We start from the raw sequence: 62,580 nt of genomic DNA, 5'->3' as shown, positions 1-62,580 counted from the left end.
TCTGTACTCACAGGTTTACTGCAGTGCTATTCAAATAGTCAAGAAATTTAAGGAATCTAAGTGTCCATCCTTGATGAAAGAATACAGTAAAAGTGATATATGTATAATGGAATATTATTAAGCCTTAAAGAAGAAGGAAATCTTGCCATTTTCATCAACACAGATGATGTGAATATCATGCTAAGTAAAATAAGCCAAACACAGAAAGGTAAATATTACATGTCCTCACTTATATGCGAGGTCTAAAAAACTTAAAGTCACTAAAATGGAGTAGAATGGTGTTACCAGGAATCAAGGTTGAGGAAAACAGGGAGTTTTTTGGTCAAAGGGTACAAACTTTCAGTTATAAGATGAATTAATTCTGGAAGGTTAATGTACAATATGGTGGATGTTTTTAATAATAATATAGTATATATTTGAAATTTGTTGAGAGAGGAAGGAAAATTGCAGGATAGAACTTATTGTGAGAGTGAAATCAGACTAACAGAACTCCACAGACTATAGATCTTAGTATTATTACCATACCACACACACACACAACAGGAACTATGTAAAGTCATGGATATGTTCATTGCCTTGTGATAATCACTTCAAATTTTATACATATAACAAATCATCAGATTGTACATCTTGAATATATAAACTTTTGTGTATTACACTTCAATAAGATGGGGGGAAATAAATTATAGTAGACAATACAAGAGGAGAAAAATAAATAGACTTTCATCTGGAAGAATCAAAATGCTTTGTATGTTAAAAGAGCCTCAGGAGGAACTGACCACTATTTCACACAACTTTTGTTAGAGCTAATTAAACTTTTCTTGTCAAATGATTTATTTCTATTCATTGTTTTCGTTATCACATTTTGAGGTAATTTAGTGGGAACATAAAATTGTTCAGTGATCAAAAACTGATGAACATTTTGAGGTAATTTAGTGGGAACATAAAATTGTACAGTGATCCAAAAATGACGAACAAGTTGGAATAAAACAAACCAAATATTGGCTTTATGAATCCATTAAGTTTCAAGTCTTCAACTCTGTGAATATTGCAATGACACTGACACAAGTATGTTAAAATAGGCTGAAAATAATCTAGAGCTTCATATATAATTTATTATCAACATGTAATTTGTAATATTAATGAATATTATCAGAAATCATTCATCTATTACTTTTCTCAGAAGTACAGAACTCCAAAAACCTAACTATTTTAAAGTTACCCTAAATGGTATATTTGTTGTTCAATTTAAGTTTTATAGGTGTTCCATAAATGTGATGACAGGACATAATGGGTTAAGAGAGGAAGGGAAATTGCAGGATATATCTTTTTTATTTTTATTGTTTGTATTCTTTTTTTTTATTGTTGGTCGTTCAAAACATTACATAGTTCTTAATACATCATATTTCACAATTTGATTCAAGTGGGTTATGAACTCCCAATTATACCCCATATTGATTGACAAATTGCCTTTCTAGTGTCTGATGTATTCTGCTGTCTGTCCTATTCTCTACTATCCCCCCTCCCCTCCCCTCCCCTCCCCTCCCCTTTTCTCTCTCTACCCCTTCTACTGTAAATCATTTCTTCGATTTGTATTATCTTATTGTGGGAGTGAAATGAGAGTAACAGAACTCCACATTTAAGCAAAATAATTCATTAATGAAGAAACCTCTCTCTAGTATAGTAGCCGAGAATCTTAAAGTTGCACAAGAATAAGGAAGAAAGTTAGGAATTGTCTGCTTGAGTCACTGCAGACTTTCTTTCCTTTCTTCCCAGACTTTTTGCCACTTTCTTCCCTATTTTGTGAATTTCTTTCTTATTGAAATGAAGCAACTAGCTCAGTGATATTTTTACTGTATCCAATCATTTGCATTGAAAAAGAGTTCCATATTTATTGATTTCTTACTTTGGCTTATTATGGTCTTACAGATACATATAATGTTTTTAGGATTCAGTATAATCAGCCTTTGAAGGTTTTTCTTTAGAAATGACCAAGGGAATTGTTTTTTTAAAAAAAAAACTTCAACAAAAAAGAAAGATATACTGTGTCCCAGGCTCAAATTAAAAAGTGTAAAGAATCTATTGTACCTAAAATAAGTATTAATTCACTAAAATCCCAAGATCCTTAGCATCCTTTGGTGGGTAGTTTAACCAATAGATCTCACATTTACCAAAAATAAAGGGCGAAAGGGTCACAAAAAACGTTAGGAATATTTTTATGGCTTCTGTAAAATATAAGTAAGAGACATGCAATCTCTCCCCCTCCCCCAAGGAAATCACTCGCTCTAGGGGGTCTGAATTGATATTGAACAGACATATCTGTGATTGCACTTTAAAGTTCGTTTTAAACAACATTTCTTTCTTTTAGCTGTGTTTTGATTTGACTTAATGACTCCTCGCTCTGAATGAAGGAACGACCTCCCGCTTTTCCCATCACAGGGAGGGGGCGGAGCCTCTTCTAGAGGCTTGGAAGCAAGCGGAGCCTGGCCAGTCATGGGGGAGGAGCCGAGTTACATACAGGCTTCGCAGGCTTCCGTTGAAGAGAAGGAGCTTGGAGGTAACGGCTGTCGTAAAAGCTGGTTATTTTCAGAGACTTCTAGAAGATTTGGTGTAAAGGTGAAAAGAGAAGAGAGTGTTGATGTGGCGTAATGGGAAAGGAGAGTCGGTTTTTGTGTGAGTCGTTGATTCTGTAAGGGAATCACTACCTCGTGTGAGTCGTTATTTCTGTGAGGGAATTAATATCTGGATTTTGTATTCCTTAAAATATTTTAGAAGTCCACAGTGGGGGAGGTAGTGATCAGATTACACCTGCGGGGGGGGGGGGGAATTTTTTTCATGCGGTTGCCAAACCGAACTTTTGAAGAAGGCATTTTGTTTCAATTAAAAACCGGTACTGGCTAGAATAAACGATGAAACAAAACTTGGGAAATCAATTTTCCTTATTTTGAAAAAAACAGTTATGATAATCCTAAATGAAAATGAAGTTGTTTGTTAGGGATGTTTTGTTTTTTATATGTCTTTGATCGTGTTGATTGTGTTTCAAGCAAATCATTGTTTTGTCGGAGTTTGTATAGTGACCTGAAGTAACATATAATTGCGCAGTTTCAAGTACCTAAGAGAATTGGGAGTTCGGTTATTTGTTCAGTGGATACACAGTATTTTAAGAGTTGTTTTGTTTAATAATGTGCAAAAGGTGATCTTTGTCTACATCTCTACCTATGGAGAGAATGGTATGTTCCTATTTGTATGATAATATAAAACATACCTGAGAGACCATAAGTAATTCATATATCTGAATACAATAAAGCAAATTATATCTAGTAATAAAGGATGTCTAGTAATAAAGGCTATCAAGGGGGGAAACAATAAATTTTCTCCTTCACTATTTCACTAAATGTGTAGTATCTGTATCAGCATAAAAAAAAACTGCAGTGAGGATTTAAAGTCTTGGGGGGGCTACCTTCTCCAAAATGGTATAAATTTATTTAAAAAATGAAAAGATGTTAAAATATGTAATTGAATAAAGAACTTTGAATATTTGTATATGTGTGTGATGAAGGAAAAAAAATCAAAGGGATTAAGTTAAAATATAAGTAGTGTATAATGCAGGGACTGGAGTTCTGATGAAGTGTATTTTCTTATTTAAATTTTATGAACTTCCAGACTCTCTGTGTATATCAATGGAGCTGAAAGGGAAATAATAAATTATGTTAAAATACCTGAAGAAATACCCACACACATTCCACTGTGTTTAACTGAAGTTTGGTTTTTCTGTGGATCTGAGAAGGCTAGTTACCTGGTTGTTGTTCTGTTGTTACAATGTAAATGTTAGACTATTCATTCAAGCAGAAGCTATTCATCTATATATTACTGAGAATTAAGAACAATTTTAAAGTGTTCTGTGGAATAGTGATGTAGGATAGTAAACCCTTAATGTTGAATACTACTTACCCATAAAAAGAAAGAACTATATCTAAATTCAATGAAGAAAAGGTATCCAGTGTATATTTTTTGAAAGCAAATTGGAGAATGGCCTGCATCATACAATCCCACCTTTTTCAAAAAAGAATACATACAGTGTATGCAAGCAAAATCTGGAAATATAATGCTATTTTTTAAATTGTAAATAAAAGTGGAGTTGGAGACACAGAACACTTTAGGCTTATTTCTTCATTTTTAAAAAACAAGCTTGAGGAGTTGCAGCTGTGGCTCAGAGGTAGTGTACTTGCCTGTCAGGTGTGAGGCACTGGGTTCGATTCTCAGCACCACATATAAATAAAGGACTATCAAAAACTAAAAAATAAAACTAATTTTTTAAAAAAAAATCTGGAATTATTTGCATTATGAGAAAATGAGATAATATTTTAGAAATATAGAAAATTATTGTAAAGTAATTCATAAAAAGATAATAAAATAGCTATTTTTTGAGAGAGAGAGAGAGAGAGAGAGAATTTTTTAATATTTATTTTTTAGTTTTCGGCAGACACAACATCTTTGTTTGTATGTGGTGCTGAAGATCGAACCCGGACCGCATGCATGCCAGGCGAGTGCGCTACCGCTTGAGCCACATCCCCAGCCCCTAAAATAGCTATTGATATTGAAGATGACCAGATATATTATTGAAGGAATACAAGTTCTGGTTTCAAAAACCATACACATTTATAAGTATTTGTAGGAAAAATATAGAAATTATATATAGAGTTTCCATACATATTTTAACCATTGTTATAGGAATTTGCTTTTGTCTTTGGAAATTCAAAAGATGGAAGATATGCAATGTACACAAGAGATATCACAATGATAGATACTAAAATTATGACGTTATGATCCTATTTTTGTATAACACATGCACACAACTTCTTAAGCTGAATGAAAAATTCCAGAAGCCAGAGAAGGCTACTGTCTAGATGACTATAGTTCCCTAAGGACCTAAGAGTCTGCAGTTCTTGTTCTGGCCACAAGATGGCGCTTGCCTGGTTTCCTAAACTTTCTCCAGACAACCATTTTTATGGAATGGATAAACAAAGCTGTGAAGCATATTTTGTTTTAGCCTACTTTGAGACAGTATGTAGAGTGTGATTGAAAATCTGTTGAAAGTTATATGTGTATACTAGAAAAACCTCCACACAAGGACTGATGTGAGGAATCACACATAATGTATTAAAAGTAGCTACACAGCATTTTGCTCATAGTAGACACAAAGAAGTTTTTACTTCCCTTCTGTCATGTATCCACCTCCTAATTTTCCTGAGGGAGATGACTTTAGCATGAATTTAATAATAAATGTGTAACAGAAAGAATTTCACACACTCGAACAGCACAAAGGAAAATAAACATGACATCTACATCAGAGATTCTGTGTTTCATAATGACTACCTGTTAGAGTTTTGGTAAGCAAATTTTCTTATGCTTTTCCCTTCTTATGCTTTTCCCATTTTATTGTTTACTGTCTTTCTTTTGGACAGTCTAGGTTAATACCAGAGGTGTACACAACTTGAACAATCTGCCTGTGAATCCAGTTAAGCCCCAGAAAAGCAGCAGGGCAACCAAAGTGCCCAGCAGGGTAAAAGCTCTGCTGTGTAAGCAGTTAGAGTGAAAATTAGGCAGCTGGATCACAGGACCAAACCAACTACGATCCAGGTGACAGAGGGTAAGTCTCTTCCCATTTCATAAAATAGTGCAATGAAAAAATTTTGAGATCATGAAGGATAATTTATTTTGCTTCCTGCTTTGCAGTTGTAGCATCTTTTTTGTGTATGTGTGGAGCTGGAAATCCAACACTGGGCCTTGCACATATTAGCAAGTGCTCTACCACTGAGCTATACTCCCACCCACAGTCATAGCATCTTAAATTTGAAATATCATTTTATATTTAACTTATGCTTGATTGAGAATTTGAGGTATAATTCATTTGGCTCCCCATTCTGCATCCACAGTTTTTTTTTTAATTAAAAGTTATAACTTCTCATTTTGAGAATGTATTAAACCACTATGAAGAAATCATGCAAGAGGCTTTTGAGGTGTCTACCTGAGGTTCCAGCCCATGGCTTACTCTCAGAACCTTAACAACTATACTAGATTGTCATCACCAAGTACTAGATAATGTAGTTAGAGATTTCCTAAGACTTCTTAAAGTCTTATGACCTTCCCTAGATATCTGTGTACTCTCTAGAATAACATTTGCAATGGTTTAACACATTTAATTATTTCCCAGCAACCATCATAAAACTCTGACTCTTAAGGTCAGGTCGTGCTTTTATTGAAGTTGTTGGTATTGAATACCACTATCTGGTTGCCTTGGAAAAACAGGAAGCAGTAGCAGCTTGCAAAACATTAAAATCCAGCATTACTTATGATAACTCAGAGAGATCCAAAAGGATCTGATATCCCAGGCACACAAATAACATTCCTAATTTCCAAAAAAACTCTCCTATACACATTCTCTTCTTCTTATACAAGAGAAAAAATAAACATAGGGTATGGGTTTGTGTTGTGTAGTGCTTAACTGTTTTTGTTTCTGGCCCCCAAAGTATGTCTCAAAACTCTTTTGTCAATTCAATTTATTGTTCTGACTTGTATCTTATCTCTATTCCCCATTGTTGGTCAGCCTTCTTTATGCATAGCCAAGTAAACATTTTATCTCATCTTTTTCCCCCCTGCCATGTTTTAATCTAATCCAGTTATCATTCACTGAAAACACCTCATTCAAGCTATTGTGAAGTTTCAGGGGAATAATAAAAAGGCTACAGCAAGTAAGAACCATTTACTTACTCTAAAGGCTCTTAAGTAAGATGTCTTCAAAAAACACTGCTTTCTAGAAAACCAGGTATCTACAGTTTTTTATTACTATATCATAAATGTAGTTTAATATTTGATGTTTCCATAACCTAGGTTAATATCAGAGATGCACATTACCTATGAATCTTTGTGTCCATGCATCTTTGTAATAGAATATAAATATGACCACCTAAATAGTTGTCAGGGATTTAGAAGTTTTCTTTCTACAGCGCTAATAAAGTCTTCAAACCCACAACTGTCTGACTTCTTGCCTGACTGTTTAAAGAACCCTTGATGTCCCTTTTAGAGTGGTTATAGAATAATGTTGTTCCAGCCTGACCCTTCTGTTATAGAACTCTGGAAAAATGATGGCTTCTTCTTTCTTTAGAGTCCCCAGTGCAAATAGGTTTTTTTTTTTCCCTCTGTTCATTACAGGAAAAGTTGAATTGGTAGAATGTGGCAGGAGATACATTTATCACAGATACACTGTGATCATGGATGGGATTGTTTGAAAATTTTAGAATTTATGTTTTGAAATTTAGCAAGCATTTTCTTAAGAGACCTAAACCTCAGAATCATCAGTGTGTAAGTTTTAGCATTTCCTAGGAAATAACCTTAAAGTTAAAGGAATAAAAATCTTAATTTTTGTCTTAATCTTAAGGATTTTGTGGAAAAGCTCAGCAAAAGATGATAGAAACACAGTTTCCCATATTGAATTGGTAATTATAAACAACAAAGCACAGGAACAAAGAATTGCCAATTGTTAATAAGGGTGAAATGAAATGGGCACTTTATTGCATGAAAAATGATTTTCATTGCTTGTCCAGGAATAGGCATATCTAAAAAGGAAGTTATTGCCAAGACCAAGCAACAGAAAAAAAGACATGTCATAACTGTTCTAAGGCCAAGTGAGTGCTGTCATGTAGATACACTCACTGCAGAAGCATAGTCCACCAAAATATTTTTAAGTTTGTGTGACAATGTAAGAGATGGAAAGAGTTCATGAATGAGTATGGTAAGTTACTGAAGATGGTCATAGTTCACCATGTGTTACCCAGCAGGAACATGAAATTAAGCCGCACTCACTCTGGGGTTATATGCACCATTTTCCTCACAATTTCAAAGTAAATAACATAATCTTTGATTTTGCTGAAGAGACAGAATTCCAGGCCCAGGAGATGGTGACTACTGGTGAAGAAAGTGAACATCCTCATGTTTGGGGGTCAGACTCTGGCTCTGATTTTATCTTGCCTTCTTCCCAGATTTGTTATCTTGGGCATGAGTGTGAAAGCATCCATTTTCTTGCTGACTGTTCACTGTGTCATTTCTTTGCTTCTTTTCAGTCAAACTAGGCAGAAAAATGACATCTCAGGTCTATTTAAGGTCTATTTACATTTACATCTCTTTATTAGGGAAAGTTTTAATTGGTCAGTTTTAATTTTTATTTTGAATTTTGAGAAGCCATAATAAACAGCATCTCCTTTTCTCTACTGAACAAATTGATATAAAGTAAATGGAATTGTAAATGGAAGACAAATGCCAGTTTTAGTACAAGGGAAAAGTTGCAGGGCATTGACTATTATAAAAATCAATTGGGCTTTATAAACCTGTAATTTAAGCACATCTAATCAAACAGCTTGCAGACTTGTAAGTACGCAAGAAGGACAGAGATACCTGTGGTTGCATTGGATTATCTTGCTCACAAAAAAGTAAACAGAATTATTCCCTCAAAATATTGTTCTTTGCCCATTTTACTTTGCTATTTATTTCTTAGTAATATGTAAAAACTGCTTTAGGATAATGATATTTTTTGCATTGAAAACAGTCTTAGAAAGCTATTCTGTTTTCAGCATTGTTTTATTGTGTTTTACCCTAGCATTTTTTAAAAAATTTCAGTTATGTTCAGATATATACCTCATTAAGGACTTCTGGTTGATTATTTATATCTAGAATTCATTATAGTTGTAAAATCTATGAAACTTTCTGAAAGATAAATAGGAAGACCTGAATAAAAAAGAGAAGTAGCATAGCCCAGTACAAAAAGAATTTGTAGAGAATTAATTCTCCACAAAATAATGTGTTAATTTACTGCAATCAGAAATAAGGACCTAGTGGGTCTTATAAATGGAGCTTGACCAACTGGGTCTTAAAATCATTTGTAGAAATTAGGTGCCAAACTAATCAGATAATACACAAATCATATTCTTTGCTAGGTCTTTATTATATGCTAAAGACATTTCTACTTTTTTTAAAGGAAATCACCCACCCTTGTGGTTTGAATGTAAATTACAGAGACATGTGTTGCCATTCCGCTTTCAAGTGCTTTAAAAATGAACATTTTTCCCTTTAAGTGAATTTCAGTTTAACTTGGCAATTCTCTTCCCTCTAATTGAGGGAAAGGCCCCTTGCTTTCCCCCATCACAGGAGGGGGTGGAGCCTTCTCCAAGCAGCTGGGAAGTGAGCTGTGCCTGGCCAGTCTTGGGGGAGGGGCTGCATTTCAGGAGGCTGCAGCTGACAAGAAGCTTCAAGGTAATGGCTGTCTTTAAGCTAGTTATTTTCTGGGAATTTCTTGGGCCTTGGTGTTAAGGTGAAAAAAAAATAGAGATTGTTGCCTGGGAGAGGTGGGAATGAAACATGGTTTTGGTCGAATTGCTGTTACTGGCACAGAATTAATCCTCTGGAATTTTTGTTTCTCCCGATATTTTTAAAGTCCACAGTGTGGGAATAGGTGATCAGATTACAGCTTCTAAAATTAAGACTTCAGTGAGGCATACTGTACATGTTAATTTTTTACATGGAATTTCATGTTTCTGTCTTTGTTATACATTTTATTACATTTTTAAACATTAATATTCTACCCAAAAATAACTGATAGAAAAATGTAAACATTGAAAATGAATGACATATACAAACACAAAGATAAATGTACATATACATGGAAAGGGATTCAGATGTGCTTTTGAGTGATAACACTTGTAAAAATCTGCATTTTTATTGGGGGAACTAGGCTCTGGTGTTAACAGCATCTCTCAATGTTCAGATTGCTAAGTTTTTAAAAAATGTATTTTAATTTGTTTCAGCATTTTTTAGAATTGCTTTTATTCTATAATCATTTTTATAATTAGAAGAACAAAATTTTGCTGAAACAACATACACATTATGTGTCAGACACATAAATATTCACAGGTACCCAGATATGTTCTCCTTTCTGACTCCCCCCCCTTTTTTTTGCCATTAGTGGAATTTTTCCTGGACCTGGTCAAATAGGTATCCTGGTTGCTGTTTCAAGTCCTGCCTGTGTCCTCACTGCAAATCATCCTTTCAGGCCACAGGTATAGCTGTGGTCAGCAAGAATCATTTTTCTTATATCATCTAAATTTAAAAGTGAGATTGAAAGAGGATTTGGTTTATTTCTATTAGCAGTTTTAAAAGTTACTACGTGGCATGATACTTCCATTGAATGGAACATTATATAGACAAAAAATAAACAATAAACGTATGAACTCAGTGATTCCAGAAGATGTCTGTGGCCAGGCATGGTATGGCACTCCTATAATCCCAGCAGCTCCAGAGGCTGAGGCAGGAGGAGCACAAGTTCAACGCCAGCATCAAAAAAAGCGAGGCACTACGCAACTCAGTGAAACCCTGTCTCTAAATGCCTCTAAATAAAGTACAGAATAGGGCTGGGGATGTGTCTCAGTGGTCAGGTGCCCCTGAGTTCAACCCCCCCCCCCAAAAAAAAAGGAAGAAGAAAAGGTGTCTGTGAAGTAGTATTAGGTGAAACAAATTAAACTTCAGAAATGGAAAGCAGCATTGAATGTTGTTTAAGGAGAAAAAACTAAGTCAATAAAGTATGCATAAGCAAATCAGAAAATATATATATATAAGGCATAGCTCCGAGGGTGAGGCAGAAAGATGGCAAGTTCTAAAGCCAGCTTCAGCAACTTAACAAGACCCTGTTTCAAATTTTTAAAAAGAGCTGGGGATGTGGGTCAGTGGTTAAATGTCCCTGGGTTAAATTCCTGATACTATACACACACACACACACACACACACACACACAAATGAAAAGTGCAGTGTTTATGTGAGTGTGCATAGACAAGCAACTAACTTATGGAGTTATTTGTGTAGTTGAGGAGATATAACAAGCTTTACTATCTCTGTTTTTAAATGATTTTTAATTATATTTAGACATTTTCCAACAATAACCATAAAAAAACGATTGAGATAAAATGCTTCAAAGTTGGGAGGGGAGAATTGCATTTGAACTGATTCACTGAAGAATCATGTTGAGAATACTTACTAATATGGAAAAATGTTCAAACTGTAAGCTTAAGCAGGGTAAAAAAAACTGGCTTGAAATGATATGCATTAATGTACATATGTAATGAAAACTCTGGAAAGATATACAAGAAATAATAGTGTTCTTTCTCAAAGTATAATTTTTATATTTTTCTCATTTTCAGTAAGCATTCAGTGTTTCTTTTTTTTTTTTTAAAAAATAAGACCATTGCAGGTGAAGATATTTGGATTCTGTTTTTGTGTAGTGAATAACAAAGCTCTAAATTTGAACATAGTATATTCTAGAAGCCTGAGAAATCTGCTGGCTAGCAGGATATAATTCCCACCCCTCTCCCACAAGTATGTGTTAGTGATAGTTCTGGTTTTGGTCACAAGATGGCGCTTATCAGATAGCCTAAATTTTCTCCAGACAACTGTTTTTATGAAAGTGAGCCAACAGAGTAATGAAACATATTTTGTATTAGTGGACTATAAGCATATAGAGTGTGATTGAAATTACATTGAAAAATGTGTGTGTGTGTCTAAGAGATAAAGCCCCAACCCAAGGATTCAAACAGAAAACAATAACCAAAAAATGCTGCTTCATAAAGTCTGGCCAAAATAGATATAAGGCAGATGTTATTTTCCTTCTCTTCTGTCTTCACCTCATTATTTTCCAAAGGGAGATGATTTCAGCATAACATAACTGTGTCACTGAGAGCATTTCATATTATAAGAACATGAGAGAAAAATAGATATAACATCTACATCAGGGATAGGATTTCACTTCATCCCTGTGTTTCAGAATAATATACCTGCTAGTGTTTTTGTTAGGGAAATTTCCTTATACTTTCTCCATTTTATTGCCTTAATTCACTCTCCTTCTGTTGTACAGCTGAGGTTAATATCAGGGTTGCATAGGACCTGAGAATCTGCATGTGATACCAGTTGAGCCCCATAAAGGCAGTACAATCAAAGAAATACCCAGCAGGGTGAAGACTGTGCTGGACAAGCAGTTGGAGTGAGAATCAAGACAGCTGGATCACAGTGCCAGACCCACCACAACCCTTGTGACAGAGAGTAAGACTATTCCCCATTTTATAAAAGTTTTTATATTAAAAATATATTGAGAATATGGAATAAAATGTACTTTGTTTCTGGTTTAGTGCCATAACATTCTAAGTTAAAACTACACATTCTAATGCTGGTCCTCAGCTTGCAATGCTTCAACTTATAATTTTTCACCTTTATAAGGAATAAGGATAGAAAACTAACTTTATCGGATAGTAGGACCTATGGTGAAGCTGTAACAATGAAAGAGTGTGGTATTGGTACAGTGCCCAGATTGGAAGAGAAAGAAGTAAATTATCTCTATTCACACATAACATCATCTTGTATACAGAAAATCTTATGGAACACACACACACACAAACACATACAAACCACCCCACCCCCTATTAGAACAGTGCAAAATCCATTGATATTCAGTAGAATCCATACTTTGAATTTTGAATTTGGGTATTTTCCAGGCTTGAATGTGAAGTACAACATACTTTCTTTCTTTTTAATTATTATTTTCCTTTTTAAATTAATTTTAAAATTTATTTTAATTATACATGAGAGTCGAATGCATTTATGTACTTTTATATATCATACATAGATGGGATCTAATTTCTTATTTTTCTGAGTATACATATTACAGAATCATATTGATCATGTAGTCACATATATACATAAATAATGTCCTATCCCCATATCCCCTACCTTCCCCTCCCATCACTTCCCTCTACCTAATCTAAGGTAAGGCTATTCTTTAGTGCCCCCCTCCGTCTATTGTGAATTAGCATCTGCATATTAGAGGAAATATTCAGCCTTTGGTTTTGTGAGATTTGCTTATTTCACTTAGCATGATATTCTCCAACTCCATCCATTTACTGGCGAATGTCATAATTTCATTCTTCTTTAAAGCTGAGTAATATTCCATTGAGTATACATACCACATTTTCTTTATCCATTCATCTATTGAGGGACACCTAGGATGGTTCCATAGTTGAGCTATTGTGAATTGAGCTACTATAAACATTGACACGGTTGCATTATTGCAGTATGCTGATTTTAAGTTCTTTGAGTATAAACTGAGGAGTGGGATAGCTGGGTCAAATGGTGGTTCCATTCCCAGTTTTCTGAGGAATCTCCATACTACTTTCCATAGTGGTTGCACCAATTTGCAGTCCCACCAGCACTGTATGAGTGTACCTTTTTCACCACATCCTCACCAACATCTATTGTTTTCTGTATTCTTGATGATTGCCATTTTGACAGGAGTGAGATGAAATTTTAGTATAGTTTTGATTTGCATTTCTCTAATTGCTAGAGATATTGAATACTTTTTCATATATTTGTTGACTGATTGTATTTCTTCTTCTGTGAAGTGTCTATTCAGTTCATTAGCCCATTTATTGATTGGGTTATTTGTTTTGTTGGTGTTAAGTGTTTTGAGTTCTTTATATATCATAGAGATTAATGCTTTATTGGAGGTGCTTTTGGTAAGGATTTTCTCCCAATCTGTAGGCTGTCTACTCAACATTGTTGATTATTTTCTTTGCTGAGAAAAGCTTTTTAATTTGAATCCATTCCATTTATTGAATCTTGATTTTACTTCTTGTGCTTTCGGAGTCTTGTTAAGGAAGTCAGATCCTAGGCTGACATGGTGAAGATTTGGGCCTATTTTTTTTCTCTCTTAGGTTCAGGATCTCTATTCTAGTGTCTAAGTCTTTGATCCACTTTGAGTTGATTTTTGTGCAGGGTGAGTGACACAGGTTTAATTTTATTTTGCTGCATACGGATTTCCAGTTTTGGCAGCACCATTTGTTGAATAGGCTATCTTTTCTCTAGTGAATGTTTTTGGCACCTTTGTCTAGTATGACATAACTGTATTTATGTGGGTTTGTCTCTGTGTCCTCTAATTGGTACCATTGGTCTACAAGTCTATTTTGGTACCAATACCATGCCATTTTTGTTACTATTGCTCTGTAGTATATGGTTTTTGTCTGGTATTGTGATGCTTCCTGCTTCACTTTTCTTGCTAAGGATTTCTTTGGCATTTCTGGGTCTATTATTTTTTCCACATAAATTTCATGATTGCTTTTTATATTTCTATGAATATGTAATTGGGATTTTAATAGGAATTGCATTAAATCTGTATAATGCTTTTGGTAATATGGCCATTTTGACAATATTAATTCTGCCTATCCAGGAGCACGGGAGATCTTTCTTCTGAGGTTTCTTTCAATTTCTTTAGTGTTCTGTAGTTTTCATTGTAGAAGTCTTTCACTTTTTTTGTTAGATTGATTCCCAGGTATTTTATTTTTATTTTCTTTGAGGCTATTGTGAATGGGATAGTTTTCCTCATTTCTTTTTCAGAGGATTAATTGCTGATGTATAAGAATGCATTTGATTTATGGGTGTTGATTTTATATCCTGCTACTTTGCTAAATTCATTTACTAGTTCTAGGAGTTGTCTGGTGGAATTTTTTGGAACTTCTAGATATAGAATCATGTCATCAGCAAATAGTGATAGTTTGAGTTCTTCTTTACCTATTTGTATCCCTTTCATTCCTTTCTTTTGTCTAATTGCTCTGGCTAGAGTTTCAAGGATGATGTTGAATAGAAGTGGTGAAAAAGGAATCCTTGTCTTGTTCCAGTTTTTAGAGGGAATGTTTTCAGTTTTTCTCCATTAAGAATGATGCTGGCCTTGGGCTTAGCATATATAGCTTTTAAAATATTGAGGTATGTTCCTACTATCCCTATTTTTTGTAGTTTATTTGAACATGAAGGTGTGCTGCATTTTGTCAAATGCTTTTACTGCATCTACTGAGATGATCATATGATTCTTGTTTTTAAATATGTTAATATGATGAATAATGATTATTGATTTCCACATGTTGAACCAACCCTGTATCCCTGGGATGAACCCCACTTGACTGTGGTGCACTATCTTTTTAATATGTTTTTGTATGCGATTTGCCAGAATATTATTGAAAATTTTGCATCTATGTTCATCAGTGATATTGGTCTGAAGTTTTCTTTCCTTGATGTGTCTTTGGTTTTGGTTTCAGGGTGATATTAGTCTCATAGAATGAGTTTGGAAGGAATCCCTCCTTTTCTATTTCATGGAATACTTTGAGGAGTATTAGCATTATTTCTTCTTTGAAAGTCTTGTAGAACTAGGATGCAATCAATCTGGTCCTAGGCTTTTCTTGCTTGGTAGTCATTGATGGCATTTTCTATTTCTTTACTTGAAATTTATCTGTTTAAATCATGTATAACCTCCTCATTCAGTTTGGGAAGGTCATGTCTCTAGAAATTGGTCTATGTCTTCGATATTGTCTATTTTATTGGAATATAAATTTTCAAAATAGTTTCCATTATCTTCTGTATTTCAGACGTGTCTGTTGTGATATTTCCTTATTCATCTTGTAGTAATTTGAGTTTTCTCTCTTTTTCTCCTCATTAGCATGGTCAGGGGTTTATCTATTTTATTTATTTTTCAAAGAACCAACTTTTTGTTTTATCAATTTTTTTCAATTGTTTCTTTTATTTCAATGTCATTGATTGCAGCTCTGATTTAAATTATTTCCTGTCTTCTACTGCTTTTGGTATTGATTTGTTCTCCTTTTTCTAGGGCTTTTAGATGTAGTGTTAGGTCATTAATTTGTTGACTTTTTATTCTTTTAATGAATGCACTTAATACAATAAACTTTCCTCTTAGTACTGTTTTCATAGTGTCCCAGAGATTTTGATATGTTATATCAGTGTTCTCATTTACCTCTAAAGATTTTTTATTTCATCCTTGATTTCTTCTACTATACACTCAATAGTGTATTATTTAGTCTCCATTTGTTACAGTAGCTTGTATTTTTTTATTTTGTAATTGATTTCTAATTTCATTCCATTTTGGTTTGATAGAATGAAGGGTATTATCTCTGTTTTTTGTACTTATTGAGAGTTGCTTTGTGGCATAGATATGGTTTATTTTATAGAAGGAGCCATGTGCTGCTGAGAAGAAAGTATATTTGCTTGTGGATGGATGAAATATTCTATATATGTCTATTAAGTCTAAATTATTGATTGTATTATTTAGTTCTATAGTTTCCTTATTTAGCTCTGGTTTGGAAGATCTGTCCAGTAGTGAGAGATGTGTGATAAAGTCACCCAGTATTATTGTATTATGGTCTATTTGATTCTTGAAATTAAGAAAGTTTTTTTTATGTACATAGATGCTTCTTTATTTGGGGCATAAATATTTATAATTGTTGTGTCCTCCTTATATATACTTCCCTTAAGAAGTATGAAATGTCCTTCTTTGTCTCTTCTGATTAACTTTGGTTTGAAGTCTACTTTATCTGAGACGAGAATGGGAACCCCTGCTTGTTTACACAATCCATATGAGTGATAAGTTTTTTCCCATCCTTTTACCTTCAGCCTGTAGATGTTTTTGCCCATGAGATAAGTCTTTTGAAGATAGCCTAATGTTAGGTCTTGCTTTTTAATCCAGTCTGCCAATCTAGGTCTTTTGATTGATGAGTTTAGGCTGTTAACATTCAATGTTATTATTGAGATATGATTTGTATTCCCTGTCATTTTTATTTATTTCTGGTTTTTTATTTTTCTTAATTTATCATTTGGTTGAATGTCCCTTTAGTGTAGATCCTCCCTTTGCTGGTTTCCACTTCATCCTCATGGAATATTTTGTTGACAATGTTCTGTAGTATAGGCTTTCTAGTTGTGAATTCTTTTAATTTTTGTTTGTCATGGGAGGTTTTAATTTCATCTTCAAATCTTAAAACTCAATTTTGCTGGATATAAAATTCTTGATTGTCATCCATTTTCTTTCAGAGCTTGAAATATATTATTCCTGGACCTCCTAGCTTTGAGGGTCCGGGTTGAGAAATCAGTTGAGATCCAAATTGGTTTCCCCCTATATGTAATTTTTTTTTTCTCTCACAGCCTTTAAGATTTTATCTTTATCCTGTGTTAGTCATTCTCATTATAATGTGTCTTTGTGTGGGTCTGCTGTAATTTTGTACTTTTGGGGTCTTGAAAGGCTCTTGTATTTGATTTTCCATTCCATTCTTCAGGTTTGGGAAATTTTTTGCTATTATATCATTGAAAAGATTGTGCATTCCTTATTTTGTATCTCTGCTCCTTCATCTATTCCAATAACTCTTAAATTTGGTCTTTTCATATTATCCCATAATTTGTGGATGTTCTGATCATGGTTTCTTACCACCTTCTTTGCATAGTCAACTCTACTTTCAAGATTATATATTTTGTCTTCATTGTCTGAGGTTCTGTCTTCCAAGTGATCTGATCTGTTGGTGATGCTTTCTATTTAATTTATAATTTGGTTTACTGAATCTTTCATTTCAAGGATTTCTGCTTGTTTTTTTAATGATCTCTATTGAAGTGGTCCTTCACTTCCTGTATTTTTTCTTTGATTTCTTGCCTTATATTATCCTTTACTTCACATATCAATTTAACTATGTACAATGTGAACTCATTCTTGGGCATTTCTTCTACTGTTATCAGTGGTTTCTCTTGTTAAAGCATCTGATTGGTTTGTTTGGGGCACTTTATTCCCTTGTTTTTTCATGTTGTTAGTGTGTTTTCCCATCTAGAAGTATGAATCTAAGGCAGCATAAATCCTACCCTATAGAACTATAGTGTCCCTGAAGGTTTCCAGTGCTTTGCCTTTAATGTTGAAACCAATATCAACAGCACCCAGTATATACAATATATAACCTTGATCCTAATAGCTCCCACTAAGGTGTCTACTGCTTTCTCATATTAAACCAAAATAATGAGTTCAATAACTACCTATAGTACAAACAGAAAATTTGTTTAAATGTTTTATAATTTCAAATGGTGGATGACAGAACAGAGGTAGTATAGTATGTGATATTCATATTTACCAAAATAATGAGTTTAATAACTATCTATAGTACAAACAGAAAATTTGTTTAAATGTTTTATAATTTCAAATGGTGACAGAACAGAGGTAGTGTAGTATGTGATATTCACAAGGGAGGAAGAGAGAAGCTAGAAGTAAAAATTCATAGGAAGAGTAAGGAGCCGACAGAGATTGGCTGTTGGTTGGAGAAACGTTGCAAAGAAAATCCAAGAAAATAGATGAGAGAGGAAGAATACGAACAAAGAGAAAAAATTAAAGACATAAGAATACAACAAAAATGCAAAAACCATTCATAGATTATTGTCCTCCACATACTGATGCATAAAAAACATCCTGTTCCAAATATGTTAGAAAGATTAGCAAATCAAAATAAAATAAAATAAAATAAAATAAATCTTGCTGGAAAGTCGAACTGTCTCTGAAAGTGTTCAACAGTTTCTCATCCCTGTCTCTAACATCTCTCGGGATCACTGAACCCAGATCAGCCCTCACAGACCCAGTCTCTATCCCACCAATCTAGGTTTCAGATACCTCAGGCTCAGCCACACTGCAGTCCCAAGATTTCAGTGTTGTTCCTACTTGCAGAGAGACCACCAGGGATACACTCATGCAAAGTAGCAACCCCAAGATGCAGCAGCAAGACAAGGGCCACCAGAACTCCCAGCAGGAAGACCCCATGCTCCTCCAAACCAACAGTCCCCCCACCCCCGCCACTGGACTTGCAGGCCCCGGCTGGAGTCCCCAGACAGAGGCTTTTGTGGTGGTAAACCTGCTGGCACCTGGACCCCAAGCTCTGGCTGATGTCCCAAAATGGGTGCATCCATGTGCAACCAAACCTGGGGTCTCCCCCAAAGCAGTCTTCTAGGATATCAGCAGTAGTGGGGGTGGTTGTTGTCAGCAGGCAGAGTGGCAGCGTCACCAGGCAATCTTCAGGTGTCAGCAGCAGTGTCGGCTTCAGTTGCATCCAGGGGAGTAGTGGCTTCTGTGGCAGCAGCACCCAGAAAGAAGACCCCCAGGCGACCTCAGGCTGGTAGCAGCGGAATCAGGGAGCAGCAATGGCGGTAGCAGTGTAGGCAGCAGTTGATTGACAGGATATTTCCAGTTCAGCGGCAGAGACCATGGAGGTAGCCTTGGAAGTAGCATCTGAGGTAACCAAGGCAACTGGGTGTCCAGAGAAGAGACCTCCGGGCACTGCAGCGGTGTCTGTGGCTTGCATCTGCGACATTTTCTTGATGCTAGGCAGCAGTAGTGATTCACAGCTCCCAGTCGGCCATGGAGTCTTGAGGGGAAACAATCAGTGCTCTATAGGAGATTTTGTTGGCAGTGTTTTCTGTATATTGTTTTGTGTTTTCATACCACATAATGTCTATAGAACACATTAAATATATTTTCCACTATAATATTTTCAACATGATGAGTTAACTGGGATGTAGCCCCATCATAAGTTGAGAAACATGGGTATGCTAAACCCCTATACAGAAATTAAACAAGTAGTTGTAATGGTGGCCACTTACTTCAGACTTGCATGTCCCAGCCAACTAACTGACTCTCCATAAGTCCTTGACAACAATCCTGACAATACACAACAATGACAGCCATCCAAAATTTCTCATTTCTTAATGAAGTTATTGTGTTGTTACCTGGGCTAGTCTAGGAGACACAGATCCAAGTATCTATGTTTGGCTGTCTTGAGTAGGTAGAGCAGCACTGGCAGCTTAGACAAGTTAAAATAGGATTCCTATAGAATAAACTTTGAGACAACTCACAGTACCAAAATACTCAGTATCAGAAATGGTGTCCCTGATGTATTTTCCAATTCTCCTTGACAACTTCCCATCAAACCACAACATACACATTTATTCCCTTTTGGTAATAATTATACTCAGGGCTAAATACTAGGACATAATACAACTGCTTCTCTTATTTTGAATTTTTAAATATTTTCTAAAACCACAATATGTTTTTTGGTCTGATGCATTTTGCCTTCTCCATTTTCCATTTTCCTTCTCCTCTGACAGAAGATATTCCTTTGGGTATTCTTTTTTATTTGTTTTTCTTTTTTTAATGAGCATCTTTCAGTGTCAGCTATCCAAAATTATTTATTCAAGCTTATTTGTGAATTTGCAGAAGCATATGAATAAGCCACAGAAGGAAGAAACTATTAAGTAGCCCTATGGCAATAGAGGTCTCTAAAAGCAACACTTTTCTGGTTAAACAAGGCAGTCAAACACAGTGACATAAAGACTTTTCTAGATGACTTAAGAGCTCATCCATTCATTTTTGTTCTATATCCAGATGTGCCGATGAATTATACCCATATCCAGTTATTCTGTGTTCATTTTGAACTTTTTTTTCTTTTCCCCTTCCTTTCTACATCCATATCTACCTCTTGCTACACACTTAGATTGTCACTAAGCTTTTAAAAATTATTTTAACTTTACAATATATTTTGATATCTGGTAGCACCAATTATCCTTTTAGTCCACAAATAAAATTAAACCTGGATCTCAAACCCATGTCTTTGTATCTGTTTTAGAACTTGAAACATACAGCAATCTTGCCATAATGACTGCCTGACAAACTGACGTTTAGACTAAAATTTGATATGTAATAGTATCTCTTATCTCGTCCTGAAAGATACTGATGAATTCCATTTATCAGAGTGGTGATGAGAATGATTTTGATCTTGCTTGGATGTTTTCCTGCAGGTATCTCAGAGGTTGGCAAGATTTGATGATAGTACTCATTTTTTTTTCTTTAAATTTCTCAAGGCAGATCTAAGAAAGGTCTTTCTCATTGCTTGTTAGTGCCAGGAAGAACACTGTATTTGGATACCCAGAGTATAATAGAGCTTTTTACATGCTCTGTCATGATGGTGTTTTAAGGCCCTCATAAACCTTTCTTTAATTTTATCCCTTTAAAAAATTTTCCCATTCCATCATCTTGAGTATTAACTCCTAATAGTTTTATCCATTGGCACTCTAATTTTTACCTTGCCTACAGAATACAAAGTTCCAAACATGAGAACTTTTTCCCCTTGAAATCTCTAAGTCACTGGTTGCTTTTCTTTTTCTTTTATACTTTCTCTGTCATACATTTGGTCAGAGATTATGGAATCCTTTTGACACTAGTAATGTTTCATTCTCTGGTTTGCCTTTTTCTGCACTTGGAATATTCATCCTTTGTAAGTTTTTATTCTCCCTTATATTTTTCCTCTTCAGGTAGCTTGTTATTCTGTCAGTGGGTATTAATAAGATTGAACTGTGTTTACAGCCAATTTCCTTTGTTATTTGTGTATGCCTCTGCCTTAAGTGTTATTGAATATTTTGCATATTTGTTAAATGTCTAAGATTTCTTGCTGTGGCCCCTGCATGATGTTTGTGATGTTGTAACTACACTTAATGCACTAAATATTGACTTTTATTCTATAACCAGTTTCTCTCTTGTGTTTCATTCAGCTTCTGTTTTTTCACTGGGGACTTATTTTAGCCTAATTTTGGTCACCAGATTGTAGAATTTAGCATCTATTCTCTGTTTCCTTCATATGTTCCTCCTTCCTTTGCTTCCATCCAAGTAGTTAAATGGCATACGATAATTTCAGTATAGTTAAAAGCTCTGTCACTGTGGATAAATTTCATAAGCTAGAGGATTTTTATATCATCAGATTTCCTGAAAAGTGTCATGTGCTAGCCAACCTTTCATGAAAAAATATAGTGACAATATGAACTTACAGGAGGAGTTATATAACCATGTCAAAAATCAGGTGTCTTAGATGCCTCCTCTTTACTTTAGAGCAAATTCAAAAGTAGAAGTTAATAAAAAAAATTGAAGAGATTGAAGTAATTTGAATTTGTAATATATTCTTTCTGTATTCCAGGGAATATTTTACACATAACTTGTGGTTACCCACAGCCTTCTTTGGCAGTCATTGATCCAAAGTACAAATCAAACTATCTGTATGTATCCCCATTATGCTCAGAATAAAATACAAGTCTTTTTTATAGGTCCTGTTCTAATTAGATGCCTTTTTAAGACTCGGGTTTATTGAGGTATGATTTAGATACAGTTAAATTCACTAGCTTATTCAGTGCATAGTTTGTTGAGCTTTGACAGTCATGTAACTACTAATGCAATTGAGAAAATATTTCCTTAACTCAAAAATGTTATTTCCTGCCCCACTGTAGTCAGCACCCTCTCTCCACCCCAATTCCTTGACAACTGCTGATGTGATTTTTGTCCCTGTGTTTTTTCATTTTCCAGGATATCATATATATGGGATAATAAATTATTTAGGCTTTTGCATCTGGATTTATGTGTGTGTGTGTGTTGGGGGGTTACTCTTCACCCACACTATTGCATGTAGCTGATTCCGTAGTGTAGCTGAGAAGTATGGATGTTCTAGAATTTGTGTATCTACTTATCAGTAGCTTTATCATTTTTGGTGATTGTGATTAAAGTTTTTAAACATTCCCAAAACAGATCTTTGTGGGTACCTAATTTTCATTTCTTTTGGGTAAATACCTAGTAGTGAGATTCTGGATGGATGATAAATATATATTTAACTACATTAACAACTGCCAAACTATTTTATAAAGTGGCAGTTTGACATTTTCACATTTCCACCAGAAATTTTATAAGAGTCTTAGTTGCTCTGCATCATTTCCAGAAGTTGATACTGTCAGGTTTTCTTTTCTCTTTAATATCAGCTGTTCTTATAAAGTTGTTAATGATAATTCATTCTGGTTTTACTTGAATGTCCTTAATTACTCACAGTGTTAAAACATTTTTCATGTTTCATGTTTCATATTTTTTTCATACATCATCTTTGATGAAGTGTCTAAATAGAATATAAATACATTATTTTCTATTTTTAATTGAGCTTCTAATCTTACTGAATTTTAAGAGTACTTTACATATCCTGGATACATGTGCTTTATCAGAAATATGTTTTGCACATATTGTCTTCCATCCACTCTGTGATATTCATTTGATTTTTTTGAAAAGCAGTTTTCAAGTTCGATTTGTCTGTTTTTAATAGTTCATGCTTTTTGTATCAGTAAGCCTTTGCTTCATCTAAGGTCTCAAAGACTTTCTACCTTGTTCTCTTTTGTAAATTTTATAGATTTGGGGCTTACATTTGGTTTGGTAATCCATTTTTGAGTTAATTTTTATCTGTGGTCTTAGTTAAGGGGTCAAGTTGAATATTTGTGCTTATAATGTTCATTTTTTCCTGTACCAATTATGGAAAAGACCACCATTTCTTCATTTAACTACCATTTTCAAAAGTTGATTGACCATATTTGCTGATCTGTGTTCTGTTGATCTGTATGTCAATCTTATGCTAATTAACAACACTGTCTTTAATACTGTAGTCTTAGTGTGAGTCTTCTACCTTTTGTATTTCCTTCTACAATTTGTTTGGCTCCTATAGTTCCTCTGTTTTCCATATATATTTTATTTATATTTTCAATTTTTACAAAAAATTTGCTGGGGTTTTGATTGATATTGCAGTTGCTCTGTAGGTAAGATGTATTTAGAGAGCCAGGTCCAGCAGCACACACCTGTAAACCCAGCAGCTGAGTCAGGAGGATCTGGAGTTCAAAGCCAGTCTTAGCAATGACAAATTGCTAAGCAACTCAGTGAGACCCTGTCGCTAAATAAAATATAAACTAAGGCTGGGGATGTGGCTCAGTGGTTGAGTGTCCCTGAGATCAATCTCTGGTACGAAAAAATATATTTAGAGGGTGGAAAAACATCTTAAAATTTGTGAGTATTTCAGTTCGTGAACATAACATACTTCTATGTTTATTTAGATGTTTAATTTCATTCATTGGTATATTAAGTTTTCTACATATAAGTCTGGCACATATTTGCTGGATTTTTTTTCTTCCTTAGCATTTCCTGTTTTGAAGAAATTATAATTGGTACATTTTTTTAAACTTTAACTTTCAGATTTTATTGTAAAAAATAAAATTAGTTGTTTTATATTGAACTTATATTTGGTGATACTATTAAACTTATTTATTAGGTCTAGTAGCTTTTATCTTTTTTTTCTTTTTTGATAGATTCATTAGGATTTTCTACATAGATCATCATATTGTCTACAAATAGTTTTACTTCTGCCTTTCAATCTTTTTTTTTTTATTTCAGGCCTTTTTTATTGGCTAGGATCTTAAATATAATGTCGAAGAAAGTTGTAGAAGCAGAAATTCTTGCCATATTCTTGATTTTATTAAAAAGCATTCCATGTTTCACCATTAAATACAATGTTAATTAAAGAGATTTTTTGTAGATACTTTTGATCAGGTTGAGGAAGATCCTTGTATTTCATGGTGTGTTTAGTGTGTTTATCATAAACATGTACCAAATGTTATTAGATGCTTTTTCTTCATCAAATGAAATGCCTTTTCCTCTTTTTTAGTATACTAATAATTGTGAGATATATTAGTTGATTTGTTTTTGATAAACTGTCCTTACATTTCCAGGGTAAACTCCATTTAGCTATACTGTCCTTTTTCTGTATCATTGGTTTTGATTAATAGCACTTTGTTAATAATTTCTCTATGTTTATGAAAGATAATGGTATGTAGTTCTATACTTGTCATATGAGGTTATTTTTCTGGTTTTGTATCATCTTGATGTTGGTTTTATAAAGTATTCTGGAGTTTTTTCCTTCCTTTTCTCACTTCTTTATCATCTGGCTTACGTAACATAGTTTTTTTTTTTTTTCAAGTAGAGCTTGGAGTGACAGAGGTTATTTCTCCATGATTTTCCATCCTAAATTTTCTGCAATTCCTTCACACCTATGCCACCAGAGAAGGGTCTGTCTTCATCCTCTTGCCCATTTCTCAGCAATAGGTTGCTGAGAGTATTAGGCACTAGGTGCCTGGTAAGGCAGGGAGTTTTGTATCTTGTCCTGTCCAGCCTCAAATTTACAGAGACCTGTGCACCTGGACCTTGAGAATTGGGACTACCTTGGCATCTGTCTTTTCCCCCATGGCAGCTAACTTCTGATTTGTATCTTTTGTAAGATGTATTTTCTTGCCTCTGCCTCAGCAATAGCTGACCACTTATTTTTATTCTTGTAACATCCTGGATCCAAGAGGATTTCCTGCTGTTCCTTAAGGGTAGAGGGGTTTTGCTTCTGCTTTTTTCCCAGCAGCAATGGATATCTGCTTTTGTCCTGAGGATGAGAAAGTTTCCTGTTATTTCCCTCCCCAGGCAGATGAGTTTTGTCCCCACTGCTCCCCCAGAAGCACTAGTTTTTTGCCTTTGTCCAGGAAGAGATTTGCTGCTTCTCCTCAACTGGTTTAACACTTTTGCTCTCTGTAGAAGGGTTTGAGTTTAAGTGTTTGAGATATCTGTCTCTTCACAACAGCAGCTTGTGTCTCACAAACCTGAATCAGTGGACACTTGAGAGAATGTTTGGAGGTTCTACCAAGGGGAGCACATCTACTCATTTGCACTTGACAAAAAAAATGGTCCTTCTCTATCAGAGAAGGTTGTCCTTTTCCATCAAAGGCACAGGTTCAGGAAGGATGCACATGGTTCAGTGAGGGAGGATGGGACCTACCTAGCCAACCACATCAGCCATATCAACCCTGGTGATCAGTGGGGTGACAGATGTGACAACCAGATCACCTTCATAGTTGAGTCATTAGGCTTCTTGTTTATTCCCTAATCATCATTTTGAGTTTCTGGTTAAAAAACATAAAAAAGAACCAGGCAATGAGTGAATAAGTGTTGGAGACTTCAGATATTCCAAATTGAAAAGCTAGCCCATGCTTCATCTCTAAAAATTCACCAAGCACCAAGATTTTAAGTGATTTCCTTTTATCTGCTTGTATGGCAGATACCTTTTGTCTCCATGCTCTGGCAAAGATGAAAGACATCTTGCTTCTCTTTAAAGGGCTGGTTATTCTTTGGTATTCAGTTTAATTAAGTTCTCTGGTAAGCTGAAAGAAAATTATGATTTTGTAAGTTATCTAGAGATTTATAATTATTAAGTTATTGGTGAGATTTTCTTAAACCTTTTTATATACCAAATGAAAGTGGGACTAGTGGTTTTCAATAGTGTATACATGGGTGTTACTTTTGTTTCTACTAAATATGCTTTAGGAAAAAACAGATGATTTCTAAAGTTTATATATAAAGGGTTTATATAATGGTTATTATTCCATATTTCTAATTATTTTTTATTTTTTGAATATAATATAGTAAAATCATACTTGAAAGTATCATATATTATACTCAAACTTTTTTTGTATGCAATTTTCTGGATTTTAACATGTCTATGTTTATATAAACATATCGTAATCAGAAGACAAAAGTTTCATCACCCTCACAACTTCTTTTTGCTGTCCTTCTATAGCTACACCCTTCCCCACATATACACCAGGGAAAACTAAACTTTTACTTTTGCTATACTTTTATTGTTTTTTTTTGTACTGGTGATTGAACTCAGAGGCAATCAACCACTGAGCCACATCCCCAGCCTTATTTTGTATTTTATTTAGAGACAAGGTCTCACTGAGTTGCTCAGCACCTCACTTTTGCTGACACTGGCTTGAACTCATGTCCTCCTTCTTTAGCCTCCCAAGCCTCTGGCATGTGCCACTGCACGTGGCTACTTTTATCATTTTTAAAATGTCATATAAATGCAGTCATAGAGCATTGTGGCAGACAAACCTTAAAAGACCCACCCCCTTGTATAATCTCTTCTGCTTGAGTGTGGATAGAACCTGCACCTTGATTCTTTTTAAATTTTTTTCTTTAATTTGTAGATGGACACAATACCTTTAATTCATTTATTTATTTCTATGTGGTGCTGAGGATCCAACCCAGTGCCTCACATGTGTGAGGCAAGTGCTTTACCACTGAGCCACAACCCCAGCCCTATGCCTTGCTAATCAATAGAATTTCACAAAGATGATATAATGCCACTCATTCCATTGATTGTTAGGTTATATTAAACTCTGTAATAGTTAAATGTATAGAGAAATAGGAAAGAATAAGAGAAAGGGAGGAGGGAGGCAGGTTAGATGCAGAATCAGGAACAGCATTTTCTAAATTCCATTGACTCCTGGCATATAACTATTTTAAATACGTGTGTTCCTTCATCCATTCATCTCATACACATTCACAGAGTATTTTCCATTTACGAGGAGGAAGATAAGTATCTTAGTGATAGTGATTAAGAGCATAGAACCTGGAGTCAAAGCAGCATGGATGTCAAAGAATTTGACATGTGCCAAATACTCTCTGGATATCCTAGTAAAAATTCATTAACCTCTCCAATTCCTCATCTCCAAAACAAGGATACTCATAATACCCGCTATTTTATTCCATTTTGTGCTGCTATAATGTAATAGTTGAGGCTGTATCATTTATAAACAATAGATATTTGTTTATCTAACAGTTCTGGAGGCTGGAAAGCCCACAACAAAGAAGTGCATCTGGTAATGGTCTTGCTGTGTCACTGCATGGCAGATAGTATCACATGGTGAAGGAGCACACAGAAAGGGAGAAGGGTGCCAAACTCATGCTTTTATCACCAACCCACACCTATAATCACTAACCCACTCTTGTAGTAATAGAATCAATATATTCATGAGGTGATAGCCCTCATGACTTGACTACCTCTTAAAGATTCCACATCTCAACTTTTACATTGGGAATTATTTCCAAAACATGAAGTTTGGGGGAATACATTCAAACAGATTTTGTGAGAATCAAGCTGGGTGAGGTATATTGAGTACAAGCAGAGTGCCTGGCATATGGTAAGAAAACATTAATGTTTTTAATATTACTGTTGTTGTGAAGAATGAATCACTTATGGGACTGTCCTCCATGAAATAATCATGTGATAATTAAATGAAATCATATATCAAGTACTGAGAATAGAACCCAGAACTTTTTTGGGTATTAGGGTTTATATATCGATATTATGCATCTTTATTACTATAATATTAGCATTTATTATTATTGGTTATAATTCTTCTCCAACTCCTTCTCCTAACAATTAAATATAAAATATTAAACATGGAATTCGTCTTTCACTTTTTCTGGAAAATCACCTTTCCTGACTTATGTGCAAAATGGAAAATGAAAATAACAAACACAAGAAAGTAAATTTAATGACCATACGTTGTGTGCATTTGGATTTTTCCAAATATTTGAAATGAGAAAACAAAAAAAATATATAATGAAACATAAAATCAATTAACTCTCCTCCTTTAAATAAACCCAATGAATCTCTACATCATGTACACCCACAAGACTGGGATCCTAATTATAATAAGATATACTCCATGTTTGCATAAATAAGTCAAGTTATACTCTACAGTCATGTATAACTTAAAAGAACAAAAATAAAGCAATAATAAATAAAAATAAATAAATCCATATTCACATTGGCCCAATAATCCTATTTAAATTATATAGAAATACTTAGAAAGAATTAATTCTACAATAATAATGACTTTTTTGTTTGTGGTGATTAAAAGATCAAGTACTTCATTCTACTATTAGAAACAGACTGGAAAACACAGTGACTTAAGTAACACAGAAGTTCATTGTTCCACCACATCAAGCTTGAAATGAGGTGGTCCCATTATTCAGGGGCTCAAGATCATCCATCCCTAGTGAGTTACATCCTTTTTCTAAGTCACTTCTTGGTTTAGAATGGTTGTCCTAACTGTATCTATCATGAGCAATTTCTAGAAAGCAAGAAAATGGGAGAAAGTGAAAAAAATTAAAAATATAAATATAAAATTAAAAAAATATTTATTCCCCTTTGATTAGAATCCAATCTTCACAACAATATTTGTTTGTATTTGTAAACAAGAAATTCCATGGTGTACAGTGAGAAAGTCTGGAAAAAAATAATATTTTAGGAGCTCATACTGCTACCTAGAATATAACTGGGGTTCTGCTCATGAGGAAGAATGAAAAAAGTGAATATTAAGTAGACAACTAGCAATTTATGCCCAATTCATTATAAATATGATACCTGATTGTAGAAAAGCATTAAACAGATAACAGAAATATATTTTTTAAAATGTAAGAGAAAATGTCCTGTGGCAGAGAAAACCAAACTGTTAAATTATATATTCCCCAGCCTTTAAGGCAGTTGGTCCTTCATACCTGAGTTCTGGCTAGTGGACTGTGGCCAGCAGTGATGTTTGCCAGACCTGTCCCTTCAAACCATCCATAAGACTCTCCATCCTCTCTTTGTTGACTGCTAGCTAGTTAAAAAGAATGCACTGAAGGACTTCATGGCAAAAGAAGATGGTAGAGCCATAAGGATGGAAGATAATTGGGTCCCTTAGTGACTACTTAGAACAGTCCCCTCTGGCCACTTGATTACATACATTGAACTTTGACATCAGCAAAATACACTTTTTGATGATTCAGCCTCTGTGATTTAAGGATTATTTATAGCACAAACATTACCTACTCTAATTGTTAGAGCCAAAAAAATATATACCAGCCGGGAGATCACCTTCATTAATTCATTTCTATTTATTGTTCTAACATTAATGTTTATATAAATGTAGATTTTAAAATAATAATATAAATATGAGTAATACTATGTATTATGTGAAACACAGTCCAAATAAAATACTTTATCCACCCCAAATTATCGATAATGTTACTTAAATCTTGAATTTCTACTTTAAATCAGAAATATAAATTTAATGCAGGAGATTTTGATGAATAGATGCATAACATATATTTCAGGGGTTGTGGCTCAGCAGTAGAGTGACCTCCTAGCACATGCAAAGCCCTAGGTTCAATTCTCAGCACCACATAAATATAAATAAAGGTATTGTGTTCAACTACAACTAAAAACAAATACTAAAAAAAATGTTTCAGATATAGAAACAAGTAAAGACATGTAATTTAAACAAAATTAGTTCACCTCACATTGAAATGCTCAAATGAAAAACAACAACGAAATAGAAAGGAGAAATTTCCAGTTATTGATGAGGAAATATGAAATGGGTATTTTCCTGCCAAAACAATGATGTTCAACCTCTTATCAAAAATGAACATGTATGCTGGGGGCTTAGCTCAATGGTAGAGTACTTGCCTAGCATGTGTGAGGCACTGGGTTCAATCCTCAGCACTGCATAAAAAATAAATAGAATAAAAGTACAGTGTCTGTCTACAACTATTTTTTTAAAATGAGCATGTATGTGAAGAATTTGTTGAAACCTCCATGAAGGGTTCCAGAGGAGAACTGAGTAAAAGGGGAAACATAATATGTCATGAAATAATAAAATATTAATAAAAATAATAATTTTTAAGAAGTCGATTCTCCCATAAATAGTGGACAGTGTTAATACAATCCCTACCAATTGTAGGTGTCCTGTGTTTGGGATTGGGGTCTCTGATAAACATAGTGATTGTGGCATGCTTGGTGGCTAGGAAGTTTCTGTGCAAAGGCACAGAATGCCTGGCTGCTGGGAACTTCCATGTAAAAGACACGGGATGCCTGGCATGGTAGCAATGTTCTTTACGAGGAAGCTCTGTGTTAAGGGTTTTATCAATTTCGACCTTGATTTTAGGCACATAACTCCTGGGAATAGAGAAACTTGCTTGCTAGATAACTACAATGTTTCACCAAGTTCCGGTGCTCCTGGATCTGTGTGCTTAACAGTAATTTTAGACAATGAACTTTCTTAAGAGCATCACAAAGCTCCTGACATTGCATTTTGTAACTGGAATGGAACTGCAAATAAGCAACCTTACTGATACTCTAAACAATAACGTAGTTATGGTACTAATGACCAAATGTAGCCTACTGGTATAAATAAATGAGGCTGCTTGGTCAAGCAGCCACTTTTCTGCCTTTGCACCTTGTCTCTCTGTCTCCCTTTTTATTTTCCTCACAATCAATACCTTAGCAGTCGTGTTTAGTGCAGTTTGACAAAGCTGGGTTTTACATTTACCTGTAGCAGTAAGATGCTAGAGAAGGCAAGAAAAAAATGTAAAAAAAATATTTAACTGGGTTTTTATCACATGGTAAAGTGATTTGCTGCCTCTTTTCTTAGAGAAATCACCCACTGAAGCATTTGAATGGAAATTAAACAGACACTTGTTGCCATTTCACTTTAAAGTTCTTTTAAAAGGAACATTTCCATACTTCAACATTTCAGCAGTTTGTCTTGGCGTTTCTGTCCTTTAATTCAGGGAGGGGCCTTCTGCTCTTCATCTCAGCCAGTGGGTGGAGCCTTCTCTGAGCTGCTTGGCAGTGAGCTGTGCCTGGCCAGTCTTGGGGGAGGAGCTGCATTTCTCCAGGCTGCAGCTGACAAGAAGCTTCAAGGTAATGGCTGTCTTAAATTTAGCTATTTTCCAGTGACTTCTGAGGGCCCTAGAGTATAGATGTGAAAAATAGGGATGATGGTCTTGGAGTGGTAGGAACGGAGTGTGGTTTTGCGAGAATTACAGGCATTTTGAAGGAATTAGTCCTCTGGAATTTTTGTATCTCCCAATGTTTATAAGTCCACAGTGGGAAAAGGGGTGATCAGATTACAGCCTCTAAATTAAGGCTTCAGTCAGTGCAGCGTGGCCGTTCATACTAATTTATTGAGTTAGCATTATATGTGTATATTGCTAGACATTATGTTTCTGTTTGAAGTTTTAAACATTTATTGATTTACACAAAAATTTAACTGACAAATGTTTTGACAGCATGCATGGAAATACTTCTGTAAATTGATACATAAGAAGACTGTGTGTCACATATACATGAGCATGGAAAGGAGATCAAATATGTAGTCGAGTGAAGATACTCACACATAATATATACATGTATATATGGGTGATTAGAAAGAAATCTGTGAGAAAATAAGCTCTTTTTAACATTCAGCATTCCTGGGTCAGTAGGTTACTATTTAAATACTATTTTATAACCTATTTCCATATTTTAAGAAAGGATTTCTTCATGATTGTTTTTATAATCATGAAAGAAAACTTAAGCTAGAACATAATATCCATTTTGTTTCAGACACATAAACATTCATAGACAAACACACAGACATGCTCCCATAATCCCCCGCCTTTTGCCAATAGTGGAAATTTTCCTGGACCTGATCAAATAGTTAGCCTGGTTGCTGTGTTGACTATATTCCTGTGTGTATCCTCCTTGCAGCTCATTATTTCAGGCCACAGATACAGTTATGGTCAGCAAGAACCATTTTTCTGTATCACCTAAGTTAATAGTGAGACACAATATTTGGTTTATTTGTATAAGCAATTTAAAATATTATATGGGATGGTAAATCCACATAATGGAATATTATGTATCTGGTGAATACAAACATGAATCTGTACATGTGAGTTGAAAATGCCTGAGAAATAGTTTAAGATGAAAAATTAAGTTATAGAATAGCATATATCATATGATCTCTCCTCAGAATAAATAAATATACTAGTTTATATGTATATATGTTACTGTCATCTATGTAACCAAATCTGGAATTGCATATCTGCCAAATTACTAATAGGATTATTTGTATAGTTGGAGAAACAGAGATTGCTTTACTGTTCTCTATTTTAAAAATTAATAATATATACTTATTTATTTTTCACATCTTAAAGGAAATGTTGAGCTAAAATATAGTAGTCTTGAGAAAATTTCACTTAAAATAATTTATAAAACATCATGTGGAAAATATTTATGCTCTTGAGTGAAATCTAAGGCTAGTTTGAAATGATATTTATCTATATATGTAAAATAATTCTAGAATGATACATGCAGAATAGTCATAGAGATTGTTTGTATAGAATTATAATTTCTTTGGTATATATATTTTTGCATCTTTTCAATTTTAAGTGTTTCTGGGTGTTTTTATAATAAGAAACATTATGTTTGAAGACACATATTCCTGTTATAATCCCATACAACAGAACCCTTAAGTTTAGAATAGAGAAGTCTAGAAGCACTGGCAGGCTCCTGGCTGGCTAGAGTGGTTCCCATGCTCTTCCCATAAGAAAGATCTAGTAGTGATTCAGGTCCTGCCTATACCTTATGGGCAGGCTGCAGTTCTGGTTCTGGTCACAAGATGTCGCTTGTCAAACAGCCTAAATTTCTTCCAGGCAATCATTTTTTTGAAGTAGGCAAAAAACAATGAAATTATTTTGTATTAATAGATAGCATATACAGTGTAACTGTGATTCCATTGAAAATTTTGTGTATCAAAAAGAAAGAAGGATACATGATAACTGATATGGATTCAATAGAAAATCTATACTCTGACCTGTAGAACAAGGTAATTGTTACTTCCTTCTTTCCTATTCTGACCTCACACTTTTCCTGAGAGACATGATTTCATCATGAACCAAATAATATAAATGTGTCTCAAAGAACATTTCATATTATAAGGACATGACATCTACATCAGGGATAAGATTTCACTTTGTCTCTGTGTTTCAGAATGACATACTTGATAGTGTTTTGGTAGGGAAATTTCCTTACATTTTTTCCATTTTATTGCCTTGATCCCCTTTCTTCCTTTTGGATATCCTAGGTTAATATCAGAGTTCCATGAGACCTGGGCAATCTGCATGTGATTCCAGGTGAGCCCCAGAAAGACAGTACAACAACAGAAGTGCCCAGCAGGGTGAAGGTTGTGCTAGACAAACAGTCGGAGTAAGAATCAAGACAGCTATATTACAGGACCAGACTATCACAATTCTTGTGGCAGGGTAAGACTATTCCCATCTCATGAAATATTTCACATTAAACACTTATTGAGATCATGAAGAATATTTTGCTTCATGCTTTGCAGCTATGGACTTTAAACTCAAAAATACATTTCATATTAAAATCACATTCAGTTGAACATCTGAGGTATAATTCAACTTGATCCTTGTTCTCTAGCCATAATATTTGTAATTAATGTAAGAAGTTAAAATGTCTCAACTTCTCATATTGAGAATCTTATGTATAAAACCACTAAGCAAAAATTATGCAAGAGGCTTTTCAGGTGTGTACCCAAGTTTTCAGACAATGATCTGGCTCTCAAATACTTGAAACAACTAGGTCCAGTAAGTGTCCATAGTAGCCATTCTGAGTCTCTGTCTTCTGCTTATGATTTTTAGAAGGTCAGTATGTTGTTGTGTAGATGCAGTAGGTACAGACCTTGTTTTGTTTGTCTGGATGCTTTGGTAGAACAGCAAAGCACTTACAACTTAAAAAATATAATGCTGTGTATTTGGCTAGTATACTAGTTCTCAACAAGTTCCTCTTGGACATGTAGCATTGAAATCATTTGAGAACTTATTAGAAATATCAATTTTTGAGCTTAACCCAGACATTCTGATTAAGACTTTCAGGAAGGTGCCTAGAAATCTAAGTCTTCCAGATTATTCTGATACATATTAAGTTTGGAGACCCACTGCCATAGGTCAAATAGTAGAGGGATAAAAATATCAGAGTCTAATAATATAGGTTCCCTGAAACACCACCATAAGCCCTCCCCCTATGCCTACATGTATACACATAACTCCTTAATAAATATGTGCAAGTTCTTGAATTTGACATATTGTAAAACAATTTTCCATTTCCTATCTCCCCTTAAATTATGCTGCATTATTCACTGTCTGATCTTGTATTGAGCATTCTCATCTCTAGTTTATTTCTTCTTGGTTTGCAATTGCTCATATTCTATTTTGACAAAATAATTTTGTTTGCTGATACTTTTTCCCCCCCCATTTCAGTATCTTCGGTATTGTCCTATTCAAACAATTCAAACAACGTGTTCACGCATCCTGGGGTTATTGTAGTGGAGAAGACAAAACACAAGCTATAAACTCTTTGTAGTCCTAAAACAAAAGAGACTTTGTTGAGAGTATTGTTTTGGTAGGAACTGTGTTTGCAGTAACAAGGACAGCAAGCCACCTCAACCTCTGATAAGAGCTCCTTGGCACACAACTCAAAATCATCATGGAAGTTGAGTATGTCCTGTGCAATTGGAAAGACCAGTTATGGCCAGCAAAAGTTTTGTCCAGATCTGAAACTTCATCAGACAGTAAGAGACAAAAGACAATTTCCCTAGAAGTTCAAATACTCTCACTAGATGAGAAAATTGAAGTGGATATCACAGAAACAAAGATTCTTGAGAAATCTCAAGTTGAAGCCATTGCCTCCTCTCTTGTGCTACAGTCAGAGGACAATGCCCCACCTCAAGAGGAAACAGCTTACAGAAGATCACTAAAAGTGGCACTGGATATCCTGAATGAGAGAAAAAAAATGAGTCAAGCAAGCATTTCACATGAAGAAGAGACCATTGTGATATCTGACAACGAACCACAAAAGCTGTCTGATTCACCCCCTCGTAAAAAGTATCGGAGGCATGAAGAGGACTTACAGGAGTCTCTTGAGGAAAATAAAAACCCAACATCCCTGATAATATCTTCAGAGAGTGGTAATTCCCTGCCTGATGATAAATTACAGGTGAACACAACTATTGATACTCCGAGTGAAATGGAAACAAAGTCATCACAGAACCCCATTTGCCAGACTTTCCCTTCACTTTCAGAAGATGATGATGAAAAAGAGAAGAAAAAGATTGACACATCAGCAATTTTATCTGTAAGTTCCACAGTCAAAGAAGAGAATGCACATGTTAAAGATGAAAAGCTTGTTCCATCTTTGTCATCAGATATTGTCACTAAGCCCAAAGCCTTGAAAGAAGAAGAAAAAAACATATGCTCAGAGACCACTGCTGTTTCCTCTGAATGTTCTACGTTCTCAGAGAATATTGAAGATCCTGGAGAAGGTCCTTCAAATCCAAATCCATGCACAGATGCCACCCAGGATCAACCTTCTGTGGAATCAGAGATAGGTGCTGCAACATCCTCTGCAAGTTGTTCAGGGGAATGCCAGGCTTCAGTTAGTGCCTCTAACCCTGTCCTGGATTATTCACTTCTTGTGAATAATGAAAGAAGTTTTCAGAGGCTGGATTTAGAGGAACTTGAGGAAGACATTCAAGCTTCTGACAAGTCACCGAATCTAAATCCTGTTAGTGCTTCTGCACTAGATGACAATGAGGAAGATGAAGAACTCCCACGCTTCATTTTAAATTATGAGCCACGTTCATTTGAAACAGGAATGATAGTCTGGTTTAAATATCAAAAATACCCATTTTGGCCAGCAGTGGTAAAAAGCATCAGGCGTAAAGAGAGAAAAGCAAGTGTGCTTTTTGTTGAGGCAAACATAAATCCTGAGAAGAAAGGCATTAGAGTACCATTCAGAAGACTAAAAAAGTTTGATTGTAAGGAGAAACAAGCACTAGTGGATAAAGCCAGGGAGGAGTATAGTGAAAGTATCGACTGGTGCATTTCATTGATTTGTGACTACAGAGTTAGAATAGGTTGTGGATCTTTTACAGGCTCTTTCCTTGAGTACTATGCTGCTGACATTAGTTATCCAATCAGGAAAGCAATCAAACAGGATACCTTCAGGAATCGATTTCCAAAGCTCCAGAGTGATGATACTGTGGAACAAATGGTTGTGACTTCCCAGACCAAGAAAATGGCCTTCCAGAAAATTCTCCCTGACCGGATGAAGGCTGCTCGGGACCGAGCCAACAAGAACCTGGTGGACTTTATTGTGAATGCAAAGGGAACAGAAAACCATCTTTTGGCCATTTTAAAAGGCACCAAAGCATCCAGATGGCTGAAATCATTTTTGAATGCAAATAGGTTCACACCCTGTATTGAAACATACTTTGAAGATGATGATCAGTTGGATGAAGTAGTAAAATATTTACAGGAAATCTACAAACAAATAGATGAAAGCATGCTGACTCGGATAAAACATGACAAAATTAAATTCATCCTGGAAGTTCTCCTGCCAGAAGCAATTATTTTCTCAATTTCTGCTGTTGATGGATTAGATTATGAAGCAGCTGAAGCAAAGTATCTAAAAGGGCCTTCTCTCGGCTATAGGGAAAGAGAATTATTTGATGCAAAAATCATATTTGAAAAGAGACGGAAACCATTAACAAATGAAGCTCATTAAATATCCCAAGAGTCAAAACCATAACAAGGAGCTTTTACAGATGTTAGTTTAAAAAAAAATCTCATTTCAACAGTTCTCTCTACAATGTAAATATTTTCTGAAAAGGAAAGACTTTGAGCAACATGTTCACTTTTTTTTTTTAAAGATCTCTAGGATCTGCAGAGATCACTACATGTTTATTTTCTTATGCTTCTTCAGAGTCAATTTCATCAGCATATTTCAGAATTTTTACTTTCAAATACATTTTTAGAATGCATAATTCCTAAATGATTTTTAAAATAAAGGACTCTTTGGTTTTATGACATTTTTGTGTGTATGCTGTATAGGAAAATGCAGTATGCACAATCATTTCAATATTAAAATTGCACTGGTGTTAGATATTAAGCAAGATAGTTAGAAAAGAAGTCTAAAAGAAACATGATTATATTTTTTTGCTTAATTTTTTATAAAATACTGGGTTTTCTCTTAAAATAGTTGAATTATTTTTCCTGCCATGCCTATTTATTTTTGGAAAAAAAGTATCTCTAAGACATAGAACCAAAGATAGATGATAGATAAGCTTTGCTGCATATTATAACTAACCACAGTTGCTTTTGCAAAATAGTCTAAAGTTTAAAAATAAAGTAAATGGATTATCTGCATGCAGTCTATATTTGTGTGAATAACATTTCAGCATGCAGAAAAATATTTCAGCAGCCTTGAACAGGATAACCAATTCTATACTTCCATGAAATTCAGTTTTGTTCAGTGTCTGTCCTTAAAATGGTTGAATAGTTTGTTAAAACAGACAGGCTTTTGGCTGTCTTCATAACTAACCAAGAGTGGATCTTCTTATTATAGCTGTCTGACCACATGTAAAAGGCAGCTACAGTCATTGTATCCACAGTCTGGTCACTCTAAAGTCCAGACTTACTGCTTAAGAGCCCATGTAGTTTGATGCAAACTGTAGAAAAAGCAAGCACTACATTTTGAGTCTTATTTCAAAATATGTAGTCATTTGTCTCAAATTAAGCAAACTTTAGCATCCGGCTTATTTGTACAGAAGTTCCCATTGATTCCAGTACTAATATGTCAACTAGTAAGTCATTCCAAACTATCAGAAGGAGTAGATGGACCAAAACCTGGGAATTTGGAAATGGATCACAGAAAAAGCCCCCATTGGTTAAATATGGCAATTACCGAAATATGGTTAAATATAGACAATCGATAGGATGAAGCGGATGAATATATTCTAACTCAAAACAAGATCTTTGTGAGACTACATCTTAGAAAAACTAGTTTATTGTTTTTTAAAACTTGTTATGATAAGAAGTGCTGAAGACTTAACATGAACCTGTCTACAATTTTACATCTTCGAGTAAGACGGCTGTTATTCTTGGGCTCTTGTTATATGTTCACATAGCTACATGTGTATCTAAAATTTTTAAAAATTTGGTATTTTGATTTGTAATAAAACCATTATTTCCTTCACTTTGGATATTTACTCCATACTCCAGATTATATAGCTACATAAGTGATGTGTTGTGTTTTTTTGGAATTTTTGCTTTTTGTAGGTGCCATCATTTTAATGTTTGTTGTTATAAGTTATGATTCTGAATAAATATTCATTTCCATGGTTGATTTTGTGTTATTTTAGAAAAAAGCCTTCCCAATTTTATGTGCTGCAGATCCTACAAAATCTTCTATGGATCCAGCCTGAACTAATCCAAATAGTTTCCTCATGGCCTTGAAAAGTATTTGAAGACATACCATCACCACACAATATGTGGACTTTATAATCTAGGAAAACACCCTTATTCATGCTATAATACTGTGTCCCTCTGATTCCAATGTATTACCCACTTCAGTATTTTCATTGAGCTATCTGTCTCCTGGTTGTAATATTTTACTACCTAATTTAATATTTACTACCTCATTTATAGCCTTATGAGGAGAGAAAGTGATAATGTGGTTTAATGCTGTGCTCTGAGGTTAGATTACAGGGCACACAGAAGATACTATTCCTGTAAATATTCATGTAATTTTTAAGATGATTACAATGTGCAACCTCATCACAATGAGAAATATTTTATTAACCTTGTGGACTGATTGCCTGTATTCGAAAATCAAAGACCCTTGTTTCACCCTATTTGAGAGTTCCTGGGTATCTGATTTGGGGTAAAGAATGAGTATCGGATCTCTCTTGATATGTCATTTATCTTGTGGCATATGTTCAGGTGAGGCAGGTGTGCCTCAGACACATCTATTCTCTTTGAGTAGGTGACTGAATGGTATTTGGGTTATGGAAGAAGATGGGTTTGGCGTCCAACTGAATGTGGACTCTGATTACTTCTAGCCTGAGTCGTTGTTAAGGAAGGCTCTAAGATTGCCCTAAGCTGGGTCTCTAACATAGGTTTGTATCTCTGATGGGAAAGACTGACCCATCATCCACCCTAACCCATTGGATTTAGAAGACTCTCATTTTCAGTTATAAAGCAGACTGCTGAATATGAGGCCCAGAATCTGTTTGTAAGGTCTGTAGGACTTCAGGGAGACAGCATCCATAATATTTATAGGTATCTCTATCCATTTGTCTAGGTACCTATCATCTATCTATGACAAGTAGAACTCTGAGACCTGGAATATAAATTAATGTAAGAATCTTGAATACTTAAAATCCCCTGATCCCTCAGCCTGGCATTTGCAGCCACCTAAACCCATGCTATCAGAGGACAGCCTCTTTCTGGAGAAAATGCAATAAACTCATCAGATACAGTTACCTCAAAAGATGTTACCTGTATTAGTCAACAACTAGTGCTGATATTTTTCATTGCCTCCAGCTCATAACAAAGATAAGGTATCATCACAGCACAGGGGGCAAATTGCAGTCTCTAATTAGGGGAGAAGAACTTTATATTCAGAAAGAACTAGTAGGAATGGGCTAATATATACTATAATAAAATAGGATAATATATGGTGGAATGCATTTTGAGGATGTCAAACTAGTATGGAAAGAGAGCAGAACCTAAGTGAATATAGAAGAGAACTTAGCAACATGGGATCATACACCTATAACTTGGTTCAAAGACCTGGAGTTGGTCTAATATGCTACTGGTGTGGCATCTTTTAATCTTGGACCAGAACAGCCTACTGGAACATTTTTGCCAGAGTACTGAGGAATTGGTGAGATCGCCAAGGGGATAGGAGTATAAGAAATGATTTACTGTGTGAGAAGACAGAACCTGTCTCTGAACTATTTTCCCTAGGAGGGAAGAGAAGGCACAGTAATGATAAGAAATGTGTTGATGAGAAACACTTGACATTTTTTAGTATCTCAAGTGTTGGCTCTCCTTGGCAAACCATGGTTGGAAATAAACTATATTGCAATGAGGATGATGAGATTCCAGAATTGTAGGGCCTAAGTGGCAGCACAAAACCCGAGAGGCAAGGTAAGTATCTTTTCCCTAATGGGAGGCAAGATCAGATTAGAATCAGGTAATTTTGATTGATTAAAATCTGTAGCAATGACTGGTAGATAGTAGTATTCCAGGGCTAGGTGTATGGACAGGTGGCTGGTATATTACTTCTTATGTACAAAAACAAGATGTGACCTACTCAGCCAAATCTGATGTTAGCTGCAGTGGAAAATTATGGTCCCCTACCAAGTTGAAGATACACAGTACAAGTTGTCCTACCACTAAAGCCATATGACTCAGCATATCTGATAGTGCTAAGATCTTTTCCAGTATTATCTATAAGGATTAGAATGTATTGCAACACAGAATTCTGAGGCTCTGAGGAAAAACTGTGTCCTATAAACTAAGTGCCATTTAAAAAAATAACTCCTTGTATAATATTAAGTCTTAATAAATAATAGTCTAACCCAATAGACAGCAAGTGACTATATGATAGAACCTGACAATCATAAGCTGTACATTAAAATTCACCAAGTGTTAAGGTCCAACAGGCTAAACAGCAGTCCACCCCATGTTGGAAATGATACTATTGGTATCCAGCCTGATATAGCATAGCACAAGAAAATCATCAGGTTGCACAAATCTCTGTGACACTAATAATTATTACTTTTTAATTTTTTTTCAGTTGTCGATGGACTTTTATTTATTTATTAATTTATATGTGGTGCTAAGAATTGAACCCAGTGCCTCACTCATGCTAGGCAAGTGCTCTACCACTGAGCCACAACCTCAGCCCCCACACTGACAATTATTGCAATGATGTCCCTCCCTTCAGTTCTATGGGCTCATGGAGTAGAAGGTGACCTATGACCAACAAATGAAAGAGGCAAATATCAAACCTGATGCACAGATGTCAGCATTAAATGTTAATAATAGATGTAAATTGACTGCTGCCATACTTCAGTATCAGTTAAAGTAGCCCTAAGGAATAGTGTTGATGGGAAAACTCCTAATTGGCTGAATTGTGAGCAGTACACTTGGTACTGTACTTTGTACGCAGGGGATCTAATGAGGTGGTATTCTGGACTGTGGAGATTAATTTGGCTGGTATGTTCAAAGTCTTGGAAGGAGAAGGATTAGAAATTGAATAGATGAAAGTCTAGATAAGAAGCATGGGAATGGAACTATGGGAATGGAAGCAAGTCACGTATGTACCTGTGCTTCATATTAATTGTCAAGAGAATGACTATATAGAGAAGGCACTCAAAAATTAGTGGATCTAAGGACTCATGCTATGGGTGTTGAAAAACTTCTCTCTTGAAATAAGTTATCAATACCAGGAATGAAAGATGTGATATTACTACTAATCCCATGGACAATAAAGGATAATAAAATCCTATCAACATCATCAAATATATTATTTTCATTTCTTAGATGAAATGGACCAACACTTCAAATAAAATTAAAGGTAAATAAATACCATTTTGTTTTATAATGTTTCTCTTAAGTATATTTGATATTTAAACAGAGTTCACATTTTGATATGAAAAGGCACTAGTGTCATATATTAAGCAACAGTAATTCTAAAAATTAATGTTTTTCAGAAATATCAATTGAATTTTTTGCTTTATTGATAAAAACTTGGATTTTTCTTAAGCTAATTACTGAATTTTCCTTATGTTGGGTATTTACTTTTGGAAGAAGGACTGAAATGTCAAACAAATGACAGAGATACTTTCTGTGCTTTCTTATATATTATCACCAACTTCATTTGCTTCTGCAAGAAAACTTTTTGTAATTAAAAGAAAGTTAATACATTAGCTTTATTCAGTCTATATGAGAATAAAATCTCAGTATGCAATAATTAATTTTGTCAGCCTTGAACAAGATTGTTCACTGTATACAATCCCTGAATTTCCTTGCATTTATTAGAGTACCCATTTATCAGTGGTGTGGTTGGATGGTTTCTTGAAATACCCAGGCTTTTCATAACTAACATTGAGTGACTCTTCATAATATAGCCATGTGTTCTCATGTGGAAAGCAGCTGGAATCACTGAATTCAGGAACTGGCTACTCTAGACTTATGGAGTCTATACTTACTGCTTTCTATGGTTTGGATGAGTGTTCCCCAAACGTCCATATGTAGAGGCTTGGTCCCTAGGGTGGCAGGATTATTAGGAGTTTCTGTGTGGTTTTAAGTAGTAAATCCTAGTGGGAAGTCCTTAGGTCATTGGGGGTGTATCCCCAAAATAGATTGGGACCCTGGCCTGTCCTCTCTCTCTCTGCTTCCTGGTATGAGATGTTAACACATCTGACACATGCTCACAACGTGATGCTGCTCTTACCAAAGGCCCAAACCAATGGGGCTCTCCAAGTTTAGACTTGAACCTCCAGAACAATGAGTCAAAATAAACCTCTCTTTTTTTCATAAGTAGCCTGTGACAAGTTGTTTCATAACAGTGACACAAAGCTGAAAAATGCCGAATTCATCCAGTTTGTTATAAACTGAAGAAAAAGCAAGAACTCTTCTGAGACTTTTATCTCAAATACATAGTCATTTGTCTTAAATCAAGCAAGCTTTAACATCTGATTTTATAGAATAGTTCCAGTTGGTCCCAATAATACAAATGCTGACTGGTAAGTGATCATTCCAATCTGCTAGAAGGGGTAAATGTACAAAAATCTGAGAATTTGGAAATGGGACATAGGGGGGAAACCCTCCATTTGGCTAAATAAGATGATTATCCAAATATGGTTAATATACACTGTTCAAAGTTCAAATATGAAGCCAAAAATGCTTATCATAAATGAAACGAGACTTTTGTGAGAAGGACTATTTGAAAAGCTAGTAAAATGATGTGAAAATGAATGCTCAGTGCTTATTTTGGACTTGACTGCATTTTTACCTCTTTTGTGATTCAACTGCAGCTCATTTGTGATAGAATTATATTTTTCATAGTAATGACTATGGTAGTTGATGTTATATAATCATGGCTTTATGGGGAGAATCTATGTCTTGATCCCCCCCTCATTTTTAGAAGCTCTTTTAATCAAAATTATTTTGTATTTTCTATCAGATGGAGTTTTAGTTAGCTTTTGCATTGCTGTGACCAAAATACCTAACAAGAACAACTTAAAGGAGGAAATTTTTATTTGGAGCTCACAGTTTCATGGGTCTCAGTCCAAATATGGCCAATTCCATTGCTCTGAACCCAAGTTGAGGCAGCACATCAAGTAGGAAGGGTACAGCAGAGGAAAGTTGCTCAGTTCATAGTGGGGTCAGGAAGCAGAGAAAAAAAAGGGAAAGGAGAGCCATATGAAGATATACCATTCTAGGGCCTTCCCCCATGGACCCAACTTCTTCAGCCACACCCCACATGGCTATAGTTAACCCAGTTGATTTAAACTAGGATGGACTGATTAAGTAACAGCTCTCATAATCTAATCATTTACCTATGATCATTCCTGCATTAACAGGACCTTTTGGGGTACACCTCATATCCAAACCATAACAGATGGGTAACTACCCATTTTCATTTAGTAAGTTAATTTTTTAAGAGGAAGACATACATTCAGCCAAGATATTTGCAATTAAAAATTATAGCACTGAAAAATTATAGTACATTATGCATACTTAAAATGTTGATTTCACCATTAAATATATGTTAAAAATACATTTATTAGAGTGGAGTCACTCTAATTATAGAGTTGAGAATTTCAAGGATATGTCAATCCACTAATGCAACAAACAAGTTGGCAAAGAGAGTCAGAATTAACTTATTTGGAACTCTGGAATCTAATGAAAATTGGCAACAGTAAATAGGATGCCCATGGAAGAATGAATAGGAAACCAATATGTGATATATAAAATCATACTTCATTTAGCAATGGGTATGCCTTCTGAGAAATACACCATCAGGCAATTTCATTATTGTGTAAACATTGTAGAGAGTGTACTTATTCAAATCTAGATAGATACTACATACCTAGGATACATGTATAGCCTATTGCTTCTAGGCCTTGGTTATTACTGTACACTACTGCACTACAGATGATGGGAACAGAGGTGAAAGAGGGAGAGTTCAGTGAGCACCACTAGCACAGGAAGCAGCAACTGCTAGAAAATAGGCCTGCATAGCAAACTGGCTTTGGAGAAGTTCTCTGAACTTTCCAGAGTAGTCTCAGAGTACTGTAACACGGAACCATCTTGAGAAGCTCTTGTCTGAGTTTAGTGCTCTGGGAATCAAAGGCCCTTGCATTTTCTTGTTTCCATGTCCCTGTGGCAATGCTGACACACTGGTTTAGCAGTCAGTGTAGCTTTCAGAGAGAGCTTCTGACACAAACCTAGTGAGAATTCTGTGTGTTGGGAAACTAGACTGTGACATGTAAGGGAATAGAGGACACTTTCCCTATAAAACTTGTGATTTGGGAAGATAGTTGCAGGAGTCTGGGGTAAGAAGAAGGAGTTATGTCTCAGAAGACTGAAGTCATGGGTGTTGGCTAGCACAGAGCTATCACCACTCCCTCTGCACAGATAATTGTGACTCCATAGTATCTTCTAGTCCTCAGCATAAGCAATCCAAAAAAGCACCAAAGTACTTGACACAAAGTAGGACCCTATATCAGCCCTGCCATTGGAATTCACAGCACAAAAACTCAGGAGGCAACCAGTGCTAGCTAGCCAAGTTCCACATTCGATGCTACAATGTTGGAATATGACCTGCTCTCAGAATATATAACCAAAATAAATCCAGAGTAAAACTATATGGGGAGCTCTGAATTCTGTTCTAGCTCATTCTGGTGTGCAAGGGAGCTGAGATGCATTCCAACTGGTTCCAGCTACAAACTATTCCCTTTAGTCACCTGGTAAGCCACACAAAGGAAAGAAGGGGGCAAATAATCCCCAGAATTTGCTCTCTCCAAGGGTTGCTTAGCCTAAGAAAACAATGAAAAAAAAAAAAGCTCTGATCAGAATCAGTTGCAAACACTTTGTTGCACAATCCAGCATGTTGGTGGAAAGGTAAATTATATCTTTTGTTGCTTTTTATGTTAACACTGTTTTATTTATTTATTTGATGTTTTTATATATACATGACATTAGGGTGTGTTTAACATACATACATACATGGGGTGGAACTCATTATGATTTTGATCCCATTCTTGTGATTGCACATGATGTGGAGTTACACTGGTCATATAATATATCCATATATAAGCATAACAAAGATTTTTTTTAATATTTAACATTTAACCTTTCAATATTTAATATCTAACATTTTCTTCTCTTTTCATTCCACTTTTCATATTTCTCCTGCCTTGTTCTATTTTTTATTTCTCTTTATGACTTTTTAATTTTCCTTCTTAAATTATTTTTTTCATATTTTTAACCTTTTAGTTTATTCTATATTATTTTCCCCATTTTTTTCTGTTGTTTGTGGTGTTGTGGTTGATGTTGTTTTTATTTGATTTTTACATATTTCTGTATCTGCTTTTTTGTTTTGTTTTGTTGTTTTCATATTCCTATGCAATTCTGAGTTTGAGCCTGGCCCCTTGAGCACATTAGATGGGTACTGTCACTGAGCTACACTCCCAGCACAGCTCAGAGAATCTGGACCATTTTACTCTAAATATGACCTACACCTGCTCAACCCTTGATGGATACTTCAACTTAAAGAAAAGGGGAAATAAAATCCACAAATCATAGACCTTTCCCCAAATAGATTATAGCTAGAGAGGACCTAAAATACTACTCCTGGACATTCACCACCATATGGCAAAAGCAGAGAGAAATGACAGTACTGTTTCAGACTTTGCATTTCTGAGGATCCTCAGAATAGGTTGCTCCCATACCCTCTCAGGCCAAACACTGGTGACAAGACTGGAGGAATAATCAGAGAGGGTTCACTATATATATTCTGTTGGCTACACCACAGACTTGCCTGAACTACTAGAGGTAGCCCACTCTTGCAAGACCTACAGAGAAAGAAAGTCTCTCAGGCTTCAGCACAGTATATATAAAAGTGAAGAAATCTCTATTACAACTGATACACAAATAGAAACATAGAAACATAAGAAATATGAAAAAACAAGGCAATGTGACACCTCCTAACCTCTCTAGTAACTGATTCCAAAGATAGAAACATATATGAAATGCTAGAAAAATAGTTTAATGATTTTTAAAAGCTCAATGAATTCCAAGAGGATACAAATAAAGAGGTAGATAAACTAAGGAATATAATGCAGGATATGAATGAGCAATTAGATAAGGAGATAGAGATTTTGAAAAAAATCAAACAGAAATATTGGAAATGAAAAGCTTAATAATCATATTAACACCTCAGTCAAAAACCTAACCAACAGTCTAGAGCAGTAAAAGAAAGAATAACCAGGTTGAAGACAAAGTTAAGGAATAATCATATTCAGACAGGAGTAAAGAAAAATATAGTAATACCAGCCACTTGGGATTCTGAGGCAAGAGGATCTCAAATTTGAAGCCATCTCTGCAATTTAGCAAGACCATCAGCAATTAAGTGATACTATGATGATGAGGATGATGATGAGGAGCAGGAGCAGGAGAAGGAGCAGCAGCAGCAGCAGCAGCAGCAGCAGCAGCTACAGTCAATATAGCTCAGTGGTTAAAAAAATAAACCCTTGGGTTCAATCCCCCATATCAATAAATAAATAAATGGGAAAGTATGAACAGAACCTACAAGATCTCTGAGTCACCGACCACACCTCTGATAATAAGAATAGACAAAGTAGAAGAACTACAGGTTGAAAGCATAGAAAAATTATTCAGCCAAATAATAGCAGAAAGCTTCGTGAATTTTGGAAAAGACAGACATCTATGAAGAGGAGGCTTGAGAACCCAAAATAGACATGGCCCCAAAAGAACCTTTCCATGACAGTAAACTGTCAAAAGTACAGAACAAAGAAAAAATATTAAAATCTGCAAGAGAGGAATGCCAAGTCACATTTAAAGGTAAACCTATCAAAATGGGCTTCTTGGCATTATAAATAATGCTTTGAACCTGGGAGTACAGATATCTCTTTGAAAGTGATTTTATGTTTATTGGGTATTTACTATGAAATAAGATTGCTGAATCATATGGTAGTTCTATTTTTAATGATTTTGAGGAAATCTCATACCATTTTTCATAATGGTTTACACTAATTTACATTCCCACCAACAGTGTATAAGTGTCATCTTTTCTTCATATTAACATATGGTATTTACTCAAAAAAATTAAAAATAGAACTACCATGTGATTCAGCCAAGAAAGAATGGAATGATGTATTTCAAGTTCTAAAAGAAATCAACAACTGACAACCTAGATTACTATCTCAGTCAAGTTATCCTTCAGAATTAAAGAAATAAAGATCCTCCAAATCAAGTGTAAACTAAGGGAATTCATAACCACTAAACAAGCAATATACATAAGGGAATAGTACAACAAAAGGAAGAAACTGCCTAGAAATGCACAGAAAAGTAAACAATCAGCAGAGTCAATGGACAACTCATGGAATGGAAGAAAATATCTGTGAACCATACATCTAATAAAGGTTAATATCCAAAATTTATATGGCACTCAATAGCAAGAAAACAAATAACTCTATTTAAAAATGGGCAGATGACCTAAACAGATATGTCTTAAAAGAAGACATACAAATGGCCAATGGGTATATGAAAAGAAGGCTCAGGGCTGGGGCTGTAGCTCAGTGGCAGACTGCTTGCCTAGCATGTGTGAGGCACTGAGTTCAATCCTCAGCACCACATAAAAATAAACAAAGGTATGCTGTCCATTTATAACTACAATTTCTTTTAAAAAAAGAAATTGTAGTTATAACATCACCAAAGATCAGGAAGATGCAAATTAAAGCCATAAAGCTATATTATCTGATACTTATTAGTATGACAATTAACAAAAAACACAGAATCTAACAAATTCTGGTGAAGATGCAAGGAAAAGATAACACTTATACACTGTTGGTGGGAATATAAATTAGTATAAACCATTATGAAAAACAGTATGGGATTTCCTCAAAAAAATTAAAAATAGAACTACCAAATGATTCAGCAATCTTATTTCATAGTAAATACTCAAAGAACATAAAATTACTTTCAAAGAGATATCTGCACTCCCAGGTTCACTGAAGTATTATTTATAATGCCAATAAATGTAAACAATATAAAAGTGCATTTATGATGAATGGGTAAAGAAAATTTGATACATGTACACAATGGAATACTATTCAGCCATAGCAGGGAACAAAATCCTATCATTTTTGTGACAACATGGATGAGCCTGGAGGACATTTTGATAAGTGGAATAAATTAGGCACAGCAAGAAAAAATACTGCATTAACTCACTTTCATGGAAAAACTAAAATAATTGACTCAAAAAAGTAAAGAATAGAATGGAGGTTACCAGAGTTTGGGGCTGAGGCATACAAAGGGAAGATGTTGATCAAAGATCACAAAGTTTCAGTTATGCAGAATGAATAAATTCTGGAGATCTATCGAATAACATAGTGATTATACTTAACACAATGTATTTTATACTTGGAACTTTCTAAAAAACTACCTTAAATGTTCTCATCACAAAAAAAAATATTTCTGAGGTGATGAATATATACACTACCTTGATTTAATCATTTCACAATATATACATGTGTCAAAACATCACATCATACACTGGAAATATATACAGTTTCTATTTGTGAACCATACCTTAATGAAGCTAGGGGAGAAAAATGAAAAAGGAAGGCATAAAAATGAGTCTGAGTGATTCAATGTAAGAAACACTATCCACTATTGCTGGTTTGAAAATGTAGGAAGAGGAAGTTAAGAAGTACAGTGAATCTGGAGAAGGCAAAGAAATTAATTTCCTCTAGAATCTACAAAAAAGAGCAAAACCCTACCTATATCTTGATTTAGTCCAGTGAGACACTTATCAGACTTCTGAATGATGGAACTGTAAGATAATAAATTCATATTGTTTTTAAAATGATCCAGGAATAGAAAAGAACTTCCTCGCCCTGACAAAAGGCATCTAAGGAAAACTCAGAGCTAATATCATACACACTAGTGAAAGACTGAAATATTTCCCTCTAATATCAGTAACCAGACAATAATGTTTGCTTCTATCAATTCTATACAACAATTTACTGAAAATTCTAGCCACACCAATTAGGTAAGAAAAAGGAAAAAAATGGATTCATGAAAGGGTCTCCCCCATTAATCCATATATTTACATAATATGATTCCATAATTGACCTCTTGAAATGAGATTTTTCCCTTTCAGTTATTGATTAGGCATTATCATCTGAGCAAGTTACATTAAATGATTGACAATAGTAAGACAAGATTTTGTCCACGTACCTTCCTTTCATCAAATGTCATTCTATCATTGATATGGACGTTGGCAACACCATATACTCTGTTACAGGAACATAATTGGACAGGATAATTGTATTAAAATTTGAAGTTGCTTTTATCTTATATCCATGCCCATGAAAACTTCCTAGAATATGGAAGCTTAGGACCCCATATGATTTTTGCTTCTCTTTTTTCTGCTCTATCTCTAGTGCCTTAAACAAAGTATCCAGTATTTATTGAATGAACTAAATGAAAGAGAACTATGGAAATCAAATCTATTAAGTACAGCTCTTTCTTTACATGGAAAAATAGTAAGAGGTATAAAATATTGACATTCAACTCTTATTATTTCTGAGGCTTTGAAAGTACTAAATCTACATTCTAGAAGGTAGCTGCTGAAATAAGCTCAGTACTATCCAGGCATCAGGAACCCCTTTGGCCAAAATTAAAAAGAAAAGAAAGCATTGGGCAGGACTTTACATTTTGGGAATTTTAATTTAGTTTGACACAAGAGCAAAATAATTGTATTTATTTCTTTTATTATTTATTCGAAATTCATAAAGGAAAAGGAGGGTTTTGCTTCTAAATTTAAAGCATCTCTATATTATTGCTAATGGTATATCTTATATCGTGATATTCTTAGAACCTGTGACATACTATATTGAACAACATAGATGGATATTATGGATGAGAAATAAAAGAGATAGTAAACTTACAGCAGAGGGCTAGGACTACAGAGAAAGCAAGGCTATGTTTGTTAGTGAACACTTGGCTGCCACATATGTGCGAAATCTTGCTTATGAGAGCAGGTGGCTAGATAAAGTCCACAGTCAGTTTATGACTCTTGTGACAGAAACAGGGCTCAATTGGCAAGTAAAATGTTTAAATATGCTGGATGGGAAGAAAAGTACCTCTAATAAAATCTGATGAGAGAATGATGCAGCTACACACTTGGTTTTCCATACATTAAATTCATGGTGCTAAGAGAACAAAAACCTAGTGGAACATAAGAATGGGTTGGAGGGCTGGGAATGTTGCTTGAGCGGTGGTGCGCTCGTCTGGCATGCGTGCGGCCTGGGTTCGATCCTCAGCACCACATACCAACAAAGATGTTGTGTCCGCTGAGAACTAAAAAAAATAAATATTAAAAATTCTTTCTTTCTCTCTCTCTCTCTCTCTCTCCTCCTCCTCCTCCTCCTCCTCCTCCTCCTCTCACTCTCTCTTTAAAAAAAAAAATGGGTTGGAGATAATCCATTTCCCTGGAAGCTTATTTCCAGAGCGACACTCTTGATCTCTCTCCTAGGCCTTCCCTTCCTTGGGTTGGACGTCTGATGACCTTGGTAAGCTTGGAGGAAAAAAAAAATTAAGTGAAACCGGATCAGTCTTTTCTCCTCCTCCTTCCTTTCTAGGTATTGAAGCCAGGACCTCACATATGGTAGGGCCAGCATTCTACCACCCAGCCCACTCCCAGCCCCTTATTTTGTCTTTGGATCTTAATATCCAAAATGGGGATTTAAACTTGCTTTCTGTATGCCATAAGTTAAAATAAACATGAACTGTGGTGCTGGAAGATGGTGAGGGCTGTGATTTTCTAGCAATGTCAGACTAGATAAATAAACCTCTTTACTTCTGAATAAAGTATTTGGAAAGCAGTTTGGTTAAATATTATCAAGGATTAGGCTAATGATTTGTTGCCAATCTCTCTGCTACCCAAATCTCATTTTTCAGTTGATTCCAATCTAGGAAACACAAAGAAATATTTAATACATCTATTGTGTTTATCTCATAAACAAAAAAATGTAGTTAAATCTCATGGGTTTTCCAGGAGGGTTTAATATAAATGTAAATAATAAGCCTAAGAAAAATGTGGGAAATAAATGTTTGGGCTGTCCATTTCTGAAACTTTGGGAAATATTTCAGACAAAGTTTGAAATTTGAAAATTACTAAACAACAAGAGTATGTTGCTCTTATGCATGATTTTCCTTGAAAGGCTGTTGACACTTCTGTTCTTTGATGAGTAATATGAAACAAGGGCTGCAATCTGAGATATTTCTAATCCCAAAGCATATTTCAAGAGCAACTGAATTAATCTAATTGTTCATCAATGGATGAATGATAAAGAAAATTTGTATGCATACATACATACACATATGGAATAACATTCAGCCATAACAACAAATAAAATGTTGTCACTCGTGACAACACAAATGAACCTAAAGAACATTATGTTGGTTGAAAAATGACAAGCACAAAAAGACAAACAAATACAATATGTCACTCATGTAGAATCTAGAAAGTAGGGTTGAATGATAGTTATCAGAGGTTTGGGTGTTTAGAGGACAGGGAAGGAGAAAGAGATGATGGTCAATGGCTATGTAATTATAATTAGATAGTAAGAATAGAGACAGTAAATAGATGATTACTAGGAGTTTGTGGAAGGGACGTGAATAGATGGTGGGAGAGAAAGGGGGAATGATAATTAATAATTTTTGAGTTTCATCTTGGGTGGCAAAATATTCTAAAATTGTTATGACCACTATACAACTCTTTGAACAAAACAAAAACCATTGGATATATATATATATATATATATATATATATATATATATATATATACACACACACACATACATATATATGTATATGTATATATATTTATTTATATATATTTATGTATGTATATACATTGAATAGGTAAATTGTATTATCTATGAGTTGTATCTCAATAAAGCCATTTTTTAAAAAGTGCACCCATAACGCTAGAGTTAACAACTAGAATCAACAAATGGGACTTACTCAAACTAAAATGTTTTTTCTCAGCAAAAGAAACAATAAGAGAGATAAACAGGGAGCCTACATCCTGGGAACAAATCTTTACTCCACACACTTCAGATAGAGCCCTAATAACCAGAATATACAAAGAACTCAAAAAATTAGACAATAAGATAACAAATAACCCAATCAATAAATGGGCCAAGGACCTGAACAGACACTTCTCAGAGGAGGACATACAATCAATCAACAAGTACATGAAAAAATGCTCACCATCGCTAGCAGTCAGAGAAATGCAAATCAAAACTACCCTAAGATACCATCTCACTCCAGTAAGACTGGCAGCCATTAGGAAGTCAAACAACAATAAGTGCTGGAGAGGATGGGGGGAAAAGGGCACTCTTGTTCATTGCTGGTGGGACTGCAAATTGGTGCAGCCAATTTGGAAAGCAGTATGGAGATTTCTCGGAAAGCTGGGAATGGAACCACCATTTGACCCAGCTATTCCCCTTCTCGGTCTATTCCCTAAAGCCCTAACAAGAGCATGCTACAGGGACACTGCTACATCGATGTTCATAGCAGCTCAATTCACGATAGCAAGACTGTGGAACCAGCCTAGATGCCCTTCAATAGATGAATGGATAAAAAAAATGTGGCATTTATATACTATGGAGTATTACTCTGCATTAAAAAATGACAAAATCATAGAATTTGGAGGGAAATGGATGGCATTAGAGCAGATTATGCTAAGTGAAGCTAGTCAATCTTTAAAAAACAAATACCAAATGACTCCTTTGATATAAGGGGAGTCAACAAGGACAGGGTAGGGACGAAGAGCTTGAGAAGAAGATTTACATTAAACAGGGATGAGAGGTGGGAGGGAAAGGGAGTGAGAAGGGAAATTGCATGGAAATGGAAGGCGATCCTCAGGGTTATACAAAATGTCATATAAGAGGAAAGGAGGGGCAAGACAAGATAATACAAATGGAAGAAATGATTTACAGTAGAAGGGGTAGAGAGAGAAAAGGGGAGGGGAGGGGAGGGGAGGGGAGGGGGGATAGTAGAGAATAGGACAGACAGCAGAATACATCAGACACTAGAAAGGCAATATGTCAATCAATGGAAGGGAAACTGATGTGATACAGCAATTTGTATACGGGGTAAAAGCGGGAGTTCATAATCCACGTGAATCAACCGTGTAATATGATGTATTAAGAACTATGTAATGTTATGAACGACCAATAAAAAATAAATTAAAAAAAAGTGATTTTCTTCAAATAAAGTTTCTTTTAATTAGTATCTTGTGGATATATATGGTGATTATTTATATTTATATAAATAAGCCTATATATTAAAAGAAAACTTTCCATTTTATTTGGCACTTTAGGATACAAAGAGATACTATACTAAATAAGATGTTTAAAATTCTTCCTTTAAAATGGGGAGTTTAAACCAGGAGCGGTGGCACATGCCTGTAATCCCAGTGGCTTGGGAGGTTCAGACAGGAAGATTGAGAGTTCAAAGCCAGCCTGAGCAATGGCGAGGCACTAAGCAACTCAGTGAGACCCTGTCTCTAAACAAAATACAAAATAAAGCTGGAGATGTGGCTAAGTGGTTGAATGCCCCTGCGTTCAATCTCCATACCCCCCAAAATAAAAATAAAATGGTGAGTTTGGGATAATTTATTGGCACAGAACTCTGCACAATGAGAAAACATTTTGCTTATCTGTATTGAGAGTCAAGCTGAGAAATATGTAATTGAATTATTTATCACAATAAAATACTGTTTTTTTATTTTTTAAAGGAAAGGAGAGTTTTATGTGGCACAACTGTGAGAAGCAAAATTCTTCCACTGCATTATTAGGAGATTAATATGCACAGGTGTTGTTTATTGAATGAAGAATATTTTATACATCTTACTTGCCAGTGCTGATGTCATCTAATGCCAGCCATGGTTATTAGTTTCTGGGTATTTCCAACACTGATATTTGTGTCTCTTAGGAAAAAAACTGGCATTAGTTTCTGGGTTATCTGTGTATTTGTAAGGTAAAAATAGTAGTAAAAATCTATGAGAGTAGGAACATTAGTCTGGTTCCAAATTATATAAAATAAGCTCATTTCACTGATCTCTTCCACTGAATACAACCATAAAATTTGAACAGAATGCATGGAGTAGCTATGTAAAGACTCGTAAATGTAAACAGCAGCAGGCGAATTGGGAAAGAGCATCCAAATTTAAAGTATCACTGAACTGGGAGAGGTTTTAACATTTACTTCTTTTGGCATCCTCTGACTTGAATAAAATGTATTCTGAAAACCACATGTGAGCATTGTGGCACAAGAAGTGAAAGCTCCAGGGAAAGCCATCTAGTTCTGTCTCAAAGAATTGGAAGTGACTATCATTCTGAGAAAATTTATATATCTCCATTTTTATTTAAGTATTTGATACATGATACCATATTTAAAATTTTGTTAAAATGCACCATCAAATTAAATGTTAAACCTAAAACTATAGAATATCTAGGAGAAAACACTAGAGAACATATTTGTGACCAAACTTTTTAGATGTGACACCAAAAGTATGATTTATAACAGAACAAATAGATAAACTAGACATTACCAAAATTAAATCTATACTCCTCAAAAGGCACTGCAAGAGAACAGACAAGCTAAGATTCATACCTTGATAAAAGTCATACATCCAGAATATATTTTTCAAATGTTGGAACTCAATAAAAAAATAAATAACCTAACATAAAATAAAATCTAAAAAGTTGATAATAATAAAACAAAAATTACAGGAAAATATTTTTAACCAACATTTGTTAAATAGGACATAAAGATGTTAATTTGGCACATCAATAGTTGTCTGACATCACTAATTATTAAGAAAATTAAAAATTAAATTCACCATGAGTTAGGATCACACACATCAGAATGGTTAAAATTGAAAAAAGTTTGACCATGCCAACTATGAGTGAAGACATGGAGAAACTTAAACTTTTATACACTGCTGGTGAGAATGTAAAATGGCATAGACACTTTGAAGAACAGCTTGGCAGTTTCTTTAAAAGGTGAACATACTCCTACCATATGTTATACCATTATACTTCTAGATATTTACTAAAGAGAAAATAAAATATGTCTATAGAAAGACTTGTACACAAATATGCTTAGCAATTTTATTTGAATCAGATAAATACTACAAAAGTATACAACTCAAATGTCCATCAAGAACTAAATGGACAAACTACAAAGTGTGATATAGCTATATCTATCTGTCCATCCATTTATATCATCTATCAATGTTTCATTAATAAGTATAAATTACTTACATGTTACAACATAGAGGAATCAACACGAGTATTGCAACTGAAGAAAGCAAAACAGAAAGTGCATAATGTATGATCAAATTAATAAAATCATGGGAAATTCAAAGCCTATGGATCCTAGGGAACAAGACAAGGGTTGCAGGTTGTGGAAATAAGAAGAGGTTACAAAGGAGAATGAGGAAACTTCTGGGAATGATTGAAATGTCCATTATCTTGAATGTGGTGATTATTGCATGGATATATTCAAAAACTACATTGTATAATTTAAATATATGCAGTACATTGTATGTCAATTATGCCCACATAAAGCCATTTAATAGAGTAAAATAAGATATATATATATATATATACACACACACACACACACACATACACAATGGAAACAATAATCAAAAGAGTGATGGAGTGCATATACTATGGAGTGCATATAATAATAAAAATAATAAGATTTCAAAACAAGGAATATTAAACAGTGATTAAAAAAAAACAGGCTTTAACAATGATAAAAGGATCAACTGATTGGAAGAACTTATGATCCTCCTGCCTCAGCCACCCAATTAGCTGAGATTACAGGTGTGCACCACCATGTCTGGCCAATGGATCAAGAAGAAAGAAAAGTCCTAAATGGATATGTGGTCCCAAACTGAGCTTTAATATGTGTTAAGCTAAAAAAAGTGATAGAAATTAATGTAGAAAAAAATGAGTAACTATATTGGAAATTTTAATAATACTCTTTCAATAATTGAAAGAATAAAATCATTTACTGAACAATTAATAAAATAAAACATTTAAGTAAGCTTGAAGAAGAACTAGACAACCCTGTCATCTATATGACTTAATTTGATATTTAAAGAGCATTACAACTAACAACATGCCTAGTTAATAATGGTGGAAGTTCCAGCCTGGGTCCAAATCTGAAGGCAGAACTAGTGACCCCGCTTTTAAGACAATCAGGCAGATGGACAGTGTTTTAGTCAGCTTTTTCACTGCTGTGATTGAAAGACCTGACAAGAACAATTATAGAGGAGAAAAAAAATATTTGTGGCCTCACGGTTTCAGAGGTCTCAATCCATAGACAGCAGGCTCCATTGAGGCTTGAGGTGAGGCTGAACATTATGGCAGAAGAATGTGGCAGAGGGAAGCAGCTCACATGATGATCAGAAAGGAGAGAGAGAGAGCACCACTTGCCAAATACAAATATATACCCCCAAAATACGCCCCCAATGCCCCAACTCCTTCAGCCACACCCCACCTGCCTTCAATTACCACTCAATTAATCCCACCAGGTGATTACTTCACTGATTGGTTTAAGGCTCTCATAATCCAATTGCTTGTCCTTTAAAACTTCTTGCATTGTCTCACTCATGAGCTTTTTGGGGACACCTCCCATCGAAATCACAGACATAATTCTTTCTTACTCAACATTTTGTTCTATGTAGGCCTTCAGTAGATTGAAGACGGCCCATTCACACTCAAGGAAATCTTCTTAAACTAGTCTTCCTTACCTCCATTGTGAAAGTAGGTGTCTAATTTCAATCTCCTCAGCACATTAACGTCCTTTGATTATTGATTCAGTGTCATGAGGAGTTGAAAGTGGTCTGGTGGTAGTCTATTTTCCTCTTGGCTTTATTGAGGTGCATTTGATAAAACATATATATGGCCATACATGATGTACACCATGATGTTTGATATATTTATTATTGAGAAGCAATTACTGAAATCAAGTTAAGTAACATACCTGTCATCTCCATAATTACCTTTTCTTTTCCTGGAGTAAGAAAACTTACAATCTGCTGTTAATAAATTTGAAGTATGTAATACATTATTATTAACTATAGTCACCAATAGAACTTCAGAATTCATTCCCCTATAACTGAAATTGTCTACCCCTTGGCCAACATCTCCCCATTTCCCTCAATCTGACCCTGCTAACCACGAGTCAACTCTGTGTATCAATGTTTGACTACTTTAGTTCCAAATATAAGCACAAATATGCAGTACTTGCCTTCCTGAAGCTGGCTTGTTTCATTTAGCATAATGTAATTTAAGTTCATCATTGTTGTCAGAAATCAGTCTTTCCAAATTGGCTGCACCAATTTGCAGTCCCACCAGCAATGAACAAGAGTGCCCTTTTCCCCACATCCTCTCCAGCACTTATTGTTGTTTGACTTCCTAATGGCTGCCAGTCTTACTGGAGTGAGATGGTATCTTAGGGTAGTTTTGATTTGCATTTCTCTGACTGCTAGCGATGGTGAGCATTTTTTCATGTACTTGTTGATTGATTGTATGTCCTCCTCTGAGAAGTGTCTATTCAGGTCCTTGGCCCATTTATTGATTGGGTTATTTGTTATCTTATTGTCTAATTTTTTGAGTTCTTTGTATATTCTGGTTATTAGGGCTCTATCTGAAGTGTGTGGAGTAAAGATTTGTTCCCAGGATGTAGGCTCCCTGTTTATCTCTCTTATTGTTTCTTTTGCTGAGAAAAAACTTTTTAGTTTGAGTAAGTCCCATTTGTTGATTCTATTTGTTAACTCTAGCGCTATGGGTGTCCTATTGAGGAATTTGGAGCCCGACCCCACAGCATGTAGGTCGTAGCCAACTTTTTCCTCTATCAGATGCCATGTCTCTGATTTAATATCAAGCTCCTTGATCCATTTTGAGGGGATAGTAGAGAATAGGACAGACAGCAGAATACATCAGACACTAGAAAGGCAATATGTCAAGCAATGGAAGGGAAACTGATATGATACAGCAATTTGTATATGGGGTAAAAGGGAGAGTTCATAATCCACGTGAATCAAACTGTGTAATATGATGTATTATGAACTATGTAATGTTATGAACGACCAATAAAAAAAAAAAAAAAAATGGAAACAAAAAAAAAAAAAAAAAAAAAAGAAATCAGTCTTTCCTCATTTTTAAGTCTGAATAAAATTTTTATTTGTGTATGTGTGTGCACGTGTGCATGTGTGCATGTGTTATGTGTTTAATTTATGCATTCATCTATCAATAGATACTTAAGTGGTTTCCATTCTTGGTTATTATGAATAAGGCTGAATGGAACAAGGGAGTACATTAGAGATAGTGATTTTATTACCTTTGAGTATTTACCCAGAGATGGGATTTCTGGGATTGCTGGATCATATGGTATTTTCATAATAGCTGTAGTATTTACATTAGCACCACAATGTGAAAGAGTTACCTTTTCTCCATAGGCTCACCAACAGTTCTTATCTTTTGGTATTTTGATATTATCCATCCTAATAGGTATGAGGTAATAGCTCATTATGGTTTCAATTTGCATTTCTCCAATGATTAGTGATGCTGTGCACATTTTCATATAACTATTAGCCATTTCTATGTATTCTTTGGAAAAATGTCTGTTCAGATCCTCTGCCCATTTTTTAGTGGGGTTATGTGTAATTTTTATGGGGGGCAGAATTTTGGACTTATTAAAACTGAATTATAAACCAGACACAGAGGTGCACAGCTGTAAGGCTGAGGCAGGAGGCTTGTGAGTTCAAAGCTAGCCTCAGCAACTTAGCAAGTTGCTAAGTAACTCTGTAAGACCTTGTATCTAAATAAAATATAAAAAAGAGCTGGGAATGTGGCTCAGTGGTTAAGTGCCCCTGTGTTCAATCCCTGGCACCCAAAAACACCCCACTAAATTAAATTATTCCTTATATATTTTGGGTATTAACATATATATACATACATATATATATATATATATATATATATATATATATATTGTTGTTGTTGTTTGTTTTGAATTGAACCCAGGCCCTTGTGTATGCAAGGCAAACACTGTACCAACTGAGCTATATGCCTAGCCCTCCTTCGTTCCATTTATTTATTTTTATGTGGTGATGAGGATCAAACCCAGGGCCTTGCACCTGCAAGATGAGCACTGTACTGCTGAGCCACAACCCCAGCCAGGGTATTAACCTCTTATTAGATACCTTGTTTACAAATATTTTATCTAATTCTTTCCTTTGCTGTGCAGAAGTCTGATGTAGTTCCATTTATTAGTTTTGCATTCAGTGCCTATGCTTTTAGTGTCATATGTTAAAAAAAATCATTGCAAACTAGGGGTGTGGCTCAGTAGTTGAATTCTTACCTAGCATGCATGAGACCTGGGTTTGATACCTAGCACCCCAAGAGAGATACAGATAGAGAGAGAGAGAGAGAAAGAAAACTTTTAAATCATTGCCAAGATCAATGTCATGATGGAATTCGCCTAGGATTTTATATTTCAAGTGTTACATTCAAGTCTTTAATCCATTTGGAGTTGATTTTTGTGTCTGGTGTAAAATATGGATCCTCTGTGTGTGTGCACACATATAAATATATTTTTCTAACATGTAGATATCCAGATTTCCCCAGTACCATTTACCAATGAGATTATCATTTCTCCAAGGTGTGTTCCTGATTACCTTGTCAAAGATTATTTGATCAAGCTGCATTGATGCCACACACCTTGTGATAACAGCAATTTGGGAAGCTGAGACAGGAGGATCACAAGTTTGAGACCAGCCTAGGAAACTAAGCAAGACCATGTCTCAAAATAAATAAAAGAGCTGGGAATATAGTATAGTGGTAGAGCACCCCTGAGCTCAATCCCCAGTCTCTACACACACATACACACACACACACACACACACACACACACACACACACACACACACACACATGATTATTTGCCTATATATGCATGAGTGAGTTTATTTCTCAATCTATCTTTTTTCCATTGGTCCATGTGTCCATATTTTTATTGCTGTACCATACTATTTTAACTACTATAGATTTGTAATCTTATTTGACATCAGAAAGTACAATGCCTCCAGCTTTGTACTTCTTGCTCAAAATTGTTTTAAGTAGCTGGACATGGTGATGCATGCCTGTAATCCCTGTAATTGGGAGGCTGAGGCAAGAGGATAACAAGGTCAAGGCTAGGCTCAAAACTTAGTGAGACTCTGTCTCAAAATTTTAACAAAAAAAAAATTTAAAAAGTTGATTTAACTATTCTGTTTCTTTTGTGGTTTCATATGAATTTTGGGTATCACTTTTTCTGTATCTTTGAAAAGCACCATTGAAATTTTGATAGAATTTATATTGAATTTGTAGATCACTTTGGATAGTATGGATATTTTGACAATATTGATTCTCCCAATGAACATGAGATATATTTCCATTGATTTGTATTTTCTTAATTTCATTTATCAATGCTTTATAGCTTTTAGTGTACAAGCTTTCACTTCCTTAGTGAAATTTACTCCTAATATCTTGTTGGTTTTTACACTTTTATAAATGGGAATGTTTTCTTAGTTTGTATCTTGAATAGTTTGATGTTAGTGTACAGAAATGCAATTCAATTTGTATGTTGATTTTCAATCCTTCAATTTTATTCAATTTGTTTATTAGGTCTAATAAGTTTATTTTTGTGGAGTCATTAGGATTTTATGAATATACAATCAATTTGGAATACCCAGAAGTAATTTTAGTTCTTCCTTTCTGACTTAAATGCATTATTTCTTTTCCTTTCCTAATTGCTCTGGCTAGGACTTCCAGTGCTATGTTGAATAGAAGTGGCAAAAGTGGGCATCCTTATCTTGTTCCTTATCTTAGAGGAAAAGCATTTAACTTTTCACCATTGAAGAAATTAGCATATTAGCAAATTTCAAAAATGGCCTTATTGTGTTTGGTTATATTTCTTCTTTAATTTGTTGAAAACTGTTATCATGAAAGGCTATTGAACTTTGTCAAATACTTTCCTGAACATATATTTTTCCTTTCATTCTATCACTGTGGTGTATCACTTATTGATTTACATATATTGATCTTCCTTAATATCTTAAAGATAGATCTTATATAATCACAATGTGTAATCCTTTAGTGTGTTATTGAATTCCATTTGCTAGCACTTTTTTTTCAGTACTAGTAGGGACTGAAACCAGGGCCTTGCACACACTAGGCAAACACTTTACCACTAAGCTATATCCCCAAACCCATTTGCTAGTATTTTGCTGATTTTTGTATCTATGTTAATAAGGGATATTGATCTGAAATTTGCTTTACTCCCTTTTCAGGTTTTGGAATCAGGATAACTCTAACCTTGTAAAAATAAGTTTGGAAGTATTTCCTCCTATTCCATTTTTTGGAGTGTTTGAAGAGTATTGGTATCAATCCTTACTTAAATATTTGACAGATTTAACCAGTTTATGACCTGGGGTTTTCTTTTGTGAGAGATTTTTGATTATTGACTCAATGTCCTTATTCACTATTAGTCTGTTTATTTTCTCTAATTTTTCATGATGTAGTCTTTGCAAGTTGTATGTTTCTGGCAATTTACCTGTTTAAGGTTAATCAATTTTTTAGCATATAATTGCTCATAGTAGTCTCTTATGATCCTTTATGTTTCTGTGGTATCAGTTGTAATGTGTCTTTCATATGTAATTCTATTTATTTGAATAATCTTTCTTGTCGTGTATTAGATTTAAGGTGTCCTTCCAAAGCTCTTGTGTTTCAGCAGGAATATTCAGAGGTGAAGTGAACTCAATCAATCTATCCTAGTTTGAATGGACTGGGTGGTAACTATACACAGGTGGGGTGTGGCTGGAGGAGAAGAGCCACAA

At 34.9% G+C, this 62,580-nt stretch overlaps 1 protein-coding gene across 1 annotated transcript; it reads left to right on the top strand.

Moving 5' to 3' along the window:
- Positions 1-5,607: 5,607 nt before the first annotated feature.
- On the top strand, positions 5,608-38,671 carry Pwwp3b (PWWP domain containing 3B). Its single transcript, XM_026402888.2, has 5 exons — positions 5,608-5,650; positions 11,954-12,138; positions 31,229-31,361; positions 33,568-33,745; positions 34,760-38,671. Exon 5 carries the CDS (start codon positions 34,986-34,988, stop codon positions 37,062-37,064), a length of 2,079 nt encoding a protein of 692 aa, XP_026258673.2. The 5' UTR covers positions 5,608-5,650; positions 11,954-12,138; positions 31,229-31,361; positions 33,568-33,745; positions 34,760-34,985; the 3' UTR covers positions 37,065-38,671.
- The last annotated feature ends 23,909 nt before the right edge of the window (positions 38,672-62,580 follow it).

The sequence above is a fragment of the Urocitellus parryii genome, chromosome X (genome assembly GCF_045843805.1).
Source record: "Urocitellus parryii isolate mUroPar1 chromosome X, mUroPar1.hap1, whole genome shotgun sequence".
NCBI classification, from domain to species: Eukaryota; Metazoa; Chordata; class Mammalia; order Rodentia; family Sciuridae; genus Urocitellus; species Urocitellus parryii.
The sequence above is the reverse complement of the archived record's forward strand: the minus strand, read 5'-3'. Positions and strand labels throughout refer to the sequence as shown.

Excerpts from the sequence above, each read along its gene's own strand:
- Pwwp3b (XM_026402888.2), top strand. The coding sequence starts at position 34,986 with ATGGAAGTTGAGTATGTCCTGTGCAATTGGAAAGACCAGTTATGGCCA.